The sequence below is a fragment of the Zea mays genome, chromosome 7 (assembly GCF_902167145.1).
Source record: "Zea mays cultivar B73 chromosome 7, Zm-B73-REFERENCE-NAM-5.0, whole genome shotgun sequence".
NCBI lineage: Eukaryota > Viridiplantae > Streptophyta > Magnoliopsida > Poales > Poaceae > Zea > Zea mays.
Genome location: NC_050102.1, coordinates 135,767,455 through 135,839,184, shown reverse-complemented (window position 1 = coordinate 135,839,184; position 71,730 = coordinate 135,767,455). Strand labels below are relative to the sequence as shown.

The window sequence follows — 71,730 nt, the reverse complement described above, 5'->3', positions numbered from 1 at the left end:
TTTACTTTTTGTCCCACGAGGCAAACCACCGGTTTTTGACAGTGAAGATTATTGTATGTGGAGTGATAAAATGAGGCACCATCTAACCTCACTCCACGCTAGCATTTGGGACATTGTTGAATTTGGAGCGCAGGAACCATCCGTGGGGGATGAAGGCTACGACTCGGACGAGGTAGCCCAAATCCGGCACTTCAACTCCCAAGCCACTACTATACTCCTTGCCTCTCTAAGTAGAGAGGAGTATAATAAGGTGCAAGGGTTGAAGAGTCCCAAAGAGATTTGGGACGTGCTCAAGACCGCGCACGAAGGAGATGAGGTGACCAAGATCACCAAGCGGGAAACGATCGAGGGGGAGCTCGGTCGATTTATGCTCAACCAAGGAGAGGAGCCACAAGCCATGTACAACCGGCTCAAGACCTTGGTGAACCAAGTGTGCAACCTCAGGAGCACAAAATGGGATGACCATGAAATGGTCAAGGTTATTCTTAGATCACTCATTTTTCTTAATCCTACTCAAGTTCAATTAATTCGTGGTGATCCTAGATATAAGCTAATGTCTCCCGAGGAAGTCATAGGAAAGTTTGTGAGCTTTGAATTGATGATCAAAGGCTCCAAACAAATCATCGAGCGAGGTGCCACCTCCACACCCGAGGTGCAACCCGTTGCCTTCAAAGCAACGGAGGAGAAGAAAGAAGAGTCTACATCAAGTAGGCTCCCCATCGACGCCACCAAGCTCGACAATGAGGAGATGACACTCATCATCAAAAGTTTCCGCCAAATCCTCAAGAAAAGGAGGGGGAAGGACTACAAGCCCGCTCCAAGAAAGTTTGCTACAAGTGTGGTAAGCCCGATCATTTTATTGCAAAATGTTCATTACCTAGTGATAGTGACAGGGGTGACGACAAGAAGGGAAAGAGGAGGGAAAAGAATAAATACTACAAGAAGAAGGGCGGCGATGCCCATGTTTGTCGGGAGTGGGACTCCAATGAGAGCTTCACCGACTCCTCCTCCGACGAGGACGCCGCAAACATCACCATCAACAAGGGTCTTCTCTTTCCCAACGTCGGCCACAAGTGCCTCATGGAAAGGACGACAAAAAGAAGGTAAAATCTAGAGCCTCCACTAAATATGCAACATCTAGTGATGAGGAAAACTCTAGTGATGATGAAGATAATTTGCTTGCCCTTTTTGCCAACCTAAACATGCAACAAAAGGAAAAATTAAATGAATTGATAGGTGCTATTCATGAGAAGGATGAACTCTTGGATAGCCAAGAGGACTTCCTTATTAAAGAAAACAAAAAGCATGTTAAGGTTAAAAATGCTTATGCTCAGGAAGTAGAAAAATGTGAAAAATTAACTAGTGAGCTTAGCACTTGCCATGACACAATCTCCAACCTTAGAAATGAGAATGTTAAATTAATTGCTAAGGTTGAGAAGTTAGATGTTTGTGATGATTCAATTGTTAGTCTTAGAAATGATAATGCTAGTTTGATTACTAAGATTGACAAGTTGAATGCATCACTCTCTAGCCTTAAACTTGAGAATGAAAAATTAATTGCTAAGGCTAAAGATTTAAATGTTTGCAATATTTCTATTTCCAATCTTAGAGATGAGAATGCTATTTTACATGCTAAGATTAATGAATTAAATGCTTGCAAACCCACTACATCTACAATTGATCATGTTACTATTTGCACTAGATGTAGAGATATTAATGTTGATGCTATTCATGATCACCTAGCTTTAATTAAACAACAAAATGATCACATAGCTCAACTTAGTGCTAAAATCAATGAGCATGACTTAGAAAATGAAAAATTTAAATTTTCTAGAAGTATGCTCTATAGTGGGAGACGCCCTGGGATTAAGGATGGCATTGGCTTCCAATAGGGAGACAATGTCAATCTTAATGCCCCTAAGAAATTGTCTAACTTTGTTAAGGGCAAAGATCCCATGGTTCAGGATAACGAGGGCTATATTTTATATCCTGCTGGTTATCCCGAACACAAAATTAGGAGAATTCATTCTAGGAAGTCTCACTCTGGCTCTCATCATGCTTTTATGTATAAGAGTGAGGCATCTAGTTCTAGGCAATCCACTCATGTTAAATTGCCTAAAAAGAAATCTCCTATAGCATCAAATGAACCTAATATTTCATTTAAGACTTTTGATGCTTCTTATGTGCTCACTAACAAATTAGGCAAAGTAGTTGCCAAATATGTTGGGGGCAAACACAAGGGGTCAAAGACTTGTGTTTGGGTACCCAAGGTGCTTGTTTCTAATGTCAAAGGACCCAAGATCGTTTGGGTACCTAAGAACAAGGCCTAAACTTGTTTTGTAGGTTTATGCATCCGGGGGCTCAAGTTGGATTATTGATAGTGGGTGCACAAACCACATGACTGGGGAGAAAAGGATGTTCTCCTCGTATGAGAAAAACCATGATCCCCAAAGAGCTATCACATTCGGGGATGGAAATCAAGGTTTGGTCAAAGGACTTGGTAAAATTACTATATCTCCTGACCATTCTATTTCCAATGTTTTTCTTGTAGATTCTTTAGATTACAATTTGCTTTCAGTTTCTCAATTATGCAAAATGGGCTACAATTGTCTTTTTACGGATATAGGTGTTATTGTCTTTAGAAGAAGTGATGATTCAGTAGCATTTAAGGGAGTGTTAGAGGGTCAGCTATACTTAGTTGATTTTAATAGAGCTGAACTCGACACTTGCTTAATTGCTAAGACTAACATGAGTTGGCTCTGGCATCGCCGACTAGCCCACGTTGGGATGAAGAATCTTCACAAGCTTCTAAAGGGAGAGCACATTTTGGGACTAACAAATGTTCATTTTGAGAAAGACAGGGTTTGTAGCGCATGTCAAGCAGGGAAGCAAGTTGGTGTTCATCATCCACACAAGAACATCATGACGACCGACAGGCCGCTTGAGCTACTCCACATGGACTTATTCGGCCCGATAGCTTACATAAGCATCAACGGGAGTAAGTATTGTCTTGTAATTGTGGATGATTATTCTCGCTTCACTTGGGTGTTCTTTTTGCAGGAAAAATCACAAACCCAAGAGACCTTAAAGGGATTCTTGAGACGGGCTCAAAATGAGTTCGGATTGAGAATAAAAAAGATAAGAAGCGACAATGGGACGGAGTTCAAGAACTCACAAATAGAAGGCTTTCTTGAGGATGAGGGCATCAAGCATGAGTTCTCTTCTCCCTACACACCACAACAAAATGGTGTAGTGGAGAGGAAGAATAGAACTCTACTTGACATGGTGAGGACCATGCTCGATGAGTACAAGACTTCGGACCGGTTTTGTGCGGAAGCAATCAACTTTGCTTGCTACGCCATCAACCAACTCTACCTTCACTGAATCCTCAAGAAGACATCCTATGAACTCCTAACCGGTAAAAAGCCCAATGTTTCATATTTTAGAGTCTTTGGTAGCAAATGCTTTATTCTTGTTAAAAGAGGTAGAAAATCTAAATTTGCTCCTAAGGCTGTAGAAGGTTTTTTACTTGGTTATGACTCAAACACAAGGGCATATAGAGTATTTAACAAGTCCACTAGATCAGTTGAAGTTTCTTGTGACATTGTGTTTGATGAGACTAACGGCTCTCAAGTAGAGCAAGTTGATCTTGATGAGCTAGATGATGAAGAGGCTCCATGCGTCGCACTAAGGAACATGTCCATTGGGGATGTGCGTCCTAAGGAATCCGAAGAGCCTCTAAAAGCACAAGATCAACCATCTTCTTCCATGCAAGCATCTCCACCAACTCAAGATGAGGATCAAGCTCAAGAGGATGAAAATGAAGATCAAGAAGATGAGCCACCTCAAGAGGAGGACAATAATCAAGTGGGAGATGCCAATGATCAAGACAAGGAAGATGATGAGGGTCCAAGACCGCCACACCCAAGAGTCCACCAAGCAATACAACGGGATCACCCCGTGAACACCATCCTCGGCGATATTCATAAGGGGGTAACCACTCGATCTCGTGTTGCTCATTTTTGTGAACATTACTCCTTTGTGTCTTCTATTTAGCCATACAGGGTGGAAGACGCATTAAGGGATTCGGATTAAGTGTTGGCAATGCAAGAGGAACTCAACAACTTCACGAGGAATGAGGTATGACATCTTGTTCCACGTCCTAATCAAAATGTTGTAGGAACCAAGTGGGTCTTTCGCAACAAGCAAGATGAGCATGGTGTGGTGACAAGGAACAAAGCCCAACTTGTGGCCAAGGGATATTCACAAGTCGAAGGTTTGGATTTCGGTGAAACCTATGCACTCGTAGCTAGGCTTGAGTCAATTCGTATATTACTTGCCTATGCTACTTACCATGGCTTCAAGCTTTATCAAATGGACATAAAGAGTGCCTTCCTCAATGGACCAATCAAGGAGGAGGTCTATGTTGAGCAACCTCCCGGCTTTGAAGATAGTGAGTACCCTAACCATGTGTATAAACTCTCTAAGGCGCTTTATGGGCTCAAGCAAGCCCCAAGAGCATGGTATGAATGCCTAAGAGAGTTTCTTATCACTAATTGCAAATGATTTATTTGTATGCCAAATTTATGTTGATGATATCATATTTGGGTCTACTAACAAATCTACTTGTGAAGAGTTTAGTAGGATAATGGTACAAAAATTCGAGATGTCTATGATGGGGGAGTTGAAGTACTTTCTAGGATTTCAAGTCAAGCAACTTCAAGAGGGCACCTTCATCAGCCAAACGAAGTACATTCAAGACATACTCACCAAGTTTGGAATGAAGGATGCCAAGCCCATCAAGACACCCATGGGAACCAATGGGCATCTCGACCTCGACACGGGAGGTAAATCCGTAGATCAAAAGGTATACCGGTCGATGATAGGATCTTTACTCTATTTATGTGCATCTCAACCGGATATTATGCTTTCCGTATGCATGTGTGCAAGATTCCAAGCCAATCCTAAGGAAGTTCACCTTAGGGCCGTGAAACGAATCTTGAGATATTTAGTTCATACACCTAAGTTTGGCCTTTGGTACCCCAAGGGATCCACCTTTGATTTGATAGGTTATTCAGATGTTGATTGGGCAGGGTGTAAGATTGATAGAAAGAGCACATCAGGGACTTGTCAGTTCTTGGGAAGATCCCTGGTGTCTTGGGCTTCAAAGAAACAAAATTCAGTAGCTCTTTCTACCGCCGAAGCCGAGTACATTGCCACAGGCCATTGTTGCGCGCAATTGCTTTGGATGAGGCAAACCCTTATGGACTATGGTTACAAATTAACTAAAGTTTCTCTCCTATGTGATAATGAGAGTGCAATCCGCATGGCGGATAATCCCGTTGAACACAACCGCACTAAGCACATAGCCATTCGGTATCACTTTTTGAGGGATCACCAACAAAGGGGGGATATCGAGATTGCATATGTTAGCACCAAAGAACAATTAGTCGATATCTTTACCAAGCCATTAGATGAGAAAACTTTTACCAAACTTAGGCATGAGCTAAACATTCTTGATTCTAGGAATTTTAATTGATATTTTGCACACATAGCTCACTTTTGTACCTTTGATCATCTCTCTTTCATTTGCTATTACTAATGTGGTTTTCAAGTGTATTTCATGCTAAGTCATAGATTGAAAGGGAAATAGAGTCTTCGGCGAAAACAAGGCTTCCACTCCACTCCACTCCATCATATTTACCCTTCACCGTCACTCCGCACGCTCTCCAATTTGGTATAATCTTCGCACATATATTGCTTTCCAAAGGGGGAGAGAAAGTAATGAAGGGCTTATATTTCACTCACAAGTATCCGTTTTTGGCGATTCATGCCAAAGGGGGAGAAAGTATTAGCCCAAAGCAAAAGGACCGCATCACCACCAATTTCAAAAAATGTTTAAATGCAGTCTTTCAATTTGTATTAACGAAGTTTTTCAATTGGTATCTTATTTTTGATATAATTTCAAATTGGTATGACCTCTTTCAAAATTAATATCTAAAACCCTCTTGAACACTAAGAGGAGAATTTCATTGAGGGGGGGTTTTATTTAGTCAAAGGAAAAGCATTTGAAACAGGGGAAGAAAATTTCAAATCTTGAAAATGCTTCTCGAAATCGTATTCATATATCTTTGACTATTTGCAAAAACAAAACAAGTGGTGCAAGCGTGGTCCAAAATGATAAAATGAAGAAAGCAATCCATGCATATCTTATGAAATGTAAATTGGTTTAATTCCAAGCAACCTTTGCACTTACCTTATGCAAACTAGTTCAATTCTGCACTTACATATTTGCTTTGGTTTGTGTTGGCATCAATCACCAAAAAGGGGGAGATTGAAAGGGACATAGGGTCAAACTTTTCCTAAATGATTTTGGTGGTTGAATTGCCCAACACAAATAATTGGACTAACTAGTTTGCTCTAGATTATAAGTTCTACACATGCCAAAGGTTCAACACAAACCAATAAAAAGTCCAAGAAAAGGTTCAAATGAAAAGGAGCAAAAGAAACCGAAGGCAGCCCTGGTCTGGCGCACCAGACTGTCCGGTGTGCCACCGGACAGTGTTTGGTGCACCACCGGACAGTGTCCGGTGCACCAGGGAAATCCACTCTGAACTGCTCAGCTTCGGGAATTTGGGAAGCCACTCTGCTATAATTCACTAGACTGTCCGGTGTAGCACCGGACTGTCCGGTGTGCCATGCGGAGCAACAGCTAACAGCGCCAACGGTCGTCTGCAAAAGTAAACAGTGCGTGAACAGTGCGCGGACAGCGCGCGCAGAGTCAGAGCAGGCGCCAGAAGGCGCACCGGACAGTGAACAGTGACTGTCTGGTGCACCACCGGACTGTCTAGTGGCCCCACTTGTCAGAGCTCCAATGGTCGAACCCTGACTGTTGGGTGACGTGGCTGGCGCACCAGACAGTGTCCGGTGGCGCACCGGACTGTCTGGTGCGCCCATCGACAGCAGCCTTCACCAACAGCCATTTTGGTGGTTGGGGCTATAAATACCCCCAACCACCACCACTTCAAGGCATCCAAGTTTTCAGCCAACACATTCAATACAAGAGCTAGTGCATTCAATACAAGAAACAAATAGATTGAATCAAAATCTCTCCAAGTCCCAATTCCAATCAAAGCAATTAGTGACTAGAATAGAGAGTTTTGCCGTGTTCTTTTGAGCTCTTGCGCTTGGATCGCTTTTCTTCTTCCTCTATTCTTGTTCCCAAGACATTTTTAATCAAAGCAAGAGACACCAATTGTGTGGTGGTCCTTGTGGGGACTAAGTGTCCCAATTGATTGAGGAGAAAAGCTCACTCGGTCTAAGTGACCGTTTGAGAGAGGGAAAGGGTTGAAATTCTTTGTGACCACCTCAACGGGGAGTAGGTTTGCAAGAACCGAACCTCGGTAAAACAAATCATCGTGTCACTCTCGCTATTTGCTTGTGATTTGTTTTTCGCCCTCTCTTTCGGACTCGCTTTTATTTCTAACGCTAACCCCGGCTTGTAGTGGTGCTTAAAGTTTATAAATTTTAGATTTGCATATTCACCCCCCTCTAGGCGACTTTCAATCACAAAGAACACACAAGAGTAAGGTTGGGAAGAGCAACGCACACAAGACTCAAAAACGCGGCACACCAACGCACACAAGTGAAGACTTGAGCTCAAATGACACACATGGAGTTCTCGACTCGAATGGAGCTCAAATCTTTAACACAACAAAGCGAATGCACGACAGCAAAGTCTGGATGCCTTAGAATGCTTAGTGAATGCTTTGGTCGCTCTTCCATGCCCCTAGGGGTCCCTTTTATAGCCCCAAGGCAGCTAGGAGCCGTTGGAGATCAATCAAGGAAGGCCAAACTTGCCTTCTGTCGGGTGGTGCACCGGATAGTCCGGTGCACCACCGGACAGCTACTGTAGCCTGTCCGGTGCTGATCTCCTTCCTTTTTTGCACAGGCGACCGTTGCAGCTCCGGGCCAGTTGGCGCACTGGACACTGTCCGGTGCACACTGGACAGTCGAGTGCCCCCTGCCGACCGTTAGCGCGGGCCACGCGTCGCCCGCGGATTGCACGGCCGACCGTTGGCGCAGACGACCGTTGGCTCACCGGACAGTCCGGTGAATTATAAACGTACGCCGCCAAACTTTTCCCGAGAGCGGCCTGTTCACCGAAAACCAGCCTGGCGCACCGGACACTGTCCGGTGTGCCAGACTGAGCTAAACTTCGGCTGCACACATCCAGTCTTTTGCAATCCTTTTCTTTTCTTCTTTTCTCTGTTTCTAACACTTAGATAACTTCATTAGTATACAAAAACCAAATACTAAGTCTAGAAACATACCTTGTTATATGATTTGCACTTTTTGCAATCTTTGGCACATTAGGACTTAAAGAATATGTGTTGGGCACTTAATCACCAAAACATTACAGAAATGGTCCAAAGGCACATTTCCCTTTCAATCTCCCCCTTTTTGGTGATTTATGCCAACACAACCAAAAGCAACCAAAAGATGTGCAATATCAATGCTGAAAGCATCTAGGCCCCTGGTTGGTTTTAGTGATTAATGACAACGTAATATTATATGTGACTAACGTGTGTTTTGCAGAGACAAATGGTAAGTTAGGTCGCATGACAGGTAGAAGTATTACAACGGTGAAAACAATCCCGGAGATAAGAACTCGAAGCGACGGCTAAAATGACGAAACAAAAGGCAAAGGTCTACGGAGTCCGAGTGTCAAGGAGATGTGGACACTCGCGATTTAGTTAGGTCTTTTATTCTCTTTTAGCCGTACTATAAAGAGGGGTTGTCGATGAGTAGTTTGACCAAGAGAGTTCTAGTGTAGTGTTGGTGCACAATCACACTCACATACAGTGCTAGGTGTCACTCTAGAACTCACTCACAAGTTAGAACGAAAACCGATTTGAAAATCAGCTGAAAACAAGAGTTAGGGTTTCTGTCCCTGGGGGCACCGGACTGTCTGGTGTGCACCGGACTGTCCGGTGCACCCTCTGCCAGGTGGGGCCAGGCTGGTCCGAGGAAGAAGCTTCCTCCACAGAAAACCCGAGAGCGCCAGTTTTAGAGTTGAATTTTAGTGGCGCACCGGACACCGCACCGGACTGTCTGGTGTGCACCGGACAGTGACTGTTCACTGTCCGGTGTGCCATGAGTCCAACGGCTAGCTGTCAGAACTAGCCGTTGGAAACGACCGTTGGCGCACCGGTGGCGCACCGGTGGCGCACCGGACTGTCCGGTGCGCCAGTGCGCAGAAAGTTGCCTGTAACGGCTAGTTGGTGGGTGAGGGCTATTTATACCCCTTCCACCCACCATATTCAATGTCTTGCACTCCACATTTATTCCAGCACATTGCTAGAGCATTGCAAGCACCAAAAGCCTAGTGAGGAGATTAGAGAATCTTAATTCGCGTTTTGTTCCTCATTAGCGCTAGCGAGAGCCACCTAGAGCACACACCACTTGCATTAGGCTTCTCTTGGTCAAGCGAAAGTCTACGACTTGTTACACTTGGTGATCGGCATCACCTAGACGGCTTGGTGGCGTTGGAAGCTCGGTGATCACCGTGAAGATCTTGTTGGTGACCCGACTCAAGTTTGTAAGCGGTCTCGAGGGATCCACCGCGCCGGAGTGGCAAAGGATCATCTCGTAGTGAGCACTTGGTTCTTGCGAGGACCAAGGGGGAGCGATACCCTTGCGTGGGTGCTCCAACGAGGACTAGTGGAGAGTGCCGACTCTTCGATACCTCGGGAAAAAATTGGAGGAGTCTTCTAAACCTTGCTTTACATTCCGCACTTAATTCAAGCACTTTACATTGTGTATTTGTTTAGCAAGTATTTGAAGTATTGTCTTAGCATTGTTGCATTTCTAGTATTATATTCTTAGTGCTAGTTGTTGGGGTGAAGTTGGGCTCTTGCTTAGCTCTTGCTTAGGTTTTAATTAGTGTTGATTTTTAGAAAAGCCCAATTCACCCCCCCCCCCTCTTGGGCATCGTGATCCTTTCAATTGGTATCAGAGCCTTGTTGCTCATAGATTAGCTTAACCGCTAGAGTTACGATGTCCGGTGGGGATGGACCTCCTCCCGTTTTTATGGTGATGATTTTCCTTATTGGAAAATTCGTATGGAAGCATACTTAGAGGCTATAGACATTGGTGTCTATAAAGCCGCCACACAAGGATTCCCCGAACCTAGAGATCGCACAAATCTTGTAGGTGATGAGTTCAATTATGAGAAATGGAATGCCAAGGCCAAAAACACCTTTTTTAGAGGCCTTTGCAAAGATGTGTTCAATAGAGTAAGAAACCATAAAAATGCTCATGATTTGTGGATGGACATTTGTGCTCTACACGAAGGAACTAGAAGTGAGCGTGAGGAGAGATATCACATAGCCATGCGAAAGTTAAATTCTTTTGAAATGCTTACTAATGAAAATGCAAATGCTATGTACTCACGTCTCAATATTCTTGTAGAGGAAGTTAATGGATTGGGGCTTACTCAAATCTCACAACCGGATGTTGTGAGGAAGATTCTCAGTGTCCTCCCAATAGACAAATATGGACACATTGTCACTGTGCTACATCAAATGGATCTTTCAGTTACCACACCTACACAGATTTTGGGAAAGATCAATGCCCATGAAATGTACATGCACATCAACGACAAAGAAGAATCATCTTCCAAAAGAAAGGATTTGGCTCTCAAAGCAAATCATGAAAGAAAAGGAAAAGCAAAAATACAAGTTGAGGAAGAATCCTCAAGTGATGATGACCTTGATGCAAACATTGCCTTGATGGTAAGGAAGACCACCAAGATGTTGAAGAAGCTAAATAGAGAAGGCATCAAATTTGATTCAAGAAAAAAGAAATTCTTTTCCAACAAAAGAAAGCCCATTTCTGAGATGGACTGCTACAACTGTGGTGAGCTCGGTCATCTTGCTCATCAATGCAACAAGCCCAAGAAGAATAAGTTCAAGGGCAAGAAAGAAGATGACAGCGATGATGAAAAGAAGGAAAAGAAATTCTTCAAGAGGAAGGATGGGAAGCAAAAGAGGTTCCACAAGAAGAAGAATGGAAAGGCATATATTGTTGGCGACTGGCTCACCGACATCGAATCATCAAGTGGGTCTTCTTCAAGTGAAGAAGAGAATGATGAAAAAGTTGCCGCCATCGCCGGGGACTTCTCTTCACCACCACCATCGCCATCATCAACTTCTCACCTATGCCTCATGGCTAGGGGTGAACGGAAGGTACAAAATGATATTAATATTGCTGATGATAGTGATAGTGATGAGGAATTTGCTTCACCTTCATATGATGAGTTAGCTGACTTGCTTAAAGAATATACTCAAATCATTAGAAAGTCAAAAGCTAAATGTGATAGGTTGAAAAATGAAAATGAATCTTTAAATGCCAAATATGACATAGTTATAAAGGCTAGTGATGAAATAAAAGAAGAGAATAAAACTATGTCATCAACTATAAATGAGCTCACAAACTCCCTAAAAGATGCTAAGGAAAAATATAACAAATTAAATGAAGCTAATAGGGAGTTGCAAAATAGACTAGTAAAGATCAAGGAAGACTATACTCAAATTAAATTTGATCATGACAATCTTCTTGTTGAAAATGAACTTTTATCTTGCAAAACACATGAGGCTATTAACCCTGTTGTTAAGTTTGATGTAGCAACCTCATGTGATGATTTGAGTCAAGAAGAGCAAACTAGTCTACATGCTGAATTGACTGAAAAAGTTGAAGTCCTGACTTTAGACAACCAAAAATTGAAGAATTACTTGACTGATGCAACTACTAGAGGAAAGGTTGCTATTGAGAACAATGATTTCAACAATGAGTTGGCAGTGGATAATCAAAGGCTTAAAAATGAGGTCAAGAAACTAAAAAGTGAAAATGAACATCTTGCAACAAGTGTGCAAAAGTTCAACAAGGGTCAATACCTCCAAAATGAGCTGCTTATGAACACTGTTATGAAAAACAACAAGAGTGGTATTGGATACAATGCTTTTGTGCAAAAGAAAGCTACCACTCAATACAAGCCAAAGCAGACTCACAAGCCTATCAAATGCTTTGAGTGTGGAAATGAAGGTCATTTTGCCCACAACTGCAAAGCCAAACCACCAACTCCCTTGCCTAAGCACTCAAGAACATTTGGTTTCAATGCTCATTATGTTCTAAGAAAGGTTGCAAATGGAAAGGTTAAAGTTACATTCCTAGGTCCACCAAACAAGAGTAGACCTAGACAAATCTGGGTGGCAAAGTCCTTAATTGAGAGAGTCACTGGTCCTATGCAATATAGGGCCCTCAAAACTCAAACTTGAATTGTCCGTGGATGTAGGTGAACTACAAGACCGGTGGGAGTCATTGGGTTATTGACAGTGGATGCACACAACATATGACAGGCAACCCACGGATGTTCACCTCACTGGATCAAAATGTTGATGGTCAAGATAAAATCACATTTGGAGACAATTCAAAAGGAAAAGTGCAAGGACTTGGCAAGGTGGCAATCTCAAATGATCTATCAATATCAAATGTTCTCTTAGTTGCACCGTTGAGCTTCAATTTATTATCAGTGGGTCAACTCTGTGATCTTGGACTTCAATGCTTATTCACTCCAACAGAGGTTATTGTAACAAAGATGGATGATGAATCAATGGTGTTCAAAGGATTTAGGTACAACAACCTCTACTTAGTGGATTTCACTTCAGAAGATGCAGACTTAAGAACTTGCCTCTTCACCAAAGCTTCACTTGGATGGCTCTAGCATAGGAGGCTTGCACATGTTGGGATGAGCACACTCAAGAAGGTATTAAAGAAAGATATAGTTAGAGGATTAAAGGATGTGGTGTTTGAAAAAGACAAGCCATGCAGTGCATGTCAAGCTGGAAAGCAAGTTGCTAATACACATCCTACTAAAGCTTTCATGTCAACATCAAGGCCACTGGAACTACTTCATATGGATTTATTTGGACCTACAAATTATGTGAGTGCCGGTGGCAACCTCTACTGTCTAGTGATTGTTGATGACTTCTCAAGATACACTTGGGTGTTCTTTCTCCATGACAAATCTGAAGTTGCATCTATATTTAAGAAGTTTGCCAAGAAAGCACAAAATGAATTTGATTGCAAGATCAAGAAGATTAGAAGTGACAATGGCAAAGAATTTGACAACACCAACATTCATGAGTACTGTGATGAAATTGGGATTAAGCATGAAGTATCTGCAACATACACACCTCAACAAAATGGAGTTGTTGAAAGGAAAAACAGGACCTTGATCACTCTTGCAAGAACAATGATTGATGAGTATAACACACCGGAGAGGTTTTGGGCCGAAGCTGTCAACATTGCTTATTATGCATCAAACAGGCTATTTCCTCACCGGCTACTTGCGAAGACTCCTTATGAACTGCTAAATGGGAAAAAGCCAGACGTCTCCTTCTTCCGGGTGTTTGGGTGCAAATGCTACATCTACAAGAAACACCATCACCTAGGGAAGTTTCAAAGACGTTGTGATATTGGTTTTCTTTTGGGTTATTCATTAAAGTCCAAAGCATATCGAGTATTCAACCATGCCACTGGTGTGGTAGAAGAAACATATGATGTGGAATTTGATGAGACTAATGGCTCCCAAGGAGCACTTGAAAATCTTGATGATGTAGGTGATGAGCCACTTAGGGAAGCAATGAAGAACATGCCTATTGGAGCTATCAAACCAAAAGAAGATGAAGAAGAGGTGCAAATCATTGACAGGCCTTCTTCATCAAATGTACCACAAGATGATGAAAAAGATGAGAGGCATGCAAATGAAGATACATTCGTCTCTCATGAACAAGCAAGGGTACAAGCCGAAGATGTTGATGCTCCAGGATCTTCTTCCCAAGTGGTTGACAGGAGAAACTCATCACTACTTCAAGCTCATCCTCAAAACCAAATCATCGGGAGTCCTTCACAAGGGGTTATTACTCGATCACATAGACATGCTTCTTTTATTGAACATCACTCCTTTGTTTCTTGTGTTGAGCCTACTTGTATAGATGAGGCGCTACAGGATCCGGACTGGGTGAATGCCATGCATGAAGAACTTAACAACTTCACCCGTAACGAAGTTTGGACCCTAGAGAAACCCCCACAAGATGCAAGAATCATTGGAACAAAGTGGGTGTTCAGAAACAAACAGGATGATCAAGGTGTGATTGTAAGGAACAAGGCAAGACTTGTCGCAAAGGGATTCTCTCAAGTTGAAGGCTTAGATTTTGGAGAGACCTTTGCACAGGTTGCTCGACTGGAAGCCATTCGTATCCTACTTGCATATGCATCATGCTATGATATAAAACTTTATCAAATGGATGTAAAAAGTACATTTTTAAATGGCTTCATAAATGAACTTGTATATGTTGAGCAACCGCCTGGATTTGAAGACCCTAGATATCCTAACCATGCTTACAGGTTGTCCAAGGCGCTTTATGGGCTAAAGCAAGCTCCAAGGGCTTGGTATGAGCGTCTTCGCGACTTCCTAATCGAAAAGGGCTTCAAGATCGGGACCGTCGACACAACTCTCTTCACAAAGAAACATAACAGTGATATTTTCATTTGTCAAGTATATGTTGATGATATAATCTTTGGCTCGACAAATGACTATCATTGCAAGGAATTTGGTGAGTTGATGTCGAAGGAGTTCGAGATGTCAATGATTGGTGAGCTAACGTACTTCCTCAGCTTTCAAGTCAAGCAAATGAAAGATGGTAACTTTCTCTCACAAGAGAAGTATACCAAAGACTTGTTGAAAAGGTTCAACATGGAGAAGTGCAAACCAATCAAGACCCCCATGCCTACAAATGGACATCTCGACTTAGATGAGGGAGGTAACCCGGTTAATCAAACTCTCTACCGTTCTATGATTGGTAGTTTATTGTACCTGTAATACTCAAACTGTAAAAATTTAAAACATAGTTGACTCACACACATATTTTTGCCTCTGTTAATTATAATAGGTGAATCAACACTTCCAAAAGTCATTAATTGGCTAATGACATTTAAATTAATATGTGCATCATGCTGAGTTTTATTTGATTGTGCATATGTGGATAATAAAAATAAATATGTCATTAACAATATATTAATATTAATGGACAAATGGAATTGAACCTCTAAATTGGAAGCAAAATTCATGAGAATAGAAGAGAGAAAGAAATATTGCTCCATATAAAATAATATTATAACTAAATAATTTCATCACATGAGGATATGAACAAAGTTTATATTTAATATGAATTCAAGATTTGCACTTAAGTTGAATTCAAAAATTTAGATTCAAAAGGATTAAGCATAAAAGAAAACAAAAAAATATATATAAACAAAAGAAAAAGGGGATGAGAGTTACCTGGGCTCGGATTCCTCCTTTCGGCCCACCTGAAGAAGCCACTCGCGCGGCCCAACCGCGACTTCATAGCATGCCTGGATTGGGCGACTGGCTTGCGGGCCCAGCATGTCAGGAGCGCCCTGTAGATCTTCCAAGACGCATCCTCCGCAGCTTCTCCGCGTGCAGCGCGATTCTAGCGCTTCGCACGATCAGCTATCAACCACCTGCGCGATCCCCTCGGGCGCTTGGGGTATAAAGCCGCCGTGGCCTTCCCTGATGGGGAGACACATCTGGCTCACTAGAATATCGTGCCGGAGACCCAGCGCCGCCGCGGACCGCCTAGTGCCGTGGACGAACGCTATCCTTGACGTTCGGAGTTCGGCTGCCGGACGGGGGAGAGTACGAGATCGTATCGATGCTCGTCGTGATGTCTTCGGGCGATGATGGCCACCTGCTCCGGCCTGAGTGCTCGCCGTCGACAGCGCACAACCATGATCCCACTGGGCATCGCGGCCGGCTTCACCTGTGTGCCAAACCTCGGTAAGAAGCCTTCCACTAAACTCGATTTCGCCCTCATTACGCGTAGCACCCAAACAGACTCGATTTTGTGCGCCGGTGCCTCGGGTTGCCTGCACTCCGGCGAGCTTTGCCGCATGGGGGCATGGCACCGTCGCCCAGCGCTGTAACGAGGAAGATGGCTCTCTGTCCGTAGAATTTGATGTCAACGGTTAAGATCGAATCCATCCATGCCGATGCGTCGAGGGAAGCTAAGCCGTCGGATGTTAAATGGAGGGGTAAGATTAGATCTCGGGGGAAGATTACCTCAGGGTCGTCTGATTCTTGTTCAACGGTAGAGATTAGTTTAGGAGTACCTTTTCGTGGGATCGGATCGTGTCCACAGATCGGTGGATGTGCGATGTAGATCAGACCACGCCTTAATTGTGTCTGCGCCGTCGATGTTTGATCTGACAACCAGGATTGCATACCGTTTTCGGTGCACTCCAGATCTAATCCGTGCCCTCGGCTGGTGATCCAATGGCTGAGGTTTGCAAATACCCCTTCGACCGAACGATTTTGCAGAGAGGCCCTTAAAGTTTTTAGGAATCAACCCGCCGTCCATCTGGCGTTAGACCCCTGAACTTTTCTGAAATTAGTGTCCAGTCCAGTCAGTGAATAAAACTTGTAAAATCATTTATAAAATGATTTTTATGTAAAAATAATTATTACAACTTGTTTAAATCATATAAAATTCATATTAAGTCCAAATGAGTTCATTTTAATCTCTATAATTTTGTAATATTATTGTTCATCATTTAGTATCACTGTTTTCACATGAAAGTCACATTAAAATTTATATCCTATTTAATCTTGTACAAAACACATAAAATCATTAGAAATTCATAACTTAAAATCTATGATTCCGATTTGACCCGTTTAAGTTGCGTTAGTCTCGTACAAATATTTACTACGCATTAGCAACATTTACTATATCATGTCTCATTCTTTTATAATTAGGTCTTTATTTAACTGATGTTGGTTAGCCTGCATAAACTGCTTATCATTATATGATTTATGACTTAGATTTAAATTGAGATAATTAATTATAGAATAACGTCTCATAAGATTTATACTAATCAATTTATAATATAGTTTTATATCTTAATCACATAAATCCTCTGTAAAATTATAACTCCTTAACCATGACTCCGATCTTAGTAGTTATCGATCCCGCGATCTCGTAGCAACGCGTAGATTATTATTATTCAGTTTGTACTTATGTTTGGTGTGATGTTAATTTTATCTATACCATGTTTGTTTGTATTGCTACGACTAGCGGTGAGGTTTCGAGGATTTGAAGAATCACCCTGGTAACTGGAATCTCAAGTGTCAGGCAAGTTGTGCCCTTGATCACTTCTTTTTACCCACTCATGTTCTAATTAATCATAATGATCTGCATAGGTTAATTTTTATGGGACCCAATAGGATACCCTAGTTTGTCTATCTTTATACCTTGTTTACCGCTGAACTTTTTGGGTAGTACTTGCTAGTGCTATATGTGGTTTTGGGTATGGAGATACATTACTCATGGTTACACTCTTGTTATCAGTTGTTATTTACTGTTCATGATGAGATCATTATGTTAATTGGAACAAGGAGAACCACCCGGGAAAACAGTGCTACCACAAGGGTTTAATGGGACGCCCTTGGCTGATTAACTAGGAAAGCTAGTGGAGGGCTACCTTACCCGAAAGGGGCAAGGGCAGTAGGGGAGTGGTCAGTGTAGGGAGGTCCTTGGGTTGATTTTGCTGCGATGGCGGTCAGACAAGAACCCTGCACTGGAGCTTCCTATAAACTGTAGCGGGTAGTCTGAAACTAGTGGAACTTTGTAAAGGCCTCGTAGTGGTACCCTGCCTCGCTTCCTTGGTAGAGGTGTATGGGATATGATCAACTCCGTGGCAAATGGGTAACACGACTTGTGGGTAAAGATGCGCAACCTCTGCAGAGTGTAAAACTGGTATACTAGCCGTGCTCACGGTCATGAGCGGCTCGGACACTCACATGATTAAATTATGGAACTTAAACTCAATTTGTCATATGCATTGCATCGCAGGTGAGGTTGTTACTTTTGTTCTACTATTTAATTGGGTTGGTATTTACTTATACTTAGTAATTGCTAATAAAATTTTGACCAACTTTAAAAGCAATGCTCAGCTCTAACCATCCTCTTTGGTAAGCCTTACACTTCACGTGAGCTCCCACCTTTGGCGAGTTCATGCACATTATTCCCCACAACTTGTTGAGCGATGAACGTATGTGAGCTCACTCTTGCTATCTCACACCCCCCACAGGTCAAGAACAGGTACCACAGGATGGCGCATGAAGGATGCTGTGACGAGTTCGTGAGAGGTCTAGGTCGTCGTCTCCCAGTCAACTTTGGGTTGCTGGACCGTTGTCTCCTTATAATGTAATTATTTATTTATTTTGTACAAAACTCCTGTTATGTAGTAAAGATGTGACATTCGATCCTATGCCATGATTCATCATATGTGTGAGACTTGGTCCCAGCACACCTGGTGATGTTCGCGCCCGGGTCTTGGTGCCCCTAAAACCCGGGTGTGACAGAAGTGGTATCAGAGGAATGTTGACTGTAGGACGAAACCTAGATAGAACTGGACAACCATTCTTTACTTACCCTTGCTACTCTGATTCTTTTCTAAACTTTTCTTAATCTTTTCTCATCTATTTCCGCTTTACTCTGATTATTCTTACATTTTCATTCTAAAGACAAATGTGGATTTCACACTTTGAAATCCTGTGCCTAAAGTGACTTTAGAAATAGGAGACCTACTCTTAGGAACAAAAACAAAACTATTTTTATAGGTATTTGTATGCTTGAATGTTTGTTCTTATGATACTTGTTTGATTTGGATCTTTGATTGAGTGTGATTAGTTGTGGAGTAATGTCCACAATCACATCTGCATATACATATAGAAAAAAATGGTTATAAAAATATCTAAATGAACTAGGTTATCCCTCATCAAAGAATCTAGCCTAGCAAAATCCATCTTATCTTGAAAAAGTCTATCCTACACTCATAGATCCATCTTATCCTAAAAAATAGATTCTCATCTTATCTTGAAAAGATTTATCTTATCCTAATATATCTATCTGACCTCAAAAGATTCTACCTTATCCTTATGGATTCATCTTACCCCAATAAGCATATTTATCCCACGCTAGTGTAACAACCATGATCTAGCCTAAAATAAATAAGATCTTATCTAGTCAAACTAGTCACACCAATCTAACCTAGATCTGATCTAATCTAAAGTGACTTATCAAACATGTTAGATAATACTGATGAAATAGATTAGACTCTACTCCTATAGAACAGGTCTTAACTTAGTTCACCCTGCACTAAATTAAGAATGACAGATCGACTTGGCCATATGCAACTACCTTAACCATCCAATAGTTGCATAACCCCACAATTTTAACCTAGCAAGAGATTCTAACCTACCTACACTATACAATCCATCCTACTCACATATGTCCTAGCCATATGTCCTTAACTCGGATGACAACTCCAAGAAATAAAGGCCAAAGAAGACCAACTATGTCAAAGAAGGATAAGCATCAACTCAAGACTTCAAAGATCAAGTTGAATCGCCAGCGGAATCAAGATCCATAGTTTAGGATGAAGTCTTTCCTTATTATACCCTTGCCACAATCTCTACTTGCCATAACCGTACCTGACCTAATGAATATCTAGACATACAATATTCATATCATCTACTAACTGTTAAAAAAAACTTGAACAAAATTTTGATTCCCAAAACCAAATGAGAAACTAAAATTCTAGACCAAACCTATTATATCCCTTTTCTTACAAATCTCGAGGACGAGATTCTTGTTAAGGGGGGGTAGGATTTGTAATACTCAAACTGTAAAAATTTAAAACATAGTTGACTTACACACATATTTTTGCCTCTGTTAATTATAATAGGTGAATCAACACTTCCAAAAGTCATTAATTGGCTAATGACATTTAAATTAATATGTGCATCATGCTGAGTTTTATTTCATTGTGCATATGTGGATAATAAAAATAAATATGTCATTAACAATATATTAATATTAATGGACAAATGGAATTGAACCTCTAAATTGGAAGCAAAATTCATGAGAATAGAAGAGAGAAAGAAATATTGCTCCATATAAAATAATATTATAACTAAATAATTTCATCACATGAGGATATGAACAAAGTTTATATTTAATATGAATTCAAGATTTGCACTTAAGTTGAATTCAAAAATTTAGATTCAAAAGGATTAAGCATAAAAGAAAACAAAAAAATATATATAAACAAAAGAAAAAGGGGATGAGAGTTACCTGGGCTCGGATTCCTCCTTTCGGCCCACCTGAAGAAGCCACTCGCGCGGCCCAACCGCGACTTCACAGCATGCCTGGATTGGGCGACTGGCTTGCGGGCCCAGCATGTCAGGAGCGCCCTGTAGATCTTCCAAGACGCATCCTCCGCAGCTTCTCCGCGTGCAGCGCGATTCTAGCGCTTCGCACGATCAGCTATCAACCACCTGCGCGATCCCCTCGGGCACTTGGGGTATAAAGCCGCCGTGGCCTTCCCTGATGGGGAGACACATCTGGCTCACTAGAATATCGTGCCGGAGACCCAGCGCCACCGCGGACCGCCTAGTGTCGTGGACGAACGCTATCCTTGACGTTCGGAGTTCGGCTGCCGGACGGGGGAGAGTACGAGATCGTATCGATGCTCGTCGTGATGTCTTCGAGCGATGATGGCCACCTGCTCCGGCCTGAGTGCTCGCCGTCGACAGTGCACAACCATGATCCCACTGGGCATCGCGGCCGGCTTCACCTGTGTGCCAAACCTCGGTAAGAAGCCTTCCACTAAACTCGATTTCGCCCTCATTACGCGTAGCACCCAAACAGACTCGATTTTGTGCGCCGGTGCCTCGGGTTGCCTGCACTCCGGCGAGCTTTGCCGCATGGGGGCATGGCACCGTCGCCCAGCGCTGTAACGAGGAAGATGGCTCTCTGTCCGTAGAATTTGATGTCAACGGTTAAGATCGAATCCATCCATGCCGATGCGTCGAGGGAAGCTAAGCCGTCGGATGTTAAACAGAGGGGTAAGATTAGATCTCGGGGGAAGATTACCTCAGGGTCGTCCGATTCTTGTTCAACGGTAGAGATTAGTTTAGGAGTACCTTTTCGTGGGATCGGATCGTGTCCACAGATCGGTGGATGTGCAGTGTAGATCAGACCACGCCTTAATTGTGTCTGCGTCGTCGATGTTTGATCTGACAGCCAGGATTGCATACCGTTTTCGGTGCACTCCAGATCTAATCCGTGCCCTCGGCTGGTGATCCAATGGCTGAGGTTTGCAGATACCCCTTCGACCGAACGATTTTGCAGAGAGGCCCTTAAAGTTTTTAGGAATCAACCCGCCGTCCATCTGGCTTGATTCTGAGTCTTAGGACTTTTATGCGTTAGACCCCTGAACTTTTCTGAAATTAGTGTCCAGTCCAGTCAGTGAATAAAACTTGTAAAATCATTTATAAAATAATTTTTATGTAAAAATAATTATTAAAACTTGTTTAAATCATATAAAATTCATATTAAGTCCAAATGAGTTCATTTTAATCTCTATAATTTTGTAATATTATTGTTCATCATTTAGTATCACTGTTTTCACATGAAAGTCACATTAAAATTTATATCCTATTTAATCTTGTACAAAACACATAAAATCATTAGAAATTCATAACTTAAAATCTATGATTCCGATTTGACCCGTTTAAGTTGCGTTAGTCTCGTACAAATATTTACTACGCATTAGCAACATTTACTATATCATGTCTCATTCTTTTATAATTAGGTCTTTATTTAACTGATGTTGGTTAGCCTGCATAAACTGCTTATCATTATATGATTTATGACTTAGATTTAAATTGAGATAATTAATTATAGAATAACGTCTCATAAGATTTATACTAATCAATTTATAATATAGTTTTATATCTTAATCACATAAATCCTCTGTAAAATTATAACTCCTTAACCATGACTCCGATCTTAGTAGTTATCGATCCCGCGATCTCGTAGCAACGCGTAGATTATTATTATTCAGTTTGTACTTATGTTTGGTGTGATGTTAATTTTATCTATACCATGTTTGTTTGTATTGCTACGACTAGCGGTGAGGTTTCGAGGATTTGAAGAATCACCCTGGTAACTGGAATCTCAAGTGTCAGGCAAGTTGTGCCCTTGATCACTTCTTTTTACCCACTCATGTTCTAATTAATCATAATGATCTGCATAGGTTAATTTTTATGGGACCCAATAGGATACCCTAGTTTGTCTATCTTTATACCTTGTTTACCGCTGAACTTTTTGGGTAGTACTTGCTAGTGCTATATGTGGTTTTGGGTATGGAGATACATTACTCATGGTTACACTCTTGTTATCAGTTGTTATTTACTGTTCATGATGAGATCATTATGTTAATTGGAACAAGGAGAACCACCCGGGAAAACAGTGCTACCACAAGGGTTTAATGGGACGCCCTTGGCTGATTAACTAGGAAAGCTAGTGGAGGGCTACCTTACCCGAAAGGGGCAAGGGCAGTAGGGGAGTGGTCAGTGTAGGGAGGTCCTTGGGTTGATTTTGCTGCGATGGCGGTCAGACAAGAACCCTGCACTGGAGCTTCCTATAAACTGTAGCGGGTAGTCTGAAGCTAGTGGAACTTTGTAAAGGCCTCGTAGTGGTACCCTGCCTCGCTTCCTTGGTAGAGGTGTATGGGATCTGATCAACTCCGTGGCAAATGGGTAACACGACTTGTGGGTAAAGATGCGCAACCTCTGCAGAGTGTAAAACTGGTATACTAGCCGTGCTCACGGTCATGAGCGGCTCGGACACTCACATGATTAAATTATGGAACTTAAACTCAATTTGTCATATGCATTGCATCGCAGGTGAGGTTGTTACTTTTGTTCTACTATTTAATTGGGTTGGTATTTACTTATACTTAGTAATTGCTAATAAAATTTTGACCAACTTTAAAAGCAATGCTCAACTCTAACCATCCTCTTTGGTAAGCCTTACACTTCACGTGAGCTCCCACCTTTGGCGAGTTCATGCACATTATTCCCCACAACTTGTTGAGCGATGAACGTATGTGAGCTCACTCTTGCTGTCTCACACCCCCCCCCACAGGTCAAGAACAGGTACCACAGGATGGCGCATGAAGGATGCTGTGACGAGTTCGTGAGAGGTCTAGGTCGTCGTCTCCCAGTCAACTTTGGGTTGCTGGACCGTTGTCTCCTTATAATGTAATTATTTATTTATTTTGTACAGAACTCCTGTTATGTAGTAAAGATGTGACATTCGATCCTATGCCATGATTCATCATATGTGTGAGACTTGGTCCCAGCACACCTGGTGATGTTTGCGCCCGGGTCTTGGTGCCCCTAAAACCCGGGTGTGACAGTACCTTACCGCATCTAGGCCCGATATTATGTTTAGTGTCTGCATGTGTGCTAGATTTCAATCTAATCCTAAGAAAGCTCATCTTCGCGCTGTTAAGAGAATTCTTAGGTATCTCAGGCACACCACAAGCGTTGGTCTGTGGTATCCCAAAGGAGCTACTTTTGATTTAATTGGCTATTCCGATTCGGATTATGCCGGTTGCAAAATTGATAGGAAAAGTACTTCTGGGGGATGCCATCTGCTTGGTAGATCACTAGTTTCATGGACATCCAAAAAGCAAAACAGTGTTGCCTTGTCAACTGCCGAAGCGGAATACATTGCCGCAGGTGCTTGTTGCACACAAATTTTATATATGAAACAAACTCTTCTAGACTATGGCGTAGTTCTAGAAAAGGTACCTTTGTTGTGTGATAATGAGAGTGCTGTTAAAATTGCTAATAACCCTATACAACACTCTCGCACCAAGCACATTGATATCCGTCATCACTTCCTTAAAGATCATGTTGCTAAAGAAGATATCATTTTAGAAGGAGTGAGGTCGGAAGATCAATTAGCGGATATTTTCACTAAGCCACTTGATAAGACCCGCTTTTGCATGTTGAGGAATGAACTAAATATTCTTGATCTCAGAAATTTTATGTAAAATGCCAAATGGTGTTGTCAAGCTTGCATTGCATGTTTATATTTCTTGTATTGCATCTAGGGCTTGTCTAACCTAGTTGAGATAACCGCCAACAAAGCGAGTGAAAAAGCTTAACTCGGGTCAAACTTGACAAGTCTTAGTTTTTAAGCTTTTAGCACTTAAATTCTTACTTGTTATGCAACTGTTGGTTCTTGAAATATGCATGAGGTACTGCACTAAGGGGGAGTATTCAACACTCAAATCACTCATGAAAACCCCTAGTGCAAGCCAAAATGCAAATTTCACCATTTGCCTATTTTCTCTAAAAATTATCTAGCCTATGGCAAAATATTTTGAAAAGTATATGAGGGTGCCAATACCTGTCCCAACAAGTGTTATTTTGTGTGATTATAAGTTGGGATTTGGTTTGGTTGGAAGTTAGATAGAAAAATTCAAAATTTTCCAATCTTCCCTCTGTCTGGGCTCACCGGACAGTCCGGTGTGCACCGGACACTGCACTGTGTAATGTCCGGTGCACCGACAGTCGCGCGCTAAAAATCCTTTTCCCTGTGCGCTGTCCGGTGGTTCACCGAACAGCTACTGTGTGCTGTTCGGTGTGCACCGGACAGGCACTGTAGACTGTCCGGTGCGCCCATATCGCGTTTTAAAAAAAGGCCTCCAGCCCGAGACCGAGCCAGAGGCTCACTTCTTCTCCCTGCCAGTGATTTCTCTCTGTCCCTGGCGATTCCTCCCCTCGCCGGCGTCCATCTCTTCACCGGCGGCGATCCCACGGCGACCTTGTGCTTCTCTTCATCCCTCTCGGTGAGCAGCCCATCCATCTCTCCCTCAGTTCTCCTCCCTCTCTGTTCTGGTGAGCAGAGGCTCCCATTTCCACCCATTTTGCCCAAACTCCAAATCCTGTGAAATTTTGTGCATCCATGTTGTAGTATGTGTGTCTCTGTGTGTATTGAGCATCCCTGCAGGTTTCTAGCTCCTTCGGGAGGGTTTTCCCACCTCAAATAACCGTTTCACCGAAACCCTAGATCTCCGCACGTCATGTGCTCGGTGAAATGCCCAAACCAGCCAAAAATGCTCCAATTGAACCCAAATTTTTCAGGCACCTTCACAACACTTCCAGTAACACTCTTGCCAAATTTCACGCCAATCCGAGATTCCAGGCTTAAATTTCACCAAATTCCCCGTTTCGAGCGATCGTTTCCGAGCCGAGTGCCCTAATCTCTTTTTCTTCGCCTAAATTCAAACCAAGCACACACTTCACTCATATTCACCTATATAAACCTATTCGTGAAGTATCGGCTCAATTCCATGTCGTTTTGTGCCTCAATTCGAATTCCAAACCTCCTATGGCACTATTTATCGTTCAAACGTCGTTTTTCACGCCGTTTGACCTTTCGATCGTCTCGTCTCGTGTTTTCTGTGCCATATCTCTCTCTGTGTATGTATTTATTCACATTTCATATACTTATGACTATGTGACTAATATGTGCTCACCTCTTCTGTCATTTCAATGACCTTGATTGCCCGTGTGCCGTCTCCCGTCCTGCCTGGATCGTCACCTCTCGTGTGAGCATTCCAGGTAGTCATCTCATCCTTTGCTAATCTATCGGACATTTTCGCTCTGTGCTTAGTCACTCTCTCTCATTTGCAGACATCAGTTCAGGATGCCGCGCACGAAGAATGTGTCGGCGCCAGGGGGAGGCGATGATGAGGATCCTCGTCGCCCCTTCAGGCAGGTCAAGTGCAAGACCGTTTACTTGGAGCAGCAGGAAGGCCGCAAGAAGCGGCGTACGGACAGAGCAGCCCGTGCAGCGGCAGCGGCTGCAGCAGCCGCTGCGCAGGCCGAGCTTGGAGATCAGCCGCAGACTCCGTCAGATCAGATCGCATAGCGTGTTCGTCGTCTCGCCTCCCGGCCTCGCTCCTCCACTCACACCTCCGCTTCCACTCCGCCACCCACTCTGCCTGCTCCCGTCACTCCTATTGCTCCATCCACCTCCACAGCCATACCCGCTACCTCCACTACGCCAGCTTCCACTGCTCCTCCTCCTCCCGCTCCCGCTTCATCTCCTCCTGTCCCTCCACCTCGATTCCGGGAGCACGATGAGACTGAGGTTCGACCCCTGGCTACGGATCCTCGACTGTTTGACCTACAGCGTGCTACAGCGGCACGGGTACGTAGGTTCAGATACGTACCCGTGGAGTCTTGGCTACCAGCTCAGAGAGACCCTGCAGCAGGTGACCTATTCAGCACATGTATTCAGGAGTCGTTTTTCAGAGCTCAGGTGTCTGCTCAGATAGCTCTGCGAGTGCACCGGCTTTTGGATCTTCCAGCCTTTCTGCTTGCAGCCGGTGCTGACTCTGAGGCGCACCTCACCTATCTGCCTGGTCTTCAGACCCTTTTGACTACCAGCGGCAGGTATGTTGAGGAGTGGGTACGAGTCTTCTACGCCTCTGTATGGATAGACCCGGATCATCACTGGATGAGGTTTCGTTTTGAGCGCGAGGATGTCACCATTACTGCCAGTCAGATCCGCCAGCTTTTTGGATTTCCCGAGTCGACGACTCGTCTTCACAGCCTCTGCTACGGCACTTCTGACCCTCCTCGTCGCCCTCACGGCGGTGTGGCTCCGGGTACAGCTCACGTCGCGGCTCTGTTCCGCCCGCCCTTCACAGATGGGTCGCGACGTTCACCGGCAGATTTTACTACAGCAGCCAAGTATTTATATGAGCTTATCAGATGGACTCTTCTACCGAGGATGGGATACAGGGAGGCTACCACACATATTCAGCTTTGGCTCCTTGGTGCCCTGGTCTCTCACTCTGAGTTTGACGTTGTGGACTTCCTGATTTGTGAGATCGAGGACACCGTTTTGGATGAGATTCGTGCTCGTCGGCAGTTGCCCTATGCTCACTACTTGTGCCACATCTTTGCGCAGCTGATTCAGCCTCCTCGGTTTCAGGGCACCCTTGAGGCCTCACGCCTCGTTTTTGGATCCTACCGTCCTGCGCCTGAGATTCTTGTGCCAGCTTCTGCTCCTGTTTTTGACTCTCAGGACGAGGATGCAGCTCTTCATCAGTTCGACACTCAGGCTACAACAGTTGATGATGATGATGATGATGATTTTGGGGTTCCTCCTCTGCCTCCTATGCCTCCACGCTCACATGATCATGAGGCTGGGAGTTCTAGTGCTGCCCCTGCTACCCCTCAGCCTATGGACCCTGCTCTTGCTTCGATTCTCCAGTCTATCACTCAACAGCAGGCTCACCTGGCAGCCGAGCAGGCCCGGTTATCCGAAAGGATGCTCTCGATGTTTCAGAACATGCAGGACAGGCAGGATGCGCTTCAGCAGCAGCTACTTCAGGATCGGGCTGAGAGTAGGGCATTCATGGCTCTCATGCTACAGCAGTCTGGTGTCTCAGTACCTCCGGTTCAGTCTGCTCCACCTCCTCCGCTTCACGCTCCAGTTGTGCCATCGATTTTGTCAGGACCCCCTGTTGGTACTTCTCCGCTCCGGCCGGTCACTTTGGCGTTCACCTCTCCGGTTCTCAGCTCTGTCTGCCCGCAGCCGCCAGTGCCACCAGCATCTGCTGTTACCACTACTGCTGTGGCAGTATCTGTGACCACTTCTGTTCCGGCAGCTCGTGCAGCGTGGCCTCAGTCCGAGTCAGTACCAGCTCCAGCTTCTACCGCAGATCCTGGATCCGAGACTGACTCTGACCCTCCGCCGGCGTTCGCTCTGCTGCCTCGACCGCGACCGGATGCGCCCCCGCCGCCTCCTCCTGCTTCAGATGTTTAGGTTCGGGTACCCTTTTCGTGTTTGACGCCAAAGGGGGAGAGATATGAGTTGTGAGAGCTAGGGGGACTTAGAGAGTTAGTAGAGAGTCATTTTGATGTAATATATGTGCTTGCTACTCTCTGTACTAGCTTGATGATTTTTGGCTCACAAACTCGATATATACTCTCGTTGCTTGTGATTGACTGTGTGTATTATGTTTTCACCTTATATTTTATCACCAGTCTTCTAGTTCTTGTTTCATTGATTTAACTTCACTTTTATATGAACAAGAATCTTATGATGTGTATACGCTCACTATTATGGTACACGTTCTTTCTGTCAAAGATTACTGAGTATAACTAACCATCCTTTCTATTGACAGAAACTTCAAAACAAACTACTCTCACAAAACTTGTAGGGTTGTCATCAATCACCAAAAAGGGGGAGATTGAAAGCATCTAGGCCCCTGGTTGGTTTTAGTGATTAATGACAACGTAATATTATATGTGACTAACGTGTGTTTTGCATAGACAAATGGTAAGTTAGGTCGCATGACAGGTAGAAGTATTACAACGGTGAAAAAAATTCCGGAGATAAGAACTCGAAGCGACGGCTAAAACGACGAAACAAAAGGCAAAGGTCTACGAAGTCCGAGTGTCAAGGAGATGTGGACACTCACGATTTTGTTAGGTCTTTTATTATCTTTTAGCCATACTATAAAGAGGGGTTGTCGATGAGTAGTTTGACCAAGAGAGTTCTAGTGTAGTGTTGGTGCACAATCACACTCACATACAGTGCTAGGTGTCACTCTAGAACTCACTCACAAGTTAGAACGAAAACCGATTTGAAAATCAGCTGAAAAACAAGAGTTAGGGTTTCTGTCCCTGGGGGCACCGGACTGTCCGGTGTGCACCGGACTGTCCGGTGCACCCTCTGCCAGGTGGGGCCAGGCTGGTCCGAGGAAGAAGCTTCCTCCACAGAAAACCCGAGAGCGCCAGTTTTAGAGTTGAATTTTAGTGGCGCACCGGACACCGCACTGGACTGTCCGGTGTGCCATGAGTCCAACGGCTAGCTGTCAGAACTAGCCGTTGGAAACGACCGTTGGCGCACCGGTGGCACACCGGACTGTCCGGTGCGCCAGTGCGCAGAAAGTTGCCTGTAACGGCTAGTTGGTGGGTGAGGGCTATTTATACCCCTTCCACCCACCATATTCAATGTCTTGCACTCCACATTTATTCCAGCACATTGCTAGAGCATTGCAAGCACCAAAAGCCTAGTGAGGAGATTAGAGAATCTTAATTCACGTTTTGTTCCTCATTAGCGCTAGCGAGAGCCACCTAGAGCACACACCACTTGCATTAGGCTTCTCTTGGTCAAGCGAAAGTCTATGGCTTGTTACTCTTGGTGATCGGCATCACCTAGACGGCTTGGTGGCGTTGGAAGCTCGGTGATCACCGTGAAGATCTTGTTGGTGACCCGACTCAAGTTTGTAAGCGGTCTTGAGGGATCCACCGCGCCGGAGTGGCAAAGGATCATCTCATAGTGAGCACTTGGTTCTTGCGAGGACCAAGGGGGAGCGATACCCTTGCGTGGGTGCTCCAACGAGGACTAGTGGAGAGTGCCGACTCTTCGATACCTCGGGAAAAAATTGGAGGAGTCTTCTAAACCTTGCTTTACATTCCGCACTTAATTCAAGCACTTTACATTGTGTATTTGTTTAGCAAGTATTTGAAGTATTGTCTTAGCATTGTTGCATTTCTAGTATTATATTCTTAGTGCTAGTTGTTGGGGTGAAGTTGGGCTCTTGCTTAGCTCTTGCTTAGGTTTTAATTAGTGTTGATTTTTAGAAAAGCCCAATTCACCCCCCCTCTTGGGCATCGTGATCCTTTCAAATGCAATTGAGGACCAAATTGTTTTTGACAAGATTTGACATATTTGGATCTCTCTTTGCCACCACTTGCTTTGTTTTTGCAAATCAAATTCATTTTCCTATCTCTAAGTCAAACTCACTTGTTTGGGCATAAAGAGAGATAATCCAAGAGTGAAATTGATCAAATGCCAAAAACTCCCCCTTTTTTCCATAGTCATAAATTCTCCCCCACAAGAGACTAAATTTTGCAATAAGAGCATTTTGGACAAATCAAAAGTTCTAACTCTTATGTTTTCAAAATTCACATGTGGTAGCTGATCCATTTGCTTTGGTCTTAATTTCTCCCCCTTTGGCATTAAGCACCAAAACGGGATCATTATTGGCCCTTTAACCCCATTGTCTCACCAAAAATATCAATTAAGAGAAAACAGGCAATAAGAGCAAGAGAATGAACTTGGAATTAAGTACACTAATACCGGAGTGCAGTGGAAGTCTTGGCATGGTCCAAGTTCACCTTTTCCTTTCAATCCACCTTTGAGACTACATCAAGTATACTCAAACAAACGGATTAGTTTCAAAGGGTCAAGTTGTAGCACATCTTCCCCTAACTATGTGCATCAAACACACATGGACTTGTGAGGTCCCTTGCACAACTTGAGCACCATAAATAAGCAATAAATTTCATAAATGCATAAAGTAACATGATCAAAGGCATAAAACACATGTATGCTATAAATCAATCCAAGTTATGTGAATCTAAGACATTTAGCTCACTACGCAACCTGCAAAAGGTTTTCTCATCCAACGGCTTGGTAAAGATATCAGCTAGCTGGTTCTCGGTGCTAACATGGTACACCTCGATATCTCCCTTTTGCTGGTGGTCTCTCAGAAAGTGATGCCAGATGTCTATGTGCTTAGTGCGGCTGTGTTCAACAGGATTATCCGCCATGCAGATTGCACTCTCATTGTCACATAAGAGTGGGACTTTGCTCAGATTGTAGCTAAAGTCCCGGAGGGTTTGCCTCATCCAAAGTAGTTGCGCGCAACACTGTCCTGCCGCGACATACTCGGCCTTAGCGGTGGATAGGGCAACGGAGGTTTGTTTCTTTGAACTCCAAGACACCAGGGACCTTCCTAGGAATTGGCACGTCCCTGATGTACTCTTCCTATCAACCTTGCATCCAGCATAATCGGAGTCTGAATATCCAATCAAGTCAAAGGTAGACCCCTTTGGATACCATATCCCGAAGTAAGGCGTAGAAACTAAATATCTAAGAATCCGCTTAACGGCCACAAGGTGACATTCCCTTGGGTCGGATTGATATCTAGCACACATGCATGCACTAAGCATAATATCCGGTCTACTAGCACATAAATAAAGCAAGGAACCCATCATAGACTGGTATGCCTTTTGATCAATGGACTTACCTCCTTTGTTGAGGTCGACATGCCTGTCAGTTCCCATCGGTGTCTTTGCGGGCTTGGCATCCTTCATCCCAAATCGCTTGAGAAGATCTTGAGTGTACTTTATTTGGGAGATGAAGGTGTCGTCCTTGAGTTGCTTCACTTGGAACCCAAGGAAGTAATTCAACTCGCCCATCATCGACATCTCAAACTTTTGAGTCATTACCCTGTTAAACTCTTCATAAGACTTTTGGTTAGTAGAACCAAATATTATGTCATTGACATAAATTTGGCACACACAAAGGTCACCATCACAAGTCTTAGTGAAAAGAGTGGGATCGGCTTTCCCAACCTTGAAAGCATTAGCAATTAAGAAATCTCTAAGGCATTCATACCATGCTCTTGGGGCTTGCTTAAGTCCATAGAGCGCCTTAGAGAGCTTGAACACATGGTCGGGATACCTGTCGCAATAATAAAATATGTGAAAAATTAAGCAGTAAGCTATTATTATTGTTTTCCTATAGCTACATGGCCTCTACATACTTTCTGAGAACGTGTTCCAATAACAATTATGAACATCATTTCATAGCTTTTAACCATTTTCTTTTTCCCCAGCACATTACTGAAGAACTCTATACTGAAACTACTTTAACTGCATACTAAAATTGTTTACCTGTAGTTTCTGTCCAAGTTGTGGATACCACAACCTGGAAGAGTTGGTGGTAGATTTTTCATCAAGTATGAAATGTCTGTGATGCTGAGCTGGGTGCTTGGTGGCAACATGTGCATTCCAAAACTATTAATTACTGGCATGTGTTCCTGTTTCAAGCACATATGCAATAGTAATAGGTTTCCATTAGTTTAAATGTCCATGCAAAAAAGTAAACACCACCCGGACTTTATTCTTAGTTTTCCATTATCACATCTGTACTCATCATGCACATGAAACTTTACATTTTGTACAGCTCAAAAGGTAGAATGAAGACCTTTAAGTTGCCCACTTTCTGACAAGGTATGTTGTCATAGTAACTGTGAAATTGATATAGGACCAATATTTGATATTTGCTGACATCTAGCATCACTCTGAAGGCACATGACGAGATTTATGGATGGTTTGACGATGATGACGCGTTGGAAGAAGCAATAAGTGGGTAGTACATTCTTTGTTTCTTATTTATGTACAAATTAAGATCCCATAAACGGATTTAACACCGCGCACGGGGCGTGCGGCAATACACTAGTATTCACTACACGACGGTTGATCTTTAGCGACCCTTATTAGGTACCAACTGTTGGTTGCTAAAGATTAGGGACCGACGGTCAGTCGCTAAATCCTTTTGTAGCAACGGTCGGTTGGTCGCTAAAAGTCTAGAAATTTAACAACTTATGGTTGGTCGCTATAGATGTTGTCGGGGACTAGCGGTGGGTCGCTATAGAGCAAGGATCACTATCAAATCTTATAGCCTGAACGTACCTGTAGATGTTAGTGACTAAAAATTAATTAAAACAAGGAAACATTGATCGCTAAATTGCGTGGTGATTTTTTTTTAATATTGCTTGTATGTTTTTTCATGGTTTGTTTATGTATGCACATGACTATAGTATGCAACTGTGTTCTTTGTGCTTATATGATATTAGATTCGAGTTGAAATTTGTTTCAAATGTTTCTTATTTATTTGCATTCGCAATAATTTATTCAAATGTTTATTATTTATTTGTTAATTATTTTATGATTTTTTGAGTAATTTAAAAATACATTTCGAAATAAAAAAAGAAAATATTTCCTAACCCTAAGGCCCACTAGGGGCCCATCTACCTAACCCTAGCAGCCGCGCGCTCCCTAGCTTCTCTGCCAGCTGCCACCGCCTCTACCTCTTCCTACGCTTCCTTCTCTCCACCGCGGTCCCGCACCATGGGCACGCACCACCGCCTCGCCCCCACGGCCTATGCCGCCGCCGCGGCAGCTGCGGCTGAGGCCCCGCTCCCCATGACGCCGCGCTTTGGTCGGGCCACGAGGCAACCATGGCGCGAGGCCCCGCTCCCCATGGCGCGAGGGAGCCGGGGCGGCAGGCATGGGCGTGCTTCAGAGCACGCAGAGCCTTGAGGCGGAGGTAGACGAGCTGCGCGCCGCGCTCCTGGCGGGCGGGTGGCGCCGCTCGGCGGGCCACGCGGACGCCAAGCGCTCTCTGGGGCGACGCTGGAGGGGCCACGACGCGCGTCACTGGCGGCATCTCCTTCATCGGGTTCGCCGTCATCGACTGCCTCCTCCGGCACGGGTACACCGTCTGCCTCGCGCCGGAGACGCAAGGTACCAGCCGTCCCGTCCGTCCTCCCCCACACTAACCTACCCGACTGATTCTCTCGCTCGCTCTAGAAGCCTCCGGGTCACTCGGTGTGGGTCGCTAACTACTCACAGCAGCCAGAGGCCAGATCCAGCCGCCAACCCCCAATCAAAACCCTAGGCCACCATTCTGACCACCAGGCACAAGCAGAGCAGAAGCAGACATGGCCACCATTCCGACCACCGATTCTGGCCTCGTCCTCAGTTCCTCCGCTCTCCTCCGTAGGACTAGGAGGGCCGCCTCATCCGTCACCGTCAGGCTGCCAGCCGTCGCCCGCCGTCGCCCGCAGCTCCTCGTGCGTGCCTCCGCCGAGGAGATCGCCTTTGACCAGGGCTCCAGAGCCGCCCTTCAGGTCGTGCGTGCCTCCGCCAAGGAGATAGTTGCATGAATCACCACATCTCGATTGGAATTGAGGGAAATTGTTTTTCTTTTGTTTAGTGACAAGAGTGGATACGTTTGTAAAGGCAGAGTAGACTTTGTATATGCAACAAACAGTTAAGATTTAGAATTTGATTTCTCGATCTGTTACATGCACGAGTTGTCTCCCAAGGTCAACGTCCATATGCTCCGTGTGATTGTTTTCTGAACATCCTTTTATCATTTTTTTTTAAAGACAGAGCAAATGAAGAGAATCGGCAATGAGTTAGATTCTATTCACTTCTCACTGAAGAAGGCCAGTCAAATGGTGAAAGAGATTGGCCGTCAGGTGCTCCATTCCCCTCTCTAGCACTCAAATGCATGTTTATTTGTTACTCCTAAGTGGCTGAAGTTACAAGATTTTTCATTTCAGGTTGCTACTGACAAATGCATTATGGCGTTCCTGTTTCTGATTGTCTGTGGCGTTATTGCAATAATTGTTGTTAAGGTAGGTTGCCGACTCCGAAGGGTAGCACTGTATTTCTTTTGCGCCAAGGTGGCTACGCTTGGTGCGTAGTTTAGGAACAGAATCTCCACATCTGCGAGTAGAACCTAGTGCCACTAGCCAACACCTTTGTGGCTGGGTCATTTGTGCCCCCTAATCTAACTTTCCCATAGAATCATCTGTCGGAAATTAAATAGCAAAGACAGCATGACCATATGAGAACACTTAATTGGATTGTTAATCTTTAAAAAGTGCTCCAGGAACTATAGTGATGGTTGAGATTGATGATTCGCGTCAGGCCTTGGTGCACTCAAGCATACTGATTTTGTGTTTGTTTTGGAACCCTGTCTATCCTTTTTTTTCCTTATGGAAGGATCTTAGACCATCTGCTGGTTTTCCTACACTGTACCAAAATATCTATCTGGATACATAAATGAAGACAGTTTTATCTTGATTATGATCATACCTTTTTTATTTTTTTCTTGTTTTTCTCTAGCCTAGTAATACATGACTTCGTATCAAAGAACTGATTGGGAACTAATTCGGTCCTCTTTTACTTCTGAAGGGAGCTCTTCATATTTAAGAAGGCATGGAACATCAGTGCTTGCACAAGAGTTTATGGTGTCTACACATGATTATGACATTGAAGAAGAAGAAATCCATGGGTTTGCATTGCCTCACCAGTCTGCACCTCGTGATATGAAAAGCACCGGGAGACATCCATTCAGACATCAAATAGTGCTTTTGTGACTGATCATCTCTGGAGCTTTTGTGAATGATCTAGCTAGCTATCTGTAAATGATCTAGTTGTGAATGATATTATAATTGTGATGCTTTTGTGAATGTATAATTGTGGTGCTTTTGGGTTTATGTGATGGATCTATGACTGTGGTATACTGATTAATTGTGCATGTCTTTATGATTTGTGTATAAAAATCTGTGATTTGTGGTGCTTAATTAAATGTATATTATTATTAATAACAACTGTAAAAAGGGTGACTTTCTGTTGGTTGCTAAATGTATAGTATGACTACTTACGGTTGGTTGCTAAATCTATAGTACAACAACCCACGGTTGGTCGCTAAATATACCATATTAGCAACGGACGGTCGGTCGCTAAAAAGATGTCGGTCGCTAAAGCCTTTAGCGACGGCACTTACAGCGACCATCCTTATGGGTCGCTAAAAGTTTTTAGCGACCAACCGTAGGTCGCTGAAGGCCGTTTTAGCAACCAACCGTAGGTCGCTGTAAGTGAACCGTCGTGTAGTGATTCAAGACATGCCACAAGGCATCTTGATTCTCGCGTGTGGTGATTGACGATTGCCGGAGATGATATTCCACAAGAAATTCGAGATCCTCCTGCATATATTCCTTTTTCTCGAAGAAATTATATATCCTCCGGCATATTGAAAAAAAAAGAGAGAAATGCCAAATAAATGGGTACAGGTACAGCAAGCACGGGTGAGTACCTAAGATCCGTTATCCATGGCGCTGCGTCCACCACGACCAATCGGCACGGCAGCCGAAGGAAAACGCACGCAAGCAATGCAAAACGCACGCAGAGGCCGAACATCACAAGCACACGTACAAGGCGCGTGGTGTTCAGCGGAAACGGGTCGGGACGGCGACGGCGGTGACGACAACGACGACGGTGCGTAGCCTTAGGGGCGCGCGTCGGGCGCCGGGTCGGCCGGCAGGCCGCTGACCGGGTCGTGACCGGCGTCGGCCTCCCTGTCGAACATCTTGGCGCCGCTGGCGGCCTCCTTGGCGCCGGGGATGGGGACGGACTTCACGCCGTCGGCGGAGGCCAGCGGCGCCACCGCGGCGGCGGCCAGGAGGAGGACCGCAAGTGCGAGCGCGCGAGACATACGTGTGTGTTTCGGGCGTGGGCGTCGCTATACAACTGGCTAGCTCGGGTGCGGCTGATGCTATGGCTTATGGCAGGACAGGGGATCGAGGAAGCGGGCTACATATACGCCGGGAGCCCGGGAGGGAAGCAGAGCCGCGCGGTTGGCGGTCGTCGGTCGAGCCAGCGGCCAGCCGGCGCGCGCGCAAGCCCGCCGAGGCGAGACGACGATCTGTTTGACGATCGGATCGAATGGGCGAGCAGGAGTGAGACATGTGCCGGCTGCTCCTTGAGAATGGGGGCTAGGCTTACTAGTATACTCGTACAAAAATGGCAAATCGCATGGCTATACGCCCATACTTCTCGCTGCCGGTGCCATCAGCGATGAACTTTTAATTTCCGGGGATTTTATTTGCTTAGGATTAAAGCTAGATGCTACATCTATAAAAAAACATCCGGTATAGAGTGAATATGGAGAACACATAGCATAACACGTGCTTTGGTTTTGCACCCTCAGGCTATGGCTAGCGAATTATGCATATGGTTGTATAAAACACCATTTTTTGCATTATAGATTTTACTATTTATAGAGTGAGGTTTAAAATAGGGGATGAAGATGAGCAAGCTGCTAGAGATAGTCTTATTAGGTTGAATGCCTAGCTTGTGATTACTGAGGGGCTCACAAAAGTTATTCCATGTCATCGTGTGTATGTAATGGAAGCTTACATGGTCGGTTCCAATTAAAACTCAAGCACCTTCCTAGGTTTCTCCTAACTTTAACCTCTCCTCTTTGGTAGTAGCCAATTATCTCTCTTGGTGATCAGGACACGACCGATTACCCCCTAGTCATTTAGGTGATATCGATCACCAATAGTAATAAGCACTATACTCCTTGAACTTGCCAAATCTAATGAGAGTGGTGGCTGCACATAAATAACTCTCTATGAACAAATAAGGTTGCTAACTATGCGATTATCACTTCTCTAATCTCCTCAATATGCAAAGGGTCTTTCTTATTCTTAAGTGGATGCTTCAGCTATTGGAAGGGGTAAGACACCTCAAAAAATTGAGCCGGGGGTATAAATAACCCTAGGGGTTGATTTGGTGACAACGGGATCACGGAAGGATTGGAGGGGATTGAGGGGGAAATGAACTAATTTCCCCCTTAATCTCCTCCAATCCTCTCGTGATCCCTGGTAACCAAATCAGCCCTAAGGAGTGAAACTAACTCTTACAATCCCACTCAGCATTTTGTGGGCACCAGACATGTTCGGTGCCTACTTTCCCATTGCATGGGACACATCGTTGCTCTCCAACGGCTAGTTTCTGAACTAATTGTTATTGTACGTGGCATCCTATGCCATCAGCGATGTCATGCTGAACACGTCCTGTCAGTACAATCTTCAAATGCATAGTTGTAGACCTCTTTGAGTAGCTTGTCTAGTGCCATGTTCGGTGACATACCAGATATGCCTAGTGAATACTCAACCTCAACATGATTTATATGCTCTTTGGGTGCCCTATTTGGTGTTCTGTCTTGTGGCACACATGATATGACGACAAGACTCTGAAACACTATAGGGCACACCTCGATCCGATGAAGCACTGAACACGTTATGTGCTACTACAGACCGTTTAACTCACTCTTTTCAATCGCTTTTAAATTTGTTTTTTGAACTTCTTATGGGCTCTCCTGGATTCACATAACACTAATTTTCGCAAGTGTGCAACACCGCCTAACTAGACTCAGATAGGTCAAATTACTCATCTCATGTCCTCCTTTATAGTACGACTGAAGGAAAATAAAAGTTATGCCTAACAACTATATTGACACTTAGAACTAACTGATCCTAAAATTTTTGTCCCTTCTTTTGAAAATTCAAAATTTGACCTTCATCAATCAAGAAATGAATACATCATAAGCCTATTTATCGTACATTATTGTGACTTAACTTATCTTGTTTCTGAGATACATGTTAGTCACAATAATCTTACGTTGTTATTAATCACCAAAATCAAATTGAGGCCTAGATGTTTTCACTTATGCCCCATAGTGATTCCGGATGATAAGGACAAACAAACTGTGGGACTTTACTGACTACTACCTCATCTATTCCAATTCATACTACAACCAAAATAAAATAGATTCAATCTACTATACATATCGTCAAAACATCCAAATTAAAAATATGCATGAATGGTTCTTATACCACTATAGAGAAATGAGTACACTTAGACTAGCATATCTACTACGTTCAACTAAGATAACATAGATAGAGGATTATGGATAGTTTATAACTAGACGTGCAACGTAGGACCAGCAACAACACGTTCACACGTACACTTTACTGTCGTTGCTTATCAACACTGCAACAATGTCTTCATGATGTCTATATGTACGAGATAAAACACAACGACGATGATGTGCTAGTATCGCACGTGCAGTGAGACTGAGAGACAACAAGAGTGTCTAAAGACTTATTAGTGTTTTCGTAGATCATAGTTGACTCTTAAACATATATTTAACAAACATGCCTCAAAGGCAAATTAGGCCACGATCGAGTTTTAGGCCCACCCTCTCTCCACGCTTCTCTCAGCGTTTCTTGCGACTTGGATGACGAAGCAAAGCGACGAATGACCGTTTGGTTGTCTGAGGCAAGAAAACAGCTCCCGAGTCTGTTAAGGGCCCGTTCGCTTGTTCAGGAACGAAGCAGGTTTGGTTCCGGCTCATCAAAATTTATATAAATTAGAGAAGTAATCCGGTTAGAAATCATTCTGGAGCTCTAATCCATAAAAACCGAACAGTGCCTAAGCCACACCAAATAGTCCCTTAATGGGTGCTCTTGATTGTTGGTCAAAGAAATATATTACCGTGAAAATACAAAAATAAATATATAAAAACCGGAAAACAATCGTGAAGATTATACGGTTGGGTCATTATGGAGCGTGGTTTTCAATTCATCGCTTTTAATTTTCATGGGCATCGAAGACATTATACAACAGTCTCATTGCAAAATCTGTTATTCTAGTTTATCGATAAAATCAAATTTTATACCAAAATCCGTTGTAGTCTAGTTGGTCAGGATACTCGGCTCTCACCCGAGAGACCCGGGTTCGAGTCCCGGCAACGGAATTTTTTTTATTCCCACACAACAAAATCAGAGAGGGACTAAGTTACCAACAGTCAACACCACGAATGCATAATCACAGCGCCTATATTATTGGATGATAAACATCGTATCCGGCAACGGAATTTTTTTTGTATTCCCACCTCGTTCACAACAAAATCAGAGAGGGACTAAATTACCAACAGTCAACACCACGAATGCATAATCACAGCGCCTATATTATTGGATGATAAACATCGTATCATATTCTAAAATTACGTCACTGCTTCAATCGAAGTTAAGCTCTTCTTTTCTCCGTTTCCAAAAATTATGTCACCGCTTCAGTCAAAGGCTCTTATTTAAATTAGCGGAACATGCTCTACTTACGCTCATCAAGCGCACGTTCTATATTGTTATATACTTCTGCAGTTCTGCTAGACTGCTAGACTTGTCAAAACTCAAAAAAGGCTTCTGAAAGTTAGTTTTTGGTTTCAGCGACACCAAAAATACAGCACTGGACTTCTGCATCTTAGTGGAGCATCATGGACCATGTCAGGTTGGTATCAGCCACCCTGTCAAAATCAGAACAAGGATTAGTGATTAAAACGAGCAAAACGATTTTAGATTAGCATAGAATAGATGGCAATCCTGATATGGCATAGAGATTGGCATTTATCAATAAGAAAGTGGATTATGGGGGTTTCGACTTTCAATTCAAGGTAAGGTTCTGATGTCATGTCCAGTAGGAAGTAGGAACTGTAGTGTTTGGTTTCAAAAACCCTCAAATAGTACCACCAATGTATAATCTCTAGTCAATAAGTACCACCAGTGTATAATCTTTTCTCTATCTAATATTTTAAGATTCTCAACCAATGCAGCAGGTCTTCGAGAAGGTATACCGGCAAGTTTGTTTATCAGAAGAACAACAATGGCTATCTTGTAGCTTCATAGCTTTTGATTACAAGGAGGTTTCAATAGTGCCTGCCTGCCTTGCTATGTGATATATGGCTAGTATCATGTTCATGGTGACAAGGGCATACATAGTTTATAATTAAGGAGATCATAAGCCATATTGAACATCTTTGGGTCAAAGTCACAGTGGAAATAAAATTCAAGATGTTGACTATTTATAGAAATGAGGTGGTGCATCATGAATTCATCCCATAAATTTTGGTGGAATCAACTTATTCCTCATGTATAGACTATTATTAGCTTATGAGGAATGAGGTGGTGATGGATCAACTCATTTTCTATTCTATAAACCAAATAAAAAGAAGTGACGAGTGGGAGGAAGATAGACCACCTCATTCCTCAAACCAAACACACCACAAGTAACCACTCAACAAGAGCATAGTAATAGGGTGTACATACCATCTACTGGGCTCGCTCTCCCCGACTTAGAACATGCACCTCATGTTTTTGACCAGTAGGTTGTTCCTCTTCCTCATCTTCTGACTCACTAAGCCATCCATAGCAGGGTCGCCTTGGGCGAGTCCTTATAGCTACATTAAGTGGCAATACAGCTTCACAAACAGGTGGTTCAATGGACATAGGGCCTTCCACTTCGTCATCTGCTGACTTAGTCTCTGCTGGTACCTTTGAAATTGATATGTTATCTTGTGGTTCAATGAACATAGGGACTTCCACTCCCTCGTCTGCTGCTGGTTCTTGGTGCTACAAATGTACAAAACATATTGAATTGAGCCCGCTAGTAATTTCACAACATGCATATATTATGACTCAGAGTTTCTGCTTAGAATAAAATGCCGTATTATGGCATGGCAGTTTGTTCGTTCTTTTTTAGTTTTCTGCATTCTACCAGTGTTGAAATTTGTATCATCCTATTTGAGAATTCCACAACATGCATAAGCATTTGTCGATTGGATGACAACAGAAACCATAATCATAAATTAATGAATATCCACCGAAAGGTCTACAATTAGAAGAAACAACAGACTGGCAGTTGGTTAACTTTCAGTTTGCTGCATTGTGCCAGCATCAAATTTGACATCATCACTGTAGCGTAATGGACTTAATGGCAATAGTGATACCAAAAGTCATGGAAATATCCAAGATAGATTATTGTACAAACACAAAATGACAACTATATTTACTTTAGCATAATATAAAACTTTTCATTTACACTGGTTCACGTTGCATGCTTAGGCATTGAAATGTTCATGGACACATACAGAAGTAACAAGTAACTAAGTAAGAATGTTGGGTTGAAACAAAAATTAATACCAACTCGAAGTTACTTGGTGGTGAAACCAGTTTTTTCAGAACTACCCACCAAACTTATTGATACAATGATGGTTTTACGCAATTGGAAAGAGATAAAGAGCAGAATAGTTTGTCCAAAAAATGTGGCACGATCTCAGTTAGAAGCCTTGCAGTGGAAGAATAGGTGAAGCAGGTTGCTTGCACCACTTAGGAGTATGTGCAAGATGTCAGTATATTTTACTTAGGGCCTGTTTCAATGCAATAGAGCTAATAGTTAGCTGGCTAAAAAATTGCTAGTGGAATTAGCTGGCTAACTAGTAGCTGATTTTAGCTGGGTTGAACCAACTAACGAACTAATTGGTAGTTGAGGCCACCTTCTTTTCAACATGGAAATACACAGGTGTCCTGTGAGGTGTTGAGAAAAATGATATTATCAGAAGTCCCCCGCTTAACATTGGTTAGGTGGGACTTGGACCGGTACCAACGAAGTGATAACAGCGGATACAATGAGACGTCAGGGCATGAATGCTAACGGACAAAAGATGTGTCTTGGTTTGCAGGAAGATTCAGATTTTCAGATGTCAATCTCCACGTATTCACAATTGAAACTAGGTGGCCTTGCAGCAGTGAGGTCAAACTGAGAAACCATGGATGATGATGGGTCTTTAGTAGACATGTTGGGCAAACCATGCATGGGTCTTTCGATAAGGAGAGACCACGTGGTTACTGAGAGAGACCACAAAAAGAAATGAGGAATCACCCAACCTGAGGACGCTCATCCTCCACTTGCTGGCAATCAAGCTGCTGCTGGTCGTGGTGCTCCAGCAGCAGCTGGTGGTCGTGGTGCTCCAGCAGCAGCTGCTGGTCGTGGTGCTCCAGCAGCAGCTGCTGGTCCTGCTTCTGCTTCTCCTCGTCCTCAATCTCGAAGAGCCTGTTTTGCACAACCTCGTAGGAGCCTTCCTCCAGTAAGGGCCACGCATCAGGGCCCCCGTACACCTACAGCCATAGCAGTGGAAAAACCACAATTGATCGATCAGCTAGCGCATTCATTCATTCACACTCGAATTGAAGCGCCGATCGCCGCAAACACAAGAGAACGCCTTGGAACTGGCTGTCCAAGGCACAAAAAAAAGCAGCAGATTTCGGACCCCCAATCGATCCGCGGAGAAACAGGAAACCAAAACCCTACAACGCCGCCATAGCCCAACGATGCTGCTTGCAGGAAAAAAGAACTAAGAAGGGAGAGGACGTAATCGAAAATCACCTTGAGGAGATCAGCAACGACGGCGCTAATGTCGCGTGCGTCGTAGCCCATGACGACGAAGTGGTCGATGGCCGCGTCGATCCGGCGTTCGCCCTTCCTGGTCCGCCCCCGCCGCGTTGGCATTGCTCTGCTTCCCTTCTTTTAGGTTGTACGAACGGCTGTCGGCCTGATGCGACAGTGCTACTTCATGACTCGTGCTCCTACCTCTGGGGTTTTGCTCGTTTGGTACCGCCACAAATAGTCCTAGTCCATCTACACATGCTACGTAGCACTCACAACAGGGCTCTTGTATCATGAGCTTCAGCTCTGTTCTAGCTCTTCTAAATAAATATTTTCTTATGTTCAAAAAGAGCTTTTAAAGGATCACCCTATTTTATTATAAACATAACTCCTATTTTTATAGCAGAGGGAATGACATGAAGAACCGAAAAAGCATCTTTTTAGGCTTTCGGCTTCGCTTAGTTTCTAGGCACATCTTCTTCCTATTTTTATGGAGAAGTCAATAAAAAAGCCTACCAGACATATATAATGGAGAGACACTAAAATAGTTCTTCAAACATAAAAGACAATTAAAAGACTTTATTATACAATAGAGTGTATATAAAAATAGTGAATTAATAAATACAGAATTAAATGCTTTCATACAACATCAGATCGACAGAACAGAAGACGAATTCGTACAATTATAAATAATACTTCTGTTGCTATTTGGGTTACGAGCCAGAGACATCTCTTTATAGAGAGACAACACCACGATTTTTTTTTTGCAAATACCACTTTAAACACTTCAAAAGTCTCTATATATTAAATACTACCACTGTACATGTCCTAATAGATTATGTGGAGGAGCTGCTGACAGAGCCCTTGAAAGAACCTAGCAAAAAGGGCCTTAGGCGCTGTTTGGTTTTATTAGTCCTAGGACTAAAGTTTAGTCAAGAGACTAATCTTTAGTCCCTACCCTGTTTGGTTCTAGAGACTAAACATGAGCTAAACACAGTTAAAGCAGTATACAAATACCAAAATGCCCTCACTCTTGCCCCTGCCCCTGCTGCTTGCAAATAAGACTGTGCGCTGAGCTGAAACTGTGTTGCTGAACTGAACTGTGCTGCTGAGCATATATTTGAAACTGAAATATATTTGAAACTGAAATACAAACACCTGTGAACTGAAATATATTTCAAATACGACTGTTTACAAATGCGACTGTGAAATATATTATAAATCAAATGCCACCAAAAGGAAACTGCAACTGCTTGCACAACAGAAGCAAAAATTACAAGATCTCTCTCGTTTCATTGCATCCAATATGAACAAACCACAAATATATTTTAAATATATTTCAAATATTCCAAATGCCAAACTGAGAAGCTGCCACAAATGAGTTTCAAATAATAGAACAGTCCAGAACGATACACAAATTTATTACACACAATGCATTTTACATTCTACTAAACAAACCATCACATATCCATTCTCGAAATTCATTCATATTGTAGTCGTCTTCACCTTGAACTGAAACGACGTCTTGACTAATTGCACCGGCAGTAGATGACTCACCAATTTCAGGAACATAATTCTCATCATGGTCACACAAATCAAAGTCCTTGTCTCCCAGATAACTCTCTCTAATAAAATTATGAAGTGCCATGCATCCCATAATTATTTTGCTTTGTTTTGGCATTGGATAACTAGGGAGATTCAATAGAATCCTCCATTTCATTTTCAACACACCAAATGACCTCTCAATAACATTTCTAAGAGAAGAATGTGCGTAATTGAAATTCTCCTTTTTACCGCCTGGCATCGGACCATTTCGGAATTCTGGCAGATGGTATTTTGTACCTTTGTAAGGAGCAAGGTAACCTTTACGGTTTGGGTAACCTGATTCCTTGTCACAAAGTACTCATCTGACTCCTTGTCAGCTCCAGATTCTACTGCCAAGTCTAGACAAGAATTGAACTGATCAATGGCTTCTAAACTTTTGTTTTCTTGGATAGTTTTTAGTTGGTTAAAAACATCAGTGTCTGCATTCCTTGATAGCTGCATTTCATTGATTAGTCCTTTAAACATCTTTACCATAGGACTTTTGCTTTTTTTAGGTGGACTACGTGCTGTACTGGTAAAGCTCCTCTTTCCTCTGCTACTAGGGGTACTAGAATTCAAAAGGTCTTCCCCATCTCCATTTTCTTCTTGTTCTTCATATACTTCTTGTGATGGTCTGTGTACATCACCAGGGATACAAGAACTAGACCCATCAACAACAATTCCATGGAACATTTCTGCTAATTGTTCCATGTATGTAGGAATCGCATGTTGAAACTTCCTGCACTCTTTTCTTTTCTGCAATAAAAGGTAACACACATTTTAGCTATCAGTTGTAAGGGCTTCATGTACAGAGATATATGACACCAGTGCACTAACCTCTGTGTGAGTCTTCCAGAATGAATCTGAAGCTATAACTACACCATCAGCCCTTCTTCCTAACCCACTTTGATTGTTAAGAAACAACCAAAAAGAGTACAAGGCCTTACACTGAGTCCATCTATTCTTAAATTGTTTGGTGTCGTGTCTGAGTCCTGTCTTAGAAAAGAATTCTTCCTTTATCAGGTTGTATCCTCTGGTTGTCATTGTACCATTTAGACAGTTCCCAGCTCTAATTTGGTCAACACATAAATCACAGAATATTTGTGTGTTCTCTTCATTCCAATTGGCCTTGTCAAAACGAGGCTTTTGTATGTAACAACCACGGAATATGAACAAAAGTTAAAAACAATCATTATAAATCACTATAGTTTTTTTGCTAATGGGAATGCTGGAATTTTTGACAATTTCCTTTATTAGATATTAAAAGGATTCTGGAATTTGCAATGCCGTAAGTTATATTATAAATCAGATTGATAAGTGACCAACTAATTTTATGTATATAATTAATAAGCATGAATTCCTGTAACATGCCCTCCACGGTTAGGACCATTAACATGTATGAAATTCATGTGTTGCTTGCAAAGGAATAGGGGAGTATAGAAACACTATAATTTGCAAAGTGGTGCATCAATAACAAAAGAATCACGTTTAATCACAGATCACAGTGCACCCTTAAATTCATGTGTGATGAACTAATAGATGATGAAACTGAATTCATCAAATAAAAACAGAAATAGTACTTAAATAGAGTAACTCATGTGTGATGAACATACAGATCTTGTTTAATGACCACTTGAGGCACATACAATTCATTATAGCAAACACAGTAAAACATTGTAATCAAGACATGAAAAATTTTCTTACCACAGAAGCTCGAGAATCCATTTCATTGGTTGGTTCATCTCCAAAATCTTCAATGAGGACAGGGTCAATAGGTGCAGAAATAGCAGATCGACCTCCACCACGACTACTAGTGCCTCTCCCCCTAACTCCACGGCAACCTCGAATTGGACCTCGGGCATGAGAAATAGGAGCTGAAATGGTTCTGGTGGATTGAAATAGTGTGCGCGCTGATCTACCACGACCAAGAGGAGGCAAACCTAGGTCGGATCCACCATCACCTGACTGGAGAACATCTTGGTAGGATGAGAGATATGGAAAATCGGTACCCTGGGACTGGGAGTTCAGATCAAGAGCTTCAATGCGGCTGCGAGGTGCTGGGACATTGATGCGTGGTGGCAGAGCAAACGGCGACTGCGAGAAGGTGCCAAAGTCGTCGTCCTCGGGAGCTTCATGACCAGTGCGGCCCCTGGACGTCGATGAAGAGCAACCTTGGGATAAGAAGTCCCTGAAGTTGCGGTGGTTCTCCATCTTGCGACCGGCGGCGGAGAAGAAGGGGCGAGCGCTGCTGCTTTGCTTCTGGGACAGAAAAAAGAACGCCGCAGGCACCCCGCGACACCCTTCCGCCGCAGGCACCCCTGGGACTCAGCCACAGGCAAGCGCAGCGCGGACGCCGCCACACCCGCGAGGCTGGCCGCTGCTGCTGCTGCGGTTTTTTGACGAGCGCGCGCGGGCTGCTGCGGTGGCCGGCGGCTAGGGTTTTTTGCCGAGCGCGCGCGGGCTGCTGCGCGCGGGCTGCTGCGGCTGCTCGAGGGCAGGAGAGGAATTTTTTGCGTTTAGTCCCATTTAGGAGCCCTGGAAGGGACTAGAGACTAAACTGGTTTAGTCCCTCTATTAGTCCTTGTGTTTGGAGAATTAGGGACTAAAAAGGACTAAAAGATATGGACTAAACATTAGTCCTATGGAACCAAACAGGGCCTTAATACCTAGTTTATTTGTATGTAGATTGCAATGTAGCTCTGTCTGTCGGCTCGCTGCCTCGCCAGCTTTAATCGAAAAGCCCATCATGTAACTAGCCACGAAACGTAAAACCTGAATGGGGCGCCCTCTTTCACGTGTATAGACTAGCCTGGCTCTCATGTATCTTCGATCAGTCACTTACCACCTTCCTCTCTCATGTATCTTCGGTCGCTTCCCGTTATGGTTACATAGCCATTTAAAAGTCGTTGTTTGGTTGTTAGCCCTGCTTTATCTTAGCCAAGTTTGACCAAATTAGCAAATATTTCCTTGATGATTAAATTTAGACAATACTATTTTAAGCCGCATGTCATAGAGTAAAAAAAAGTATAGCAAAATTCTCTTAGTCATGACAAAGTATGGCTTCTAAATTAAGGATATATTTTGTTGCTAGCCACACTTTATTACACTTAACCATAGCAAAGGCTGACCAAGTTAGCAAGACTTTGTTTGTCAACTAAATTTAGGCAAGAATTTTTAAGCTCTATACGTCATATAAAATAAAAAAAATATGGTATAATTTCTTAGGTATGGTAATTATGGCTTGTCACACTTTTGCTTACGGTTAGTTAGGTCAAATTGTGTCCGGAACCAAATGGCCTCTCTATCCATATCTTTATGGCTGACTACACTTGTCTAAGGTCACTTAAAGCAAATAATGGCTAAGAACATTGTGTATGCTATTAAAAAAATATTAGGTGCATTGTCAAAATATTCGCAATTTTTTAGGTAGCACGTTCATGGTATTTTGGCTTTGCGAGCTGTGTGTAAGAGCTCCAAAAAAGGCTCTAGAGTATAGATAACCCCCGCCTAAAAAACCACGGAATTGCAAATCTAGATAAATTAGTACCATATTGATTTCGATGATAAATATAAATGGAATTTGACTACTTGCAAACAGAGGAACAAGAAGACATGTTTTTGTGTAGTAGAGGAATGCTGGGAAGCCTAAAACTAATGTTGTGAATGATGAATCGCTAGTCGTCTCAGAATCTCAGTGGCTCGAAAACACAAAAAACGATAATTTTGGAGTCCTTGATATCAAGAATTGATACAATTATAGGCTAAGAACATGATAACACATCGAAATCAAACAGAAAGAAAAAGAGGGAGAGCAAGAACATATCACGGATGACCACACATTATTATGGACTTTTGGTTTTAAACGACATTGCTCTCACTTTTCTTCCATGTCTTGTTCCAAATGCAACCGGACCGACGTGCTTGGCCTTAGTTGGTGGAGTCATCATCGTCGTCCTCATTGCCCGATAGACCCTCGACGCCCTGGGGACCAGGTGCACCCGCCGGTCCGCTAGGTCCATCGGCAGGTGCGTCAGCAGCGGGGGCGGGGGCGTCGGCGGAGGGGGCATCAGCGGACTTTGCCTCGGCCATCGGTGCCACAACCATGGCGACGAAGAGGAGAGTAGCAATGACGAAGACGACGCTAGCGCGAGCCATGGGTATGGTGTCTAGCTTTCTTGGGTTGGTTGCTAGCTGCTTGGCAAGTTTGACGCTTGGTGTCTCTATGCTTGTTGTGGTGCGGTGAGGGACGAGGGTGGTGAGGCCAAGTTTATATGGTGGTGGAGGCGGGCTATTATAGGTAGGGAACCTTTGGCCGTCCATGGCGTATGCGGCCTAGCGTGATTGTAGCAGTCAGACAAAGCCCCAATGCAAAGTGTGCGAGACTTGGGTTTCAACCGAGGGAGTGAGGGTCGTTGACACAGATTTGGCCTAATCAAAATAAGATTTGGCCTAATCAAAATATACATCGTGGTGGCTAAACAACTTCAATTATCATGAGCCACCGTAAAATTGTAAAAAGGAGAAATGTGCCTAAGTGAAATTTGGGTGTTCATGGTAAAATAGATATGAACACAAATTGGTTTTATATCGAAACAAATCTGCATATGTTTTAGCCGGAGCATCTCCAACAGAAGTCTCAAACTGAGTCCTAAATTTAAATATTGGGCTCAAGTTATAAAAATTGTCTCCAATAGGAGTCCTAATTTACTAATTTTTTATCAACTAGATTAAGGACTCGATGGTTGCCTGGTTGGGGTCCTATATATAGTGGCTGCCATATATAGTACCCATCAATTCGGGCTCTATCTTTTTATTTCCCTCTATTCCAACCGATGAAACTGCTTTTGGAGTTAAAACAGAAAAAATGACTCCAATACTTTGACAGGTAAGGATAAAAACCAAAAAAACACTTTATTATAGGGTCCACCGTTGGAGTTAAAAAAGTTAATTGAGCCTTAAACATTTTAAACCGGGTTCTTTTTCAAGTTTTAGGACTCTTGTTTAGAACTTATGGTTGGAGATGCTTTAAGCCAGGCAGTTCAGGCTCTTCAAATTCCTTTTGAAAATGGGGGCACACCGTCTTGCATGCTAAAAAAAAGAAAGATACATATGTCTTGGCTACTATCAAATTAAACAAATAATTGTATGATCAAATGAAATTGTGCCCCAAAAGAGAAGCGGTGCGTATATTCAGTCATGCTAGCAAAGTTAAAACCAATTAAATTAAGCTCATAAAAAATAATTATATGTTTGGGCACATGTAACAGAGTCCAACTACATACTCCAAATAAAAATAAACAGATCATCTATTCTGAAGCATCAAGTCAGTTTGCATAATCTAAAGGTATCTCTGACTAACTTTATAATAAACTAAATCAAAAATAGTTTCTTAATGTCAAATTCCACGCCATGATAACCTGCAACGGCGCCATGGCTAAAAGATCCAAAATACTACAAATATCGATATAGATTTAACCAAATCGAATAAGCTTAGTCGTATACACCATAATTTCCAAAGAGTGGGTTCCAGGAAAGCTCAAAGAGAAACATTAAATAAAAGATGTACTCTTTCGGTCCTAAAATATAGCTTTTTATAGCTCTCATTTTTTCCATCCACATTCATATAGATGATAATAAATATATATATACATACAAATTATATTTATAGGTTACTGCCTTACTGAATAAAGATAGGCTTAATCTGAAACGAATTATATTTTAGGACGAATGGAATATTAAATTATGCATACAAATACGGAAATACATGACGTCATAAATTTGTTATTCTTAACCTGGTAATAGGCAAAAAAAAAAGTCCGTCATCCATGCAACTGATTATTATCCAAATAGTTGCATGATACTGATACAGGTATATTTTTTATGTATCCTTACCTAGAAATACAGCATAGGAAACGGATGGTGCAACGACCAACTAATGAACAAACAGAAATAGTCCGAAAATAAAAAGGAAAAAAAGAAAGAAGGAAAATAAAATCTCATAAAAAAATGAAAAGGAAAATGCAAATAACAGAACACATAGCCCGCATGCAACATGGCCACGAGCCCACGACGCGCACGAATTCGGCCTTGCTGGCGTTGGGCTTGGTCATCACGGTACAAGTCGTATAAGACTAACTGCAACGGCAGCCACTACGCAGCCCCCTTCTCTTGCATGTGGCCTGTAGGGGGCACTCTACGGCCGCAGCGGTGCCCCCTACAACGCCTCCTACACGCTGGCCTCCTTCTCTCTCCTCCTAGATCTAGCGTGTCACTGTTAATCCCCTAAACACTGTGCTGTGGATCCACGAGTAATTGTTAGTAAATAAAAAATTGTTAGTTGATATAGAAAATGATATTTTATAGTTGTAGTGGGGTATAGGGAGAGTATTTAGGGAGAACCACTGCGGGAGATGAAAAAATAGGGGGAAAAGGTGATATAGGGGGAAAAATTTAGGGGTACCGGTTGCGGATAGCCTAAGCGCAACTCATTTACTTGTATGCAACGTGTTCTATTACTATCCTCATGATTGGTAACATGTGCATATCTATACGGGTTGAGCGTGTGCGTTGACTAAGGAGCAGTCGTTGTTTGGTTAACCGCATAGAGAGAGATTGAGACTGCACTCACAGTCACAGATGCAACGTAGGCCAAAAACAAATATCCTTGTTGCATGAATAGATACGCCGAAAAACTGCGTTTCTCACGTGCCATGCTCACCTGATACAGAACCAATCAACCGGTATATGGTCTTGTTAGTGGATACGAGTAATGAATGTGAGGCATGTTTCTTAAATGTTCCCTACGATTAATACAAACAGCGGCTGTGCATATCATCGAAATTGCATTGTCTACGTTAAATAAATATACGAATATGCATGTCAAATAAATTTATGAGGCCTGGAATGCCCAATCTATACCAAAATATATTATATGAATATACAGTCGTTGCACTAACGGTAAACATGAATTGAATTTGTCTACATAAAGTCATGCATCAGCCTAAAAATTCTTGCCCAACTTTAATCGTCAAACAAACTTCTAAATTAGTCAACACTGGCTAAGGTAAAGTGTGATAAAGTGTGGCTAGCAACGAAATATATCCTTAATTTAGGGGGGTTTGGTTAGAGGAACTAAAGATTAGTCTCTAGTTTTTAGTCTTATTTAGTCTTTTTTTGCCAAACATTAGGACTAAAATATGGACTAAAATGATTTAGTCTTTATTTAATCCTTCACATATGTGCTAAAAGAGACTAAACCATATTAATTCCACATTTACCCCTCATTTAGTTCAATTGTACTAATAGCAAGAGAATGTTAAAGGCCATTTTAGTCTTCTTATGAGTCATATAGTATATTCTTACTATTTTTATCCCATAAAACCAAACATGTTAGGGACTAAAGTTTAGTCCTCTAACTAAATTTTAGTCCCTAGACTAAAGAAACCAAACATAGCCTTAGAAGTCACACTCTATCATAACTAAAAGAATATTGCTATACTTTTTACTCTACGACATGTGGCCTAAAAGAATTTTGCTATCACTACAACTGTGTCATTCGGGCAAGCAGCCAATACATAGCCACACAAACTTGCGAAATATGATCTAAGGATACGATACTATAGATAATATTGTTTGACATTGTTTGAAGAGTGAAGTTTAAAATATACAATACGATAAGAGATGAGACATAAAAGTTGCTAGAGATAGCCTAACAAACACCGATTCGGTTGGCCAAACGGCCTTGCCTCCGCGTGACAGACAAGTTTAATTTTGTTTAATTTAAATGGTACAAATAAATAAAGTATATGTGTTGTGAGTCCATACTTTTATAATTCTTATGTTTATATAAAAATTATGTTAATTACATTTATGTAGAGAAACCCCTTTTTAAGAGCTCTAACATATAAAAAAATATCATATGGTTTCCTATTACATGACTGCAAAACAAAAGAAAATTGTCTTCTGTATTAGACTCTATGGAAAGTCAACGCTTATATGATGATGGCTTGGCGCATTTTAATGACAGCACATATTTTAGTGATAATCTAGCATATTTTCTTTGAAACAGCTTGATGCACACATACTTGTGCCTTTTGGGTAGGTAGATTATGATGCACTCCATGTGTCATATAAAATAAAATAAAAATACGGTAAATATTTATTAGGCACGCTAAAGTTTGGTAAATCATGGCTTCTCACACTTTGCTTATGGTTAGTTATATCAAGTCACGGCTTACCCACTGTAAGGTCAGTTAAAGCATATAATGGCTAAGAACATTGTGTATGCTATTACAAAAATGATATTACATGGACGTTAAATACCGGCAATTTTTAGGTAGTACGTTCATGGTATTTTGGCCTTGCAAGCTGTGTGTTAGAGCTTCAGAAAAGGGTCTAGAGCTTAGATAATGCCCCCCTCCCCCTCCCCAAAATATAAATGGAATTCGAATAATTGTGAACAAAGGGCCAAGAAGACGTTTTTTTGTGCAGCACGAGATGCAGGGAAGACTAAAACCAACGTTGTGATTGATGAATCGTTCACTGTCTCAAAATCTCAGTGGCTCAAGAACACAAGAACGACGATAATTTTTTAGACCTTGATACCATGAGTCGATACAGTTAACTAACAACATGATAACACATTGAAAATCAAACAGAAAGAAAAAGAGGGAGAGCAAGGATGTATCCATGGATGACCACACATTATTATGGATTCATGGTTTTAAAGACATTGCTCTCATTTTTCTTCCATGTCTTGTTCCAAATTTAACCGGGCCGACATGTGTGGCCTCAGTTGGTGGAGTCATCATCGTCATCCTCATTGCCTGACAGGCCTTCGACACCCTGGGGGCCAGGTGCAGCAGCCGGCCCGCTAGGTCCATCGGCCGGCGCGTCAGCCACAGGGGCATCGGCAGACTTTGCCTCGGCCATCGGTGCTACGACCATGGCGACGAAGAGGAGAGCAGCAATGACAAAGACGACGCTAGCGCGAGCCATGGGTACGGTGTCTAGCTTTCTAGGGTTGGTTGGTAGCTGCTTAGGCGAGTTCAACGCTTGGTGTCTCTGTGCTTGTTGTGGTGTGGTGGGGACAGGGGTGTCAAGGCCAGGTTTATATATGATGGCAAAGGCGAGTTATTAAAGACAGGGAACCTTTGGACCATCCATGGCGCATGCGGCCTAGCGTGATTGTAGCAGCCGGGCAAGGTCCCAATGCAATGTTTGTGGGAACCTTGTGTTTCAATTGAGTGAGTGAGAGCAAAATTAGCCTTTGATAGACCCAGTTTCCTGAGTTTGCATGGTCGTGTGTTGGTTGCTTGCCCGAATGACTCAGTTGTACTAGTTATTTTAAAATTTTGACAATATCATTTAAGTTTGAATCCTTGGGATTATTTTTCTATAACTATAATCTAGTCATAAATTATTAAACCATTTATGTGATGCATTTCTATTCTAGGAGAGCTAGTCGAAGGTTTATGGAATATCATATTTTGAGTCAAATAATCGAGTGCATTAAATATATTTTAATTCCTCTCAAATGAAAAATATCCAAATGGTCCCTTTTTATTGTGTTAACCTACATGTGGTGACAATCTTATCTTTTCAATATCAATCACTAAGTTTTACAAGAACAATTCTAATGCTAGAAAGAGTGGCTAGTTTTGTGTCTACCCCATTCTCCATGCCTCGACAGGAGCGAAGGCCAAATGCCTATCGAGCGCGGAGGGAGCGTCAATGCAGGGGGAGCTTTAAATACAAGAGATTAATTTTATGTAGTACTACACATGCGAATTGTGTTATTAATTGTTAAGGAATATTAGATAGTGGATTTATGGGGTAGATCACGAGATCGAAAACTAAAGGTAAATGCATAGAAGACTCGAAGATTTTGACAGGTTTGGGCTATCAAGGCGAGATAATACCCTATGTCCAGTGTGTTGGTGGCTATTGCTTATGATATGATGATCTAATGCCCATAGGGGCGCCCCTGCCCTCCTTTTGTAGAGCAAGGAGGAGGCGGTTACATGGTGGATATCGAGTTGGTTATCTGGTCCATGATGGTACCGAGTCGATAACCTAGTTGTACATGGAACCCACTCTATGATTACAAGTGTGTCTTTCTTATCTGCTAGGATCTTATCTTATCTGCTAAGATCTTGCCTTATCTGTTAGGATCTTACCATAATTGTTAGCGCAGTGTCTATAAGTTTTGGAATAAGTTGGACAAAGGTGAAGTAAAAAGAAGAACAAAGGAAGGATAAAGAAAAATAAAAAGAGGAATAGGAAAGAGGTGAGTGAGTCCTTCCTATGTTATTGGCCTACGTTTGCCACTAATCAGGGCAAAAGGCTGTTTAGCTTCTCATGTGATGATTTCAACCTTTTATTTGACTCTATTCATTGGCAAGATCCTATATGCACCATGCACCACTACTGCCCACTCACGCACCTTAGACTCTCTTCAATAGTTGTTGTTGGCGTCTCCCTCCCATAATATTGTGCATGTATAGTGGCTACAGAATCACTCCAAACGCTACAACGCTCGCCCCTTCGCCTACCTCTACCCGGTGGGATTCTTCTCTCTCCCACTATATGTAGAGTGCCCCTACACGCAGTGGCGAAGCCACCAGGGGGGCCGGAGTGGGCTTGGCACCCCCAATGGCTCAACCAAGTCAGATTAATAATGTATCCTATAGCCCATTATCTTGTTGTCAGTTTATTATTTGGTAGTCTGAAACCCTTAATTTTTGGCCCAACCAAGTGGATTAGCTAAGCTGGGTAAAGATTCTTCTTATCCGATAAATTATTGAGATTACTTTTAACTCTCCTTGTGTCAACTGCGACCAAAGAGAGAGCCTTTTCAGCTATGAAATTTGTGAAGACACGTCTTCGAAGAAAAATGAGATATGCCTATTTACGTGATTATCTGATCGTTTATATTAAAAGGGAATTAGTGGCAATGATTTGTTCTGATGATATTATCAAGGCCTATGATCTAGCTAATACACGTAGAGCTAAATTTAAAATAACTGAGATGTAATTTTATTTTGTTTGACAAAATAGATGTTGTTTCATTATACTGTTTTTAATGAAGATTATATATCAATATATACATTGTGGTTGGTTCCCTTGCCATTTTTATACTGTGTCTTTACTGGTTTGGTCGCTTGGAGGCTAAGTCTGCCCCCTCTGTCTTCGAATCCTGGCTTCGCCCCTGCCTACACGTCGCCACCCGTTGCACCCACTCGAGCTCTCCCTCGTACGGACCGTCGACTGAAAAGAGCAAGGCCAGAGGAGAAGCTGCTAGAGGAGGACATTGACGATGGTTCGTCGGTCGAACCGAAGCCGCGGCCTCCGTCCCGGAGCGCGATGACGTCCACGAGGCAACTGTCTTACCGGATCTGCCGAAGCCACCACCATTGTTGGAGACATCCTCTCAGGTCGAAGCTTCTTCGGTGTCGTTCCATTTGCTAGATCCGCGAGAGCATTCCCCAGCCGGAGCTTCTTCGTCGCCGGAGCAGGACGACGATACATGTGGGTGAGCCCCACGCGCGGGACACGCTCTGATGCCGGCGAAACAACAACCAGCTTCACGCCGCGGTCATGCTGCACATCACCATGAAAGATGCGTGAAAAAGTATAGTAATCATTAAATTCGATTTACAACAGTTTTACTTATGGTAGAGTAAATACCAGTGTGAGAAAGGAAAAATGGAAAAATATGATTGGTAGTTGTGGTAGTTAAAAAGAAATGTATACTTTATTGATATGAAGGATTTTAGAGGGTGATATAGAGGCAACCGCTGCACGAAGATGAGATATAGGGCAAGAGAGATTGCTGACGTGTCATGAAAGTGAGATATAGGATATAGGTGTGGAATTTAGAGTGGGCCGTTGAAGACAGTCTTAAGCACCATAGACGGCCAACCCTACGCTACCTAGAGACTAGCACTTCCCATCCGCCACAAGGTTGGCCGCCCATGTGTTGCAAAGAGCTTGAAGATCCATGTCTCTACAGCCGCCCTAAGCCCCGTGTCGCACTAGCGTGTGAAGCCGAGGACCCATGCTTAGTCGATGAAGCATCACAACATGGATTTGGGATGAGTTCATCCCCTAAATTTTATGGATGAAGCTACTACAAATCTAAGGGGTATATTCCCCTTGAAACAAGTCACCTCCATCCAAACACTATCAAAATGGAGATCAACCTAGCCCATTCTAACATTCCTAATCATCCTTGGGACCAACTCATAGGGAATATTTGCCAAGCAGTGGAATCATGTGTCTGAGCCCATAGGCCTTAGTTACTACTCCATCCATAAAAGTCAAGTGTTGTTTTTTCTTATAGATGAGTCAAACATGTTTAACTTTGATCAAATATATATAAGAAATCTTAATATCTATAGTATATAATTAGCATCCTTAGATAGATAGTTTAATCTATTTTTATAACAGTCTTATTTAGAGACACAAATGTTGTTAATATTTCTTACAATTCTAATTAACTTTAAGAAAACTAGATTGAGATAAGTACCATGGCCATGCTTATTTTTGGACTCCTACAATATGCATGTCCAAATAGTCAGACCGGGCCACCATTAGCCCAACTGTGGCACAACACGTTTAGGCCCACCCATGTCAATAGGTCGTGCAAAGCCAATGCATGGGCCATCATGCTAGCCTAAGCATCCTATACGACAACATATTTGGGTCATGGGCTAGCCCAATGTACGATGGGGCCATTAGATCACATAAGGTTAATCATGCTTTAAAATGTAAAATAAATAATGTCGGCGCTGTTGACAATCATTGTCTACTCTGATATATTCATTCATTTTGTAGAGTAGATCCTCCAAAGTGTGGGGTGGCTTCCTAGCAAAATACCAAGAGCATGTTCCTAGCCGAAGCCCCTTGATCATAGCCTCAATGACAATGTCATCTGGTACACTTGATGCTTATGCTATGATTCGAAGGAACCTTCAGATATAGCTTTGAAGATATTCTTCTAGTTCTTAGGGGCATTGAAATAGAGCCTGATCTTTAATTTTCTTGGTATAAAACCGTTGAAAGCTTGTGAGCAGTTGATCTTTGAGTTTCGACCATGTGGTGATTGATTGTCACACCCGGTTTTAGAAGGCAAACCGAATGCGAACCATGTACGTGCCAGGATCAGCAATTCACGTACACAGCAGTTACATAACATGGACATCATCACACAGTGCTCAAATAGTATTGAAAAAGGGGAATAATAGTCGATTACATCATATGTCTGAGACATCCACATAGTCTTTACAATAAATCAAAGTGCGGAAAAGAAACGTAGATAAACGCGGCCTTCATAGGCAGCCGACTGGGGGTTGCCGCTAACCCACGCCTAGAACTCGTCGTAGTCTTGGAACTCCTGGAAGTCTCCTTCCACGACTTCATCTTCTCCTGAGCAGTGGTTGCAATGCTGACAACCTGGGGATGGGGGGTTGGTGTGTAGAGCAAGGGTGAGTACACATCAACATACTCAGCAAGTGTCCTGTCTGGTTGTAGTGGACTAGCTTTATGTGGGGGATAAGTCAAGCAGTTGCTTTTAGTAGGTCAGATTATTATTACTAGTAGAGAAAGCCAAGTTTTAGAATTAACCCACGTTATCAACCCAAACGTACTCCTTTCCAAACGGAAAGAGTACCACTTACCATTACCAGAGTCAATACCAAGAATCCATCCATCTCATTGCCATCTGCAAATCCGAACATCTCTGATCAAGTACCACTAATCACTGGAGCTCCCTTGGCCGCTCATAACCGCGAGCACGGCTGATATATCAGTTTTCATACACTCTGCAGAGGTTGTGCACTTTACCCACAAGCAGTGATTCCCTTTCTGCCCGGAGATCATGACTCTCCATTGGTCACTACCAAGGTGACCCAGCAGGGCATCACTATGTAGCCTTTACAAAGATTCCCCGGGGCTGTAGCCGCCCGTTAGGTTTCCTAAATGCACCGCACTCCTCCCCAAGGGGCGAACCCAAACTTGGCAGAGCGAGCCACATACACCGAGCCCCATTGACGGCACGACGGCTAAGCGAACTACACCCCGGATCCTCTAATTATTCAGCTAAGGGCACCCCATTCCACCCTCATGGTTGCACTGTTTTCCCGGGCGGTCATCCAAAGAGCAGGTCCTTACGGAGAGGCACTCGAGAAACCGCTCGAGTCCCCTTAAAGGCCACAAGTACCATCATCATAATCAAAAGGGAAGACAACGTATCATAGATAATCTCATCATGTTCATTAATTAGAGTGGAGCAATAGCATAAGACTAAGCAATAATAATCCAACCCAAATAGGTAAACAAGGACATGGATAACAAAGCTAGTCAATCCTTAGGCATAAATGTGTAATGCGAGAGGTGAATTAAAGAATGTATCGGACAAATATGGGTCAAGGGACACTTGCCTCCACCAACCGACTGCTGCTCAGGGGCTTCTCCTGCGAGTTCTTCGGGCTCCTCGACCGAATCGTTCTCTATGCGAGTGCAAACATACATACATCCATCCATTCAAATTAGGAAACAAACAGTACACCATACAAGAGAACAAGTAGATTAAACGTGCATAGAATATGACATGCGATATTGCATTTACCATGGATGGAAAGAGACAGGGGAAGGTCTCGCAGGGGTCAGAGCTTATGCTCGAGACGCATTATGGGTAGAAGAATAAATAGGTGTTACATGTTCTAGCTCTACTTAGCTCCAATAATAAGGATTAGCTACATGCACTAATAGAAACGTGACCACTTTCAGTCGATCAACATTAAATGAGCTAGATGATTAACTACATGAATTAACCAACGTAACCAATTTCCAAATTGAGTTTCCTATTTCATTAACATGAACAACGTGATTAGCGCGCATAAAATATACGGGGGGTAGACGGGCTCGTCTAGGGGGTAGACAAGCGCGTCGCGAACGCGGCAGAGCGCTATACGTCGCGCCGAGGGCACGGCGAGCCATGCCAAAGCATCGTGCGCCACGCGGGTACGTACGCGCAAGGCCGCACTGACGTGTCACGAACGAGTCGCGCACACGCCGGGGCCGAGCAGCACACGCGTCGCGCTACGCAGTGGCACCACGGCCACGCGAGCCGAAGCCACGCCGGGCCGGGGCCGCGCTGCGCAGGGACGGGGCACACCAAGGCGGGCGGGACCGAGCCGCCATGGCCGCGAGCCGCGGGTGCGGCGAGCTCGCCTGGGGCACCGTGCGTGCACGGGCCGCGCCGGGGCTCCGCGCGAAACGCCGAGGCCACGCCGGGGGCCGGGGCTGCGCGAGCGCCACCGAGGCCGCGCCGGGGACGGGCGGGCGAGCACGCCGCGCCGGGCAGGGGGCCGCGCCAGGGAGGGCGCCACGCCGAGGCCGCATGCCGCCGCGCCATGGCCGGCCGGCGGAGGCCGAGACGCGGGGGAAAAGGGGGGGCCAGGGCTGGGGCTGCCACGGGCGGGCGAGGCCGCGCAGGGACCGGGGCCGAGTGCCGCGGGCGGGGGAGGCCGAGCCACGCCGGGGGCCGAGCGTCGTCGGGGCGCGGGGAGGGGAGCGCGCCAGGCGGGGCGAGGCCGCGCCGCGCCGGGACGCCGCCATGGCCGGGGCCGAGCGCCGCGGGCGTGCGCGAGGGGGGGGGGTCGCACCGGGACGCCGCGCCATGGCCGCGAGCTCCGGGGGCGGGGCCGCGCCGAGACTCCGGGACGGGCGGGACCGCGCCGGGGAGAGGGAGGGAGGGGGAGAGGAGAGGGAGGAGGGGGAGGGGCTTACCGCGCGGGGGAGGGAGGCCGGCGGCGAGCGGTTCAGCGGCGAGCCGAGCGGGGGCGCGGGCGGGTCGGGTAGGGGAGCGGGGGCGAGCAGGGGAGGAGAGAGAGAGGGGTTTGGGGAGGGGGAGCTGACGGGTGGGGCCCGCGCGGGGGAGGCGGCGGTGGTTTTTCCAACCGCGCGTGCGGTGGGCGCAGCGTGGGGAGCGGGGGGCCGGCGGGGGCGGCTGGGCTGGGAGGCTGGCGCGGGGCCCACGGCAGGAAGGGAGAGGGGGGAAGGCCGGCTGGGCCAGCTGGCTAGCTGGGCCGCGCGTGAGGGGGAGGGGGCGGTTGGGCCGAAAGGGGAGGAGAGGGGGGGAGAGAGAAGAAAAAGATTTTCCTTTTTCTTTAGTCTATTTTCTAGATGAATGCTTTCACAATTTCAACCAACCAAAATAAATGCATGGTTCGGCATGGTGCAGCAAACAAAATAAAGCATTTTAGGGTTTTTCTTTACATGAGATCACAAGCCGAATCTCGCCATAACTTTGGAAAAGATCAAGGCTTAGCGAGGAGAAAAGGGGAAAAGAAAGGGTAACGCCCGAATTTGGTGAGAGAAAAGAAGAAAAAAATCTACCCCCAAATTCAGGGCGTTACAAACCTATCCCCCTTAAAAGAATCTTGCCCTCGAGATTCAGGGTTGGCTAGCAAAGAGCTCAGGGTATTTGGCCATCGGATCCTCTTCGCGCTCCCAAGTTGCTTCTTCCTCAGAGTGGTGACTCCATCTGACTTTGCACATTCTGATGGTCTTCCTTCGGGTGACTCTGTCTGCAGTCTCAAGGATTTGCGCTGGTTTTTTCTGTGTAGGTCAAGTCCTCCTGGACCTCCATACCTTCCACTGGCAACTGCTCTTCTGGCACACGCAAACACTTCTTCAACTGAGACACATGAAAGACATCATGCATAGCAGATAAATTTTCTGGTAGGCTGAGCTGATAGGCCACTTCTCCACGCCTTGCGACAATCTGGTATGGACCGATGTAGCGGGGTGCTAGCTTGCCTTTCACTCCGAACCTTCTGACTCCTCTGGTCGGTGACACTTTCAGATAGACAAAGTCTCCAACCTCAAAACTCAGATCTCTTCTTCTAGTGTCTGCATAGCTTCGCTGCCTTGATTGCGCTATCTTCAGATTCTCTCGAACCATCTTGATGTTCTCTTCAGCTTCAAGCAGAATGTCTGGCCCGAACACTTGCTTTTCTCCAGGCTGATCCCATTGCAACGGAGTTCTACAACTCCTCCCATAGAGCGCCTGAAAAGGTGACATCTTCAAGCTGGCCTGGTAACTGTTGTTATAGGAGAACTCTGCATAAGGCAATCGCTTGTCCCATCCGGACTGATCTTGCAACGCACAGGCTCTCAACATGTCTTCAAGAATTTGATTGGTTCTCTCGGTCTGACCATCTGTCTGTGGATGATAAGCTGAACTGAAATTCAGATGTGTGCCCAAGGCTTCATGCAATTGCTGCCAGAAATGAGAGGTGAACTGCGTTCCTCGGTCTGACACTATCTTCTTTGGCACACCGTGAAGACAGACGATCCGAGACATGTACAATTCTGCCAACACTGCACTGCTGTAGTTGGTCTTGACGGGTATGAAGTGGGTTGACTTGGTTAAGCGGTCCACCACTACCCAAATGGAATCGTAGTCGGCTCGAGTGCGAGGCAATCCGACTATGAAATCCATGCCGATTTCATCCCATTTCCACTGAGGAATTTGCAACGGTTGCAACAATCCGGCTGGTCTCTGGTGCTCTGCCTTGATCCTTCGACAACTATCGCACATAGCCACATGCTCTGCGATTTCCCTCTTCATTTCGTACCACCAGAATTTCTTCTTCAGATCTTGATACATCTTCTCACTGCCAGGGTGAATCGAATAGGCTGTCTCATGAGCTTCCTTGAGGATCAACTCCCGAATAGACTGGACATTAGGAACACACAAGCGGTCTTTGAACCAAATTACCCCTTCTGCATCTTCTCGAAAATCTTTGCCTCTGCCATCTAGAATCAGTCGCCGGATCTCACCGATCTTCTCATCGTTCTTCTGCGCTTCTTTGATTTCCCGCTCCAAGGTAGGTTCCAACTCAATTGTGACTCCTCGCGAATTATTCAGAAATCCGAGACTCAACCTATCAAACTCTTTGGCCAACTCATAAGGCATCGGACGCGCGACCATCAGATTGACTTGACTCTTTCTGCTCAAAGCATCTGCCACTACGTTCGCTTTGCCTGGATGGTAATGAATCTCCAACTCATAGTCTTTGATCAGCTCTAACCATCTTCGTTGCCTCATATTCAGCTCTGACTGAGTGAATATGTACTTCAAACTCTTGTGGTCTGTGTAGACATCGCATTTCTGTCCATACAGATAGTGCCTCCATGTCTTCAGTGCGTGAACCACTGATGCCAACTCTAGGTCATGAATTGGGTAATTCTTCTCATGAATTTTCAGCTGTCGGGACGAGTAAGCCACAACTCTTCCCTCTTGCATCAACACACATCCCAAACCAGTGTAACAAGCATCACAATACACCGAGAAGGGCTTGTGCACATCAGGCAATACTAAGACAGGCGCTGTAGTCAACTTCTCTTTCAGCGCTTCGAAGGCCTATTGACATTTCTGAGTCCACTTGAACTCAACTTTGTTGCCTAGCAAAGCTGTCATCGGTTTTGCAATCTTCGAAAACCCTTCAATGAATCGCCGATAATATACGCCATTCCAATGAAGCTCTTGATTCCTCGAGCATCCGTTGGCGCTTTCCAGTTCAGAATGTCTGCCACTTTCTTCGGATCCACAGCCAATCCTTCTTTGTTGATTATGTGACCCAAGAACAGGACTTCACTGATCCAGAACTCGCACTTGCTCAATTTTGCATACAACTGGTGCTCTCACAATCTCTACAATACCATCCTCAAATGACTTGCATGCTCTTATTCACTTTGAGAATAAATCAGAATGTCATCGATGAATACCACCACAAACTTATCGAGATAGTCCATGAATACACTGTTCATCAAGTTCATGAAGAAGGCCGGTGCATTGGTTAGACCGAAAGACATCACTGTGAACTCATACAACCCATACTTGGTAATGAATGTCGTCTTCGGAATGTCTGAAGGTCGGATCCTGAGCTGATGATAACCTGACCTCAGATCTATCTTGGAGAACACACTGGCTCCTCTCAACTGGTCGAACAGATCTTCTATTCTGGGCAAGGGGTACTTGTTCTTGATGGTGACCTCATTCAGAGCTCGATAATCGATACACATCCTTTTGGTGCCATCTTTCTTTTCCACAAATAGGACAGGGGCAGCCCAAGGTGAGGTGCTTGGCCGGATGTAACCTTTCTCTGACAACTCATTGATCTGCTTCTTAAGCTCGACCAACTCTGGCCCAGATATTCTGTAAGCTCTCTTAAAGATGGGGGCGGTTCCAGGAAGAAGCTCTATGGCAAATTCAACTTTCCGCTCTGGTGGCATACCTGAGAAGTCCTTTGGAAACACATCTGGAAACTTAGACACAATCTTGATACTCTCAATTGGGTCTGCTTCACTGCTATCGACAGCCATCTGATAACAACTTCCTTTCTTCGGCTCAGGTGGGACTAACTCGGTCACCACTTCCTCTCCTAGTGGGGACACCAATTTGATTGTCCTCTTATCACAACTGATAGCTGCCTGATACTTATCTAGCCAATTCATCCCTAGGATGACATCTATTCCCTGAGTACCCATTACTATGAGGTTAGCGGGAAACGCTATCCCCCTTATTTCCACACATACATTCAAACATATGCTATCAGCTCGAATTCTACCACCGTCTGAGTCAATTTGAATGGGGGTTGACATGGTAGTTATTGGAAGATTATGTGCTTCTACCCATGATGCAGTAATGAAAGAATGTGTTGCTCCAGTATCAAATAACACTTCTCCAATATGAGAGTCGACTGAGAACATACCTACTATCATGTCGGGGGTCTCCTGAACTGCTTCAGCCTCCAAGTGGTTCAGTCTCCCATGATTATAGCGTGGCTGAGAGCGGTTGCCTGCTCCAGGCTGAGACACATTCTGCTTTGTTGGGGCATTAGGGCCTGACTGTTGCTGGGCTGCCTTCTTCGGACATTGCATCACCCAGTGGCCTTGCTCTCCACAGTGGAAACATGCTCTGTTTCCAACCTGAGCTGGTGCTGCCTGACTGTTCTGCTGGTTTGCTGGGGCAGGAAGACAAGGTGCCTGCTGATTCTGCCTCTGAAACTGACCTCCTCCTGACTGATTGTTCTGATGATTCTGATACTGGTGCTGAGGATACTGCCTTTGGAACTGCTGATGCTGAGGTGGACGCTGGTTCTGCCTGAACTGCTGAGGTTGATTGCTTGAGAAACGAGGACGATTGCTACTTCCAGGCTGGGGTCCACTGATTTTGCGCTTGCGATCCTCCATCTCTTTACGCTTCCTCTCTGTCATGATTGCTCTGTCAATCAAGTGCTGGAATGTCGGGAAGGTATGATTCATCAGCTGATATTGCAGATGATCAACCAAGCCTCTCAGGAAACAGTACTGTCGCTTGGCGTCGGTGTTGACATCTTCAGGAGCATAGCGAGACAGCTGCAGAAACCTGTCCCGGTACTCGCTAACAGACGATGACCCTTGCTTGAGGGCCAGGAACTCCTCCTTCACTGTCATCAGACCTGCAGGAACATGGTACTGACGAAAGCTACCTCTGAACTCTTCCCAGGTGATGGTGTCGGGGTTGGCATGGGTGACAAGATAAGACTCCCACCATGACTGAGCTGCTCCTCTCAACAGACGGGGACCATACAGGACTTTCTCCCTATCGTCGCACTGAGCGGTATGCAACTCTCGCTCCACAGTGCGCAACCAGTCTTCAACATCCATGGGGTCAGAAGAATGAGCAAACGTTGGTGGATGACCTCTCATGAATTCAGCACGCTTGTCTCTGGGCATCTGAGGCATCTGAGGTTGAGGTGGTGGCTGTTGTTGCTACTGCTGCTGAATAGCGACCAGAGTCTGACCAATGGCTTGAACTGCCTGAGTCTGCATCAGGAACATCTGCTCGATGTACATCGGGGGCGGGGGCGGCAGTTGCTGTTGCTGGGGTACCTCTTCCTGCTGAGCGGCTTGCTCCTGCTGAGCACGCCTTCCTCCTCTGCGCCTGTTCTCTGACATCTGTAGAATGCAACCACATATCAGAACTGATCTTGCAAATCTTGCAGCATAAGAAAAGAGCATAGAATTCTTCAACAACCCTGAACAGACGAGCATCTTCACTGATCTCCAACACAGACCACACAGCTTCTCAGATAAAGAGGAAAGTGGAATAAAAGGCTTCCCAACTAAATAGCTAACTCCTTTAACATATAACAGGTAAACCAAAATGCAGGGGATACCCACACTCTGGTGACAGTCATTACAAAGATCCAAATCATACATAGTTCATCATGACAAACATAAATGCACAGGATATAGCAAACTACCCAGTCTAACTAAGACTGACTAAGAGCGAGACTAACGCTAAGACGGTAGCTTCTACGTATATATTTCGTATTAATTACAAGATTCGACTCTAACGATCTATGGTTCTAGATTTATCTTGGTCTTGCAGTCGGGATTGCCATAAGACTGGCGTCCACGCCGAGGTGAGCGGTACGGGTGCTGAGTCCCCGACGGGAGCGGGGGAACCATCATCCAGGTGATGACGTTCCGCGCGCTCAGCCCACAACAGGGCGATATCAGCACGAGCCCTACTCAGCTCGTCTAATGCATGGTCCAGCTCCGTGTTTAGCACGGCGGCTAGGTTGACTGTGCTGCTCAACCTAGGATTGTCCTCGTCGACAGGTGAAACAATCACGCCTCCTATGCTGCCAGATGGACGGCGGGGGTAATACTTCAGGTTGAGACCGTCAGCTACCCCACCGAGAACCGATCAGTAGTGCGAAAGCGCACGCCGTGCGGCATCTTGCATGGCCGCCTCAGCTGAGTCCCGCTCAGAGATAGAATAGTGCTCTGAGCAGGCCTCCGCACCCTGGAGACTGTTCTCCGGACGGCGCACCAAGCAGGTCGCCTCCCAGCGGTCCGGGTTGACCCCGTGACTATGCTGGTAGACCACACAACGATACTCGATGGACCAAGTACGCCGGTTAAGTGCCCGACGTAGCAGGGTGTCGAGCGCATCGTGGAAGTGACACCCGCGAGCAGCGTCGCGAGTGATGGGTCGAGCAACCCATCCTTCCGGCTCCTGATCAGCAGAAAAGTTGGTGTCGTGGCTCGAGCTGTCGTCGCCACCTTCGTCGTCTGGGTCTCCTCCAGCAGCTACTCCAGAGGCTGAGGCGCCCAGTGGTGGTGCAGGGGGCGCCTCCAGGGGAAGCACAGAGGAGCAGCTCCTCACAGACTCTATCTCCTGCTGGAGCGAGAAAGAAGAGCCCTGTTGCTCCTGTCGACGATGTTCCTGCTCCTCATGCAGGCGGTGGTGCAGCCTCTCCAAGTGGCTGGACTGACCGGCCACGGGACGGCGAAGCGGACGCTCCGCGAGACGAGAGGGTAAGAAGGGGATGACAGACTTCTGTGCGGTGTGTCTAAGGCAAGCCATCTACAAAAGACACCACAAGCAAAAGAGTGAGAACAGAATTAATATGACCAGCAAGTAATGAACCATAAATAAATGAAGGATTAGAATAAAACACAATTTTCAGCAAGGTATAATATACAGTAGAACATAGTTTTGGTCGATATGACCAAATTTTGAAGGGATATCAAAGTCAAGGCAGGGACAGAGGTATATAATCCTTAGAACGACCATTCTACTCTAGGTTAGCGGTCCTACAGTCAGCCTGGCTTTTATACCACTTATGTCACACCCGGTTTTAGAAGGCAAACCGAATGCGAACCATGTACGTGCCAGGATCAGCAATTCACGTACACAACAGTTACATAACATGGACATCATCACACTGTGCTCAAATAGTATTGAAAAAGGGGAATAATAGTCGATTACATCATATGTCTGAGACATCCACATAGTCTTTACAATAAATCAAAGTGCGGAAAAGAAACGTAGATAAACGCGGCCTTCACAGGCAGCCGACTGGGGGTTGCCGCTAACCCACGCCTAGAACTCGTCGTAGTCTTGGAACTCCTGGAAGTCTCCTTCCACGACTTCATCTTCTCCTGAGCAGTGGTTGCAATGCTGACAACCTGGGGATGGGGGGGTTTTGGTGTGTAGAGCAAGGGTGAGTATACATCAACATACTCAGCAAGTGTCTTGTCTGGTTGTAGTGGACTAGCTTTATGTGGGGGATAAGTCAAGCAGTTGCTTTTAGTAGGTCAGATTATTATTACTAGTAGAGAAAGCCAAGTTTTAGAATTAACCCACGTTATCAACCCAAACGTACTCCTTTCCAAACGGAAAGAGTACCACTTACCATTACCAGAGTCAATACCAAGAATCCATCCATCTCATTGCCATCTACAAATCCGAACATCTCTGATCAAGTACCACTAATCACTGGAGCTCCCTTGGCCGCTCATAACCGCGAGCACGGCTGATATATTAGTTTTCATACACTCTGCAGAGGTTGTGCACTTTACCCACAAGCCGTGATTCCCTTTCTGCCCGGAGATCATGACTCTCTATTGATCACTACCAAGGTGACCCAGCAGGGCATCACTACGTAGCCTTTACAAAGATTCCCCGGGGCTGTAGCCGCCCGTTAGGTTTCCTAAATGCACCGCACTCCTCCCCAAGGGGCGAACCCAAACTTGACAGAGCGAGCCGCATACACCGAGCCCCATTGACGGCACGACGACTAAGCGAACTACACCCCGGATCCTCTAATTATTCAGCTAAGGGCACCCCATTCCACCCTCATGGTTGCACTGTTTTCCCGGACGGTCATTCAAAGAGCAGGTCCTTACGGAGAGGCACTCGAGAAACCGCTCGAGTCCCCTTAAAGGCCACAAGTACCATCATCATAATCAAAAGGGAAGACAGCGTATCATAGATAATCTCATCATGTTCATTAATTAGAGTGGAGCAATAGCATAAGACTAAGCAATAATAATCCAACCCAAATAGGTAAACAAGGACATGGATAACAAAGCTAGTCAATCCTTAGGCATAAATGTGTAATGCGGAAGGTGAATTAAAGAATGTATATGACAAAGATGGGTCAAGGGACACTTGCCTCCACCAACCGACTGCTGCTCAGGGGCTTCTCCTGCGAGTTCTTCGGGCTCTTCGACCGAATCGTTCTCTATGCGAGTGCAAACATACATACATCCATCCATTCAAATTAGGAAACAAACAGTACACCATACAAGAGAAAAAGTAGATTAAACATGCATAGAATATGACATGCGATATTGCATTTACCATGGTTGGAAAGAGACGGGGGAAGGTCTCGCAGGGGTCAGAGCTTATGCTCGAGAAGCATTACGGGTAGAAGAATAAATAGGTGTTACGTGTTCTAGTTCTACTTAGCTCCAATAATAAGGATTAGCTACATGCACTAATAGAAACGTGACCACTTTCAGTCGATCAACATTAAATGAGCTAGACGATTAACTACATGAATTAACCAACATAACCAATTTCCAAATTGAGTTTCCTATTTCATTAACATGAACAACGTGATTAGCGCGCATAAAATATACGGGGAGGGGGGGGTAGACGGGCTCGTCTAGGGGGTAGACAAGCGCGTCGCGAACGCGGCACAGCGCTATACGTCGCGCCGAGGGCACGACGAGCCATGCCAAAGCACCGTGCGCCACGCGGGTACGTACGCGCAAGGCCGCGCTGACGTGTCGTGAACGAGTCGCGCACACGCCGGGGCCGAGCAGCGCACGCGTCGCGCTACGCAGGGGCACCACGGTCGCGCGAGCCGAAGCCACACCGGGTCGGGGCCGCGCTGCGCAGGGACGGGGCGCACCAAGGCGGGCGGGACCGAGCCGCCATGGCCGCGAGCCGCGGGTGCGGCGAGCTCGCCGGGGGCACCGTGCATGCACGGGCCGCGCCGGGGCTCCACGCGCACCGCCGAGGCCACGCCGGGGGTCGGGGCTGCGCGAGCGCCGCCGAGGCCACGCCGGGGACGGGCGGGCGAGCACGCTGCGCCGGGCAGGGGGCCGCGCCGGGGAGGGCGCCACGCCGGGGCCGCAGACCACCGCGCCATGGTCGGCCGGCGAAGGCCGAGACGCGGGGGGGAAAGGGGGTGGGGCCGGGGCTGCTGCGGGCGGGCGAGGCCACGCAGGGGCCGGGGCCGAGCGCCGCGGGCGGGGGAGGCCGAGCCACTCCGGGGGCCGAGCGCCGCCGGGGCGCGGGGAGGGGAGCGCGCCAGGCGGGGCGAGGCCGGGCCGCGCCGGGACGCCGCCATGGCCGGGGCCGAGCGCCGCGGGCGCGCGCGAGGGGGGGTTCGTCGGGCGGGGCAGGGGGGTCGCACCGGGACGCCGCGCCATGGCCGCGGACGCCATGGCCGCGAGCTCCGGGGGCGGGGCCGCGCCGGGACTCCGGGACGGGCGGGACCACGCCGGGGAGAGGGACGGAGGGGGAGAGGAGAGGGAGGAGGGGGGAGGGGCTTACCGCGCGGAGGAGGGAGGCCGGTGGCGAGCGGTTCGGCGGTGAGCCGAGCGGGGGCGCGGGCGGGTCGGGCAGGGGAGCGGGGGCGAGCAGGGGAGGAGAGAGAGAGGGGTTTGGGGAGGGGGAGCTGACGGGTGGGGCCCGCGCGGGGGAGGCGGCAGCGGTTTTTCCAACCGCGCGCGAGGTGGGCGCGGCGTGGGGAGCGGGGGGCCGGCGGGGGCGGCTGGGCCGCAGCTGGGCCGGGAGGCTGGCGCGGGGCCCACGGCGGGAAGGGAGAGGGGGGAAGACCGACTGGGCCGGCTGGCCAGCTGGGCCGCGCGCGAGGGGGAGGGGGCGGCTGGGCCGAAAGGGGAGGAGAGGGGGGAGAGAGAAGAAAAAGATTTTCCTTTTTCTTTAATCTATTTTCTAGATGAATGCTTTCACAATTTCAACCAACCAAAATAAATGCATGGTTCGGCATGGTGCAGCAAACAAAATAAAGCATTTTAGGGTTTTGCTTTACACGAGATCACAAGCCGAATCTCGCCATAACTTTGGAAAAGATCAAGGCTTAGCGAGGAGAAAAGGGAAAAAGAAAGGGTAACGCCCGAATTTGGTGAGAGAAAAGAAGAAAAAAAAATCTACCCCCAAATTCAGGGCGTTACATTGATCCTGGATGAAGAAAGGAGTACTAGGTTTGTGTTATATCCCTTACAGCCATGATGAATGACTTGACCAGTACTATTGTGTTCCCATTGAAGAAGGCAATGGTTGCCTAATAGCTCAACAAGAATTTCTTGGGGTTAGATTGACCATCATATGTGGGAAGTTGAAGAGGCTTGTACGAAGCCAGCCATAGTGCAGCTTGCAAATCACCTGATAATGGGGATGTGCTATCATAGACAAAGATGGCATAAGTTTCTTCTTATGGATAGAGGACTTGTGCTTTGGCATCCCTGGTCTTGCATCTTCTCATTTTCTTCCCTTCTTATATGATGAAGCCGGTATGGCTCGGAGAGGTCCAACCTCATAAACGCGGCCCGGTGAGGGTCGCCCTCGTAAACCCGGTCTCTAGTGTTCATCGCACAGATCTCATGTATCCAGTAATAAAGGAAGATTTTGCTCTCAGTTCAATCCTTATGTATCAATCTCTTTTCCTGCTTTAAACGACACATGACGTTCCTTCTACCCCCCCACTTGAGATTCTCACTTCTGTTGTTATCATAAAATCTAAGTTATGTACTAGCTTGTCACTTAGTTTGGGACCCCCCTTGATGTTGAACAGGGATAGAACTGCTGGGGACTAGGTCTAGGGGATAGGTCCACATTCTTGGGGGCAGTCCGGAGCTAGGTAGTCTCTTAGCTTGGTTCCGTACTGTAAGCTAACACCTTCCGCCACCCTAGAACAATTGAACCAATACCTCGGACTTGGTCCCTAAAAGTCTAGACCCCATCCAAATTTTAGGGTTGGATCCCAAAACTTTGCTCGGCAAGATTCAGTGACATGATTCAATAGATTTAGTGCAACAAAGTAAGGATCATGAGGGTATGCTGCTAAGCATCGGTCCTGGGTTGTATTCAAGACCGACCTTTGGTCTGACAGTTTCCTTAGACAGATGAGACTACCTCCTAGAGAGCTAATGTAATCGGGGGGCAGTAGAGGGAAATCTAGCCTTTGAGCCAGGCTGCACTTATGTGAGTTCCGGTATGGTGGGTTCTAGCCTGATAAACCCAGTCTACTGGTGTACGTCGCATAGCTCAAGTATGCTAACTTATGAAAGAATTGTTTGCTCCCAAGTTTTGTCTTTGTAGCAACAGCAAAGCGTCGCCAAGCGAACCACTCGGCATGGAGGCCGCATGCGTAGAGTTGCTGCACAGGACTAGCATGGAGCAAAAAGCAGGTATGGCCCCACCTGCGGGTTTGCCACCTCACCCGAGGTGGGCCCAGGGACCTCTATTGGTACCCAAAATATGGGGTACCCACTCCTAATGGATCACGGTGGGACGT

General features: G+C 44.8%; 5 protein-coding genes and 1 non-coding gene across 6 annotated transcripts; 1 reads left to right on the top strand and 5 right to left on the bottom strand.

Moving 5' to 3' along the window:
- Positions 1–35,677: 35,677 nt before the first annotated feature.
- On the bottom strand, positions 35,678–36,247 carry LOC100277097 (uncharacterized). Its single transcript, NM_001363992.1, has one exon. The coding sequence runs from the start codon at positions 36,171–36,173 to the stop codon at positions 35,967–35,969; it is 207 nt and encodes a 68-aa protein (NP_001350921.1). The 5' UTR covers positions 36,174–36,247; the 3' UTR covers positions 35,678–35,966.
- A 2,964-nt stretch (positions 36,248–39,211) lies between these two features.
- Positions 39,212–39,284, top strand: TRNAE-CUC (transfer RNA glutamic acid (anticodon CUC)). Its single transcript has one exon. It is a non-coding gene; the product is annotated as a tRNA-Glu (tRNA).
- Positions 39,285–39,501: 217 nt separating this feature from the next.
- Positions 39,502–42,901, bottom strand: LOC100278124 (uncharacterized). The gene is made up of 4 exons (NM_001151503.2): positions 42,746–42,901; positions 42,247–42,477; positions 40,630–40,932; positions 39,502–39,830 (listed from the first exon to the last, which is right to left on the bottom strand). The coding sequence occupies exons 1-3, from the start codon at positions 42,866–42,868 to the stop codon at positions 40,633–40,635; spliced, it is 654 nt and encodes a 217-aa protein (NP_001144975.1). The 5' UTR covers positions 42,869–42,901; the 3' UTR covers positions 39,502–39,830; positions 40,630–40,632.
- An 871-nt stretch (positions 42,902–43,772) lies between these two features.
- LOC103632906 (uncharacterized) lies at positions 43,773–46,697 on the bottom strand. The gene is made up of 4 exons (XM_008654620.3): positions 46,034–46,697; positions 45,167–45,472; positions 44,627–45,085; positions 43,773–43,871 (listed from the first exon to the last, which is right to left on the bottom strand). Exons 1-4 carry the CDS (start codon positions 46,538–46,540, stop codon positions 43,773–43,775), a joined length of 1,371 nt encoding a protein of 456 aa, XP_008652842.2. The 5' UTR covers positions 46,541–46,697.
- Positions 46,698–48,041: 1,344 nt separating this feature from the next.
- LOC114818274 (uncharacterized) lies at positions 48,042–48,572 on the bottom strand. Its single transcript, NM_001370171.2, has one exon. The coding sequence runs from the start codon at positions 48,482–48,484 to the stop codon at positions 48,257–48,259; it is 228 nt and encodes a 75-aa protein (NP_001357100.1). The 5' UTR covers positions 48,485–48,572; the 3' UTR covers positions 48,042–48,256.
- A 4,336-nt stretch (positions 48,573–52,908) lies between these two features.
- On the bottom strand, positions 52,909–53,401 carry LOC100217018 (uncharacterized). The gene has a single exon (NM_001370170.1). It carries the CDS (start codon positions 53,324–53,326, stop codon positions 53,120–53,122), a length of 207 nt encoding a protein of 68 aa, NP_001357099.1. The 5' UTR covers positions 53,327–53,401; the 3' UTR covers positions 52,909–53,119.
- Between the last annotated feature and the right edge of the window lie 18,329 nt (positions 53,402–71,730).

Bases quoted from the DNA above. Each gene is read 5' to 3' on its own strand.
- LOC100277097 (NM_001363992.1), bottom strand. From the start codon at position 36,173: ATGTCTCGCGCGCTCGCACTTGCGGTCCTCCTCCTGGCCGCCGCCGCG.
- LOC100278124 (NM_001151503.2), bottom strand. From the start codon at position 42,868: ATGCCAACGCGGCGGGGGCGGACCAGGAAGGGCGAACGCCGGATCGAC. The intron at 42,478-42,745 runs GTGATTTTCGAT...CTATGGCTGTAG, and splicing joins TCGTTGCTGATCTCCTCAAG to GTGTACGGGGGCCCTGATGC. The intron at 40,933-42,246 runs GTTGGGTGATTC...GTACATTTGTAG, and splicing joins TGGAGGATGAGCGTCCTCAG to CACCAAGAACCAGCAGCAGA.
- LOC103632906 (XM_008654620.3), bottom strand. From the start codon at position 46,540: ATGGAGAACCACCGCAACTTCAGGGACTTCTTATCCCAAGGTTGCTCT. The intron at 45,473-46,033 runs GTAAGAAAATTT...TACATACAAAAG, and splicing joins TGGATTCTCGAGCTTCTGTG to CCTCGTTTTGACAAGGCCAA. The intron at 45,086-45,166 runs GTTAGTGCACTG...CTTTTATTGCAG, and splicing joins TCTGGAAGACTCACACAGAG to AAAAGAAAAGAGTGCAGGAA.
- LOC114818274 (NM_001370171.2), bottom strand. From the start codon at position 48,484: ATGGCTCGCGCTAGCGTCGTCTTCGTCATTGCTACTCTCCTCTTCGTC.
- LOC100217018 (NM_001370170.1), bottom strand. From the start codon at position 53,326: ATGGCTCGCGCTAGCGTCGTCTTTGTCATTGCTGCTCTCCTCTTCGTC.